This window comes from Nicotiana sylvestris, chromosome 10, assembly GCF_000393655.2.
Source record: "Nicotiana sylvestris chromosome 10, ASM39365v2, whole genome shotgun sequence".
NCBI lineage: Eukaryota > Viridiplantae > Streptophyta > Magnoliopsida > Solanales > Solanaceae > Nicotiana > Nicotiana sylvestris.
The window spans coordinates 86218184-86290272 of record NC_091066.1 but is presented as its reverse complement, the minus strand read 5'-3'; the positions used below and the strand labels follow the sequence as shown (position 1 = coordinate 86290272).

General features: G+C 40.2%; 1 protein-coding gene, 1 non-coding gene and 1 pseudogene across 4 annotated transcripts; 1 reads left to right on the top strand and 2 right to left on the bottom strand.

The window, feature by feature from the left end:
• Nucleotides 1-11132: 11132 nt before the first annotated feature.
• Nucleotides 11133-11239, bottom strand: LOC138880610 (small nucleolar RNA R71). The gene has a single exon (XR_011403339.1). It is a non-coding gene; the product is annotated as a small nucleolar RNA R71 (small nucleolar RNA).
• A 22039-nt stretch (nt 11240-33278) lies between these two features.
• On the top strand, nt 33279-35462 carry LOC104218262 (probably inactive leucine-rich repeat receptor-like protein kinase At5g48380). Of its 3 annotated transcripts, XM_070160442.1 has the most exons (3): nt 33279-34046; nt 34158-34189; nt 34416-35462. In XM_070160442.1, exon 3 carries the CDS (start codon nt 34446-34448, stop codon nt 35289-35291), a length of 846 nt encoding a protein of 281 aa, XP_070016543.1. In that variant the 5' UTR covers nt 33279-34046; nt 34158-34189; nt 34416-34445; the 3' UTR covers nt 35292-35462. The 3 variants fall into 3 exon arrangements, with proteins under 3 accessions (XP_070016543.1, XP_070016541.1, XP_070016542.1); XM_070160440.1 differs by having other exon boundaries at nt 34158-35462; XM_070160441.1 differs by having other exon boundaries at nt 33279-34229.
• Nucleotides 35463-35542: 80 nt separating this feature from the next.
• On the bottom strand, nt 35543-37888 carry LOC104218263 (polygalacturonase-like; annotated as a pseudogene).
• Between the last annotated feature and the right edge of the window lie 34201 nt (nt 37889-72089).

The following is a 72089-nucleotide window of genomic DNA, read 5'->3' as shown; positions in this document are numbered from 1 at the left end:
ACCGTGCAATCAACTATTCAATAGCGGACTCCCCCACTTGGCTCGAAGCCATAGATCAACACACGCTCAATAACTCATAACGATTATACTCTATTGATGCCATGATACCATAATGAGATTAAACTCAAATCTTTTATAAGCTTGTGAAAACACAGATCATCTAGAATTTTAACTCTTCTGCAAATCTCGCATTCCACTCTTACAACAGTTACACCCACTCACTAAGCGACCCAATTTAAGTTGCAACACGTATCCTTCACTCGCAAATCTAACAGATAGTTAAGGATCGTACAACCTCGGAACACTTCGCATGAGATAACCCACCTTCTTCGCCTTAAAATAACATTTATGTATACCTTCCACCATCATAACCATTATGCAGTCACTTAGTCTTCCTGAGTCTGAACTCATACTGCAACATGAAATTTATTTCACTCCCAACTAGGACACATGAAAAGACTCTTTGCACACCCATAACTCGGGGCTATACCTCAAATCAAGATGGATACATCTCGCAATACTAACATACTCATCACATAGTTATCCAGCCATCACTCCTACTAATAGGGACACTACCGAACATATAAGTTCAAAAATACTTGCTCACACAATCAGCACCTCGGTGCTCAAGCTATAGCCCGGCCTCAAGTCCTCCAGACTGGCCCAACATCAACACACAGAGATCGTATCTTGCCCCTCGATCAAGGAATCACAAGACATCAAGGCATATCTGATACTGAGCACTCATGCGCGCACACGAACGCGTGGAAGGAATTCAAAGAGCTACATTTCAAGCTGAATCAAAGGACGCACGATAAGAATTCAAGAATGTGAAGTTTTCCTAAAGGTTCTGCAACCTCTCGAGGATAAATACAGACGTCTCCATACCGATCCGCGAGACTCTACTAAACCTGCTCATGACTCGTGAGGCCTATGTAACCTAGGCTCTGATACCAACTTGTCACGACCCCAAACCGGCCGGTCGTGATGGCGCCTCTCGTGAAGACAAGGCTAGCCGACACAACACTCACCTTAACCCTTTAAGTATTAAGAGTCATTTTTAAGACTTTAAATTAAACAATATTTCATAATAAAATCCTGGAATAACAGTGCGGAATAAAATACCAGCCCGACATCGGGGTGTCACTAGTCATGAGCAACTATCAAGGTCTGAATACAACAAAAGTCTAAAAATGTACTAAATACAGTAACATCAATGAGGGGAAGGAAGCAGTGCTGCGAACGTCATGCAACCACCTTGCTAACTCTGATGACTCCGCGACTAAGCTATCAACACCCGCTACCGGGTTTCGATATACCTGAATCTGCATACGAGGTGCAGAGAGTAATGTGATTACTCCAACCCAGTAAGTAATAAGAGTAAATAAAGGCTGAGCAATAGGAAACAATGAATCCACATTCATGTTAGGCTCAATAAACACAACAGGCCTTCAAATCATAATACGAGTCAATCTTCCCTTTTAAAATCCAGCTTTTAGTAAAAATCATTTTGAAATACTTTCCAGTAGTTTCGGTAGGGGTTCAATACTATTTAAGATAATAATAGATATTAAAGCAATAATCGGCCCCTCGGGCAAAACATAGTTTGTAAAACAGCCCCTCGGGCAAAACAGTAATCATAAACACTTCATAACTTAAAAATCTCAGTGGAAATAACCAATGTCAAATCAGTGATTAATTTCTGAACATATCATAAACCCCAGTTTAAATAAAAGTTATTTTAAAACATTTGTTCAACTTTCCGACAGAGGCTCAATATAAAGATGAGTGAAAACAGTCGATAAATCAATATATTCAATAGAAATTCACTTTAAAGAGGAGTGAAATCAATAAGTCCATAAACAGGCCTCTTCAGGCAAAAACATCACTCATATGCATGTATATATCTATCGCCCCTCGGGCTAGCCTCTCTGTCACTCGTGACTCAACTCTTACCAATCAGTACTCGCACTCAGCATTCACGCTCAATTGGTACCATATAGTAACCGATGCGGCGTGTAGCTCGATCCGTATATCTCTCACAATAACTAAAATTAAAGTAACCGCTGCGGCGTGCAGCCCGATCCATGCATCACTGTGGCGCACAGCCCGATCCATATAAATAGTCGACTACGCTCGCTAGGGGTGTGCAGACTCCGAAGGGGCTCCTACAGCCCAAGCGCTATATTGCTGCGGCGTGCAGCCCGATCCATATAAGTATCGTTGCGGCGTGCAGCCCGATCCATATACATATACATATATATATATATATATATATATATATATATATATATATATATATATATATATACATTGCTGCGACGTGCAGCCCGATCCATAGGTATATAATCCTCACAACTAGGCCCTCAGCCTCTCTCAGTCATTAACCTCACCATCAGACTCTCAGTCTATCTCAGTCATCAATCTCATAATCAGACCCTTGGTCTATCTCAGTAAAATAGGGAACTCAGCCCAAAACAATTTTCACATTTTAAGAATATAGTGATAAAGCCAGATTTGAGCAGTAAACAGGTAAAACATGACTGAGAATATGCTTTCAAACAAATAGAGTGAGGAAAGATAGTAAAAATGCCCCTAAGGGTCTCAACAAGTCGGCACAAGGCCCCAAACATGGCATACAACCCAAAAATATAATAATGTCAAACAATTAACTATCAAATACGCATTAAAATATTCGTTCGGGATGGACTAGGTCACAATCCCCAGCGGTGCTCTACCCCACGCTCGTCATCTAGCGTGCAAGTCACCTCAAAGTAACACAATGATGTATAATCCGGGGTTTCAAACCCTCAGGATAGTATTTACAATCATTACTTACCTCGAACCGGCGAAATCTCTAGCTCGCGACGCCTTTGCCCCTCAAATTGACCTCCACGCGCGTCGAATCTATCCAAAATCAGAACGAATACATCACAATATGCTAAGGGAGCAAAACCCAAGCGAAAACAATCGAAAAGTATCAAAAATCCCGAAATTAACAAAACCCGAGCCCCGGGCCCACTTCTCGAAACTCAAAATTTTTTACATCAACGGGTCCCTTATCCTTCCACGAGTTTAACCATGCGAATTTTACCAAAATCCGACAACAATTCGGCCTCCAAATCTAGAATTTTTGTTTTTGAAAAGTTTACAAATTTTCTCCAATTTCTTCCATTTGATTCACTAATTCTTGATGAAAATAACCATGGCATCATTAAATATAATCACTTTTGGATATAGAACACTTACCCCAATCCATATGGTGGAAATCGCTTCAATTCGAGCTCCATAGCTCCAAAAATGAGAAAACTCTCGGACTGCCCGAATCATACACTGTCCAGAAATTTTCGCGGTTACTATTCACGAATTTTACTGTTCATGGGTACTGTTCACAGTACTAATCATGGGTACTGTATACGGGGTACTGTTCATATGTACTGTACACGGATATTGTTCATGTTTACTGTACATGGTACTATACACGGATACTGTTCATGCAGGTGCGGTTACTGTTCACATGTGCGAAAAATGCAGAAACTGCCTAGAAAATTGCAGCAGCTCTTCTTTTCACTAAAAAGGCTCTAACTCCATCATACGAACTCGGAATTTGATGATTCTTGTTCCTATGAGACACAAATAATAATACAAACATAGCCCTTCAGTCAAAACTCAATTCGGAGCTCATTTGCTCAGTTCAATACCCATTTCGCTCGTTAAATAATTAACTCTTGTTTCGTGTCAAAAACCCAATCGCGACTTGATGAAATTAGACCAAACTTTCCAGATCAGTCCTATAATTCATTATCAAAATTTCGGAAGTCTCAAAATCAAATTTCGATCTCTAAAACTAAAAATGGACCTTTGGATCATTACATGCTTATAATCAAAAATGCCAAAATCTTCCAAAAACTCTTTATCAAATCACCCTCGGATTCAAGCCTAAGAATTCCAAAACTTCCGAAATCCGAATTCGATCAAAAAGTCGACCAAACGACGTCCAAATGACCAGAAATTTTGTACACACATCACAAATGAAATAACAAAGCTACAACAACTCTCGGAACTCCATTCCAACCATCGGATCAAAATCTCACCTATCAACCGGAATTCGCCAAAATATTAACTTTGCCAATTCAAGCCAAATCCTTCCACGGACTTCCAAAATGCATTCCGATCGCACTCCTAAGTCATAAATCACCCAACAAAACTATCCAAATCATAAAATTTCCGATCCGAGCTCATATACAAATAAGTCAACTCTTAGTCAACCTTTCAAATTCAAAGCTTTCAACTGAGACTGTTCCTTCAAATTCATTCCGATTTTTCCTGAAAACCAAAACCAACGATCTACATCAGTCATAATACGTTACATGGGGCAAGTCATGCTCGGGAACTGGCGATCAAAGTGCAAAAGTTCAAAACGACCGGTCGGGCCGTTACAAAATCTCTTACTCTTCACACAATCCATCGACATTATCTCTAAAATTGTAGCAGCAAAGGGTTCTCCATTGACAGCCATTAAAAAACTTTGAAGCATTGTATTCAATATTTTGGTTTTATGAATTTGTAATTTGTTTGGATTGGGTGTTCTTGTAAATGATTAAGAACATACCTTAAAATTTATATCTTAGTTTTGAGGAAAATTGGTTAAGTTTAAAATTAATTTTAGGTAAAATTGCAGATTGAAACTCGAAGAAGAATTTTCAGAATTGTATCACAATTGTATGAATATTCGAATTTATGAATTTGTGATTTGTTTGGATTAGGTGTTCTTCAAAATAATTGAGAATATACTTTGAAGTTTATATATCAATTTTGAGGAAGATTGGTTAAGTATAGAGTTGGTTTCAGGTAAAGTTTCAGATTGAAACTCGTTGAAGAAGAGGGAGAAATTAAAAAATAGCCATATTTACAAGTGGTCATTCAAAAATAGCCAAAGTTTAAAAAGTAATCGAAATTTAGCCACTTTTTATGTAAAGATAAATCTGAATGAAAACATTATTCAAAATCCGAAAAATACTCAAGCATAATATACTGAAATTCTAGTATAATATATTGGAACTCTAATATAATATACTGGAGTTCCAGCATAAGTATACTGGAACTCCAGTATAATATACTGGACTTCTAGCATAATATATTGGAGTTCCAATATAATATACCGGTCCAGCATAATATATTGGAAGTTCATACGCAGGTGCTTCAATCTCCAATATATTATGCTGGAACTTTCAGCATGTTGGAGTTCCAGTATAATATGCTGGAAGTTCATACACAGGTGCACTGATCTCCAGTATATTTTGCTGGAACTTTCCGTGTCGCAGCAAAATAGTGGCTATTTTTCAATGACTTTGCAAATGCTGGCTATTTTTGAATGTCCAGTCCGAAAACTAGCTAGCCCGTGCTATTTTCACTGAAGAAGAAGTAGTTTCAAAATTGCATGATAAGTATATCACAGTTGTATCGGAATAAATATATTACATTAGACCAATAAATTTAGTTGGACTAGTATATCTTGAATTTAGAATATAGTTCAAATTTAATTTATGAATTTAAATCCAATAAATTTTAATTGCCTACAACTACTACTCTATATATGTTATACTAAAATCAATTATACCTTAGCAAACCTCAAGATATATATTATTATATCTGAACAAGATCGAAATATTAACTTGACCCGATAAAAATATAATTTCCTTGTTACTTCCACGACAAAATATGTCTAATTACATACGTCGAAAGTAGTCTTGAAACTTAGGCATAATTGATACAAATGGAGAAAATTTAACTCTCAAAACTCTAGACTTTAAGGGGCGGGGTTGGGAGTGGGGGTGGGGGGAGGTCTTGACTCTTGGTTTTGAACCCAAAGAAGGGGAACTGTAAAAACTTTTTCACATTCGATTTTTACGATATTTACGCGAAATCGATGGACTTTACCATTAATCATCCTCATTTTCAGAGTACCCCTTTATTAAACAAGAAATTAGGACGGATTCACTGTCTAGCTATTAATTAAGTTTAAGAAAATTCATTAATGTGGCCGTTCATTTTCACCGGTGTTGTACGGACTCTCTAAATATGTTGTTGGATTCTCCAAAAATATAAGTATTATTTTTGGAGAATTCAACCAGTACAGGTTGCCATTTTTGAAGAATATGAGCAATATAAATTTTCAAGGAAGAAGCAAAATATATCCGCCTCACACATTTAAAAGCTTTTTAGGTGGGGAAAAGTTTTGTCACGACCCAAAATCCATTAAAAGTCGTGAGGGCGTCGGACACCACTGTCAGACAAACCAACCATAAATACTTAATTAAGTTCTCGTTTTAAAAATTTTGAAAACTATGATTTCCTTCAATTTTACTAGTAAAAGATAATCATTTCAAATTAAATAAAAATGTTAAGAAGTTAATACAAAATACCCCATAATCATCCTAGAACCCGGTGTCATAAATACATGAGCATCTACTAGGGAATGAATTAAAATACAATGACTGTTCGGAATACAAGTTGGACAGAAATGAAAATACAGTACAATACTCTGAAGGAGACTCTGCTCGCTGCGGATCGTCTCTCAAGATGCAGCTCACCTAAATCCCCACATCAACCATGCCGCTGCGCCCAACTAGGCCACTAGCCACACATGAACCTGTGCAACAAAATGCACAAAAAATATAGTATGAGTACGAAAACAACGTGTACCTAGTAAGTATCCCGTCTAACCTCGAAGAAGTAGAGACGAGAGGTCGACTTCGTCACTTACTAGTGGTCCAATAATAATATATTAATAATGCGAATAATCATAGATTTATTAAAAACAATAGTAAACTCAAGTAAGTCAAGAAACAAGTAAACGTTCCTTTTACATTTAGAAGTTCCCTAATTCATAATCCATTATTTATCAATTTATCTCAAACCAGGAGGCAGTATCAATTTGCAAATCCCAAGCAACCATTACAAGCATGCGCAAATCATGTCGAAGTCGTACGACCCGATCCAACAAATATTTAAACTGTGCACTGCCAGAGGGTCGAATGACGTGAACCATAGATGCATCTATTTAATTTGCCGAGGCGTTCGGCCCGTTCCAAAATTAAACACACACAGACAGTCAATCAAGAAGTCATCAGAGAATAATTATCCACAGAAAGCCAATTCTCTTTTAACAATTTAAGAAAATGAAGTTTAATCTTTTTAGAAATTCATTTACTAATTCTATGTGATTTCAGCAATTCAAGCTGTCAATAAGATTACAAATATTCCAAGTATAGCATGCTTTTGGGTCCTACACTACCCGGACTTAAACATAATAGTAGCTACGCACGGACTCTCGTCACCTCGTGCATACGTAGCCCCCACAAATAGAAGCGCATAACCAATTATCTCACATATGGAGACAATTCCATCTTACAAGGTTAGAATATAAATATATGCTCTAATACTTACAACAATTCAATTTATATAAATTCCCAACTTCGCTCGAAAAGTTAACAAAATCGCCCTCGGGCCCACGTGCCTGGATTTTGAATTTTTTTGAAGATAATGTTTACCCATAACCTCACGAGCTCAAATATATAATTTACTCTCAATTCCATGCCCAAATTCGTGGTCAAAATCCAAAAATACCAATTCTAGGTCTTTCCACCAAAACTCCAAGTTTCTACCAATTTTCATGCTCAAATCTGTAACAAAACCATGTATTTAACGTCTAATGAGTGGGAACAACTTACCTTGACATAGATGAAGAAAATCTCTCTTCCAAAAGCTCCAAAATCGCCCAACCCAAAGTGAAAATGGGTGGAAATGATCCAAAACTCATCTTTTATAAAACCTTTCTGCCCAGCAAACTTCCCGCACCTGCGATCACTCGACCGTATCTGTGGTTCCGCAGGTGCGGCGTCTTCTTCGCACTCTCACCTTTCCACGCTTCTGCAGACTTCACTCGCAGGTGCTCCCAAACGCCTACTTTTGCGACTCGCCCTGCTCTGCCCTCTTTCTGCTTCTGTGGCTTCCTTCCCGCTTCTGCTGGCTCGCACCTGCGGTGCCCACTCCGCAGGTGCGATTACACCAGCAGGCCCCCAACTTTAGCAGCTCCTAAATTCCAACCCTTGGTCCGTTAACCACCAGGAATCTACCCGAGGCCCTCGGGACCCCGTCTAACCACACAACCAGTCCCACAACATAATGTGGACCTGCTCGAGGCCTCAAATCACATCAAACAATGCTAAAATCACGAATCACACTCCATTTCAAATTTGAAGAACTTTAGAATTTCAAACTTCAACATTCGATGCCGAAACCCGTCAAATCATGTGCGATTGACCTCAAATTTTTTACACAAGTCATATTTGACATTACAGACCTACCCCAACTTCCGGAATCGGATTCCGACCATGATATCAAAAAGTCCACTTCCGGTCAAATTCCTCAAAACCTTCAAATTTCTATCTTTAGCCAATTGACTTCAAAATGACCCACAGACTTTCGAATTCACTTCCGATTGCGCTCCCAACATCAGAATCACCATACAGAGCTATTCCCAGACTCGGAATCCCAAACGGACATTGATAACACTGAAATACACTTCAACCCAAACTTATGAAATTCTTCCAAAAATGCAAACTTCCACTATAGGCGTCGAAACACTCCCGGGTCATCCAAAACCTGATCCGAACATACGCCCAAGTTCGAAATCATCATATGAACCTATTGGAACCTTCAAATCCCGATTATGAGGTCGTTTACTCAAAAATCCAATCATAGTCAGTTCTTCCAACTTAAAGCTTCCAAAATGAGAATTCTCTTTCCAAATCGACTATGAACTTCCCAAAATTCAATTCCGACCACGCGTACAAGTCATAATACATGAAGTGAAGCTGCTCATGGACTCAAACTACTGAACGACATGCTAGAGCTCAAAACGACCGGTCAGGTCGTTAAATTCTCTCCCACTTAAAGATACGTTCGTCCTCGAACATGCTAAGAACTACGCTGGAGTTGTCCGAAATCACTGTTTAACACCTCGAGCACCTACCCGTGCTACCACAACTCAGCTGGGCACCTTAGCTTGATCAATCTCAAGATATCTTTTTTTTTCGCTTAAGCAAATAAGCCTTAGAGCCCAATTCCAACATCCGAAATTCTCTACCAGACCTGTTTCCAATATACGAACACTGTATCAATCATCACACCATGCATCGATACAAGATTGCATACCTTTGCTGAATTCTGATAATAGGTGAATTGGACTATAATTAGGCCCTAAAGAACCACCTTCTTGTATAGTTTTTATGGTAAAAAGTGATAACAAAATGCTCTGATTAGTGCTTTTCATGCTTTGCAGGCTACATACAATAAAAGAAGTCTATGGAGTACTTTTGGGATCAACTACGGAGAAAAAGAGGCCAATCTTACAATATCCGCTAAGTGCACCACGCGAAGGCAGCAAAACCAGAACTGGAGATGGACTGCCGCGGTCCCGGCGTAACCGCGGTCGGACCGCGGCAAAAGGATGTTGCGGATTTTGAGAGGCTAGTTGGCCACGGTCCTGGCGTAACCATGGTAGGACCGCGATAGGAAGCGGAAAATTAAGGGACTGAAGTGCAAAACACGGGATTTTTAGCCCAAAACCCTATATTAAACAATAGAACTCGCCCAAGGGAGGCACGGAATGTTTTAGAGAGTACTTTGGCAAGAAAAACAAGTGTGAGAGATCACCCAAAACATCATATTTTCTTCTTCTCTTTATTTTTCAGGCAATTTTGATCATGAATATTTTTATAGTTTATTTACCCATTGTCATGAGTAGCTAAATCCTTTGTCTAGGGTTTTGATGGAACCTATTGAAGGATGAACTTCTTGATTATGTTAATATAGTTTGTCAGTTTAATATCTATTTGTTCAACTACGTATTTGTTGTAGTTAATTGACAAGATCCTCAATTAGCTGTGCCTATTTAGTATGCATAACTCGTGAGAGAGTGCATATTTAGGTAATTATTGAACAACATCACTCGCAAAGTATAAGAGGGATCTATAACTGCTGGTTTAAAGGCAGGATTAGGGATAACGAAGTCTTGGGTGCAATCTAAAGTGAACTGTAATAAACAAAGCCAGCTAGCGTATCTCGGGAGAGTGCGTCTAGTAAATTATCGTGATTACTCGGGAGAGATTCACGGTAAAAAGAGTGTTCATGGTTGATAGAGATGTGTTGGTAAATCTATATGAAACATAAACAGAAGGGATTCCATCAATAGGGGAAATCACTACCTTAGAACCTTCTCATTATTGTTCACAACTTAAGCATATTTAGTTTACAACTGTTTATTGACTTTCAATCTTAGTTATTAAATATACCATCAACTGTTATTCACAACGTTTGGGGAAGTTGATTCTAAAGAATTTAGTAAGTCCAACGAAAGTAATTGATAGGTTAATTCTCTGTGGATTCGACTCTAGGCATAAATACTCAGGTTATATTTGCAACGTCCTCATTGTCCTTTTATAAGGCATAGTTGGGCGTGATCAAATTTTTGGCGTCGTTGCCGGGGAATTAACGGTGTTATCAATTACAATTTAAAGAAGTGCATGCCTAGAAACTCATCGAGATCTGGTGAAGTATTTGAAGAATTATCAGATCCCGAGAAAGTTTTCAAGGCCTTAAATTGGGCTAATCGGAAAAACAAACAACAACCAACAACTGCACAATTCGAAACAATCATGGGGGATCACGAGGAAAACCCAGTGGTACCAATAGTTCTAGAGGCTGCTCTCTATGACTGGGCACAACCCACAGCTGAAAATCTGTCCACAGCCATTGTAGTTCCGCAGATACAGGCTGAGTCATTCCAAATTATGAATAACATGTTGCACTTGTTGCAGAACAAAGGACTATTTTCGGGGTCGCAAGTCGAAGATCCTCAGTAGCACTTGAAGAACTTCCTCTCTATCTGCAAAACCCAAAGGCAGCCCAACGTAACTCCTGAAGTAATCAAGCTGTTATTGTTTCCATTCTCAGTGACAGGAGCTGCCCAGACTTGGCTAAACTCACTTCCCATAAATTCTATAACAACTTGGGATGAGTTAGTCAGGCAATTCCATAACAAGTTCCACCCACCCAATAAGACTGCTCAACAAATTGATGAAATTTTGAGTTTTAAACAGAGACCAATGGAGACACTGCATGAAACATGGGAGCGCTTTAAAGGGATGCTGGTTATATGCCCGCACCATGGTATTCCAGATTTGATGTTGGGGCAGTAGTTTTACATGGGATTGTCAGATAGCGTGAAGAACATTGTTGATGCTTCAGCTGGTGGAGCATTTTTGAGCAAAACATGGAGAGAAGGCCAGAATCTGCTTGACAAGATGGCACAAAATTCGGGATGGACAACCAGGAATGCACCTATCACTCCAGTGCCCTTAGATCCATCCAACTCTATGGCTGAAAATATGGCCACCATATTGACACAGATGAGTATACTCACCAAAAAGGTGGAAGAGTCAGGGCAGAAGCAGCAGGTACACATCGTAGATACTACCAATGGGGGTTTGTGCGCATCTTGCATTAGTCAGCCAATCGGTAACCAATGGAATGCAGAACATGATCATCACCACTACCCTAAAGACATGAATTATGTGTCTAATTATGAAGGCCAGAGACAGGGTGGTCAGAATTGGGGCCAGCAAAATTAGCAATACAGGCCAGTCCATCCACAGTTCAACAATGGAAACATGGGAGGTATGAGACCCCCTAACAATATGGCACCTTACCCAAGGCTACAGGGATATAATAATTAGAATCAGTAGCAGGGGTATCACCCTCCTCAACAACAGTATGGTGGAAGGCAGGAAGATGGGTTTGCTAGACTTGAGGCAATGATGTAGCAATCAATAATATTGAAGTGCAGGTGGGCCAAATTTCTATGTCTCTGAACAATCGTCCTTATGGGACACTACCTGCAGACACCCTGATAAATCCAAAAGATCAAGGCCCAAAGCAGCTAATGGCGGTAAGTCTACGTGATGGCAGAGATCTGGATTTAGAGCAAGAGAGGGCTCGAGAAACTAGACAAGCTGAGATACTTATACCAGTGCCCATTGAGCTGGATGAGTCAACGAAACTGACGGAGGTGCCAGTCCAGCCTGCCTAGGAAGAAAATAACATTCAGAATGCGACCGAGAAAGAAGCTGAGACAGTCCAGGAACCAGTAGTTGATGTAGCAGCTGATAAGGATCAATCCCAGTTGATTGGGAAGAAAATACCTCATGCACCTTTCCCTTAGAGGCTGGCTAAGTACCAAAATGAGGAACAATACAAGAAGTTCTTCGAAATGCTGAAACAAATCCAGGTAAACATACCATTGATTGAAGCTTTGAAGGAGATGCCTGGGTATGAAAAAATGATGAAGGACTTGATGTCCCGAAAGTTTGATTTCCAAGACTTGGCCACAGTTACTCTTACTCAGACATGTAGTGCAGTGGTGACTAGACCAATTGTAGAAAAGCTATCTGACCTAGGGAGCTTTACAATTCCATGCACTATTGGTAATTTTGCTTTAGCTAAAGCACTATGTGATCTAGGGGCCAACATCAATCTTATGCCCCTGGCGATTTACAAGAGGCTGGACATTGGAAGAGCTAGACCCACCTCTATGTTGTTGTAGCTGGCTGACAAGACAGTGAAACGACCCTCTAGTATACTGGATGATGTGCTAATTTAGGTAGGGAAATTTGTGTTCCCTGCAGATTTTGTGATCTTAGACTGTAGAGTGGATGAAGAGATTCCCATAATTTTGGGAAGACCATTCTTGGCCACAGGGAGAGCTCTCATTGATTGTGAAACCGAGGAGCTCAAGATGAGATTGAACGATGAAGAGATAACATTCAATGTGTAGAAATCTATGAGACGACTAAGTGAATTCGCTAATTGTTCTCTTATTGATGCCATGGATGTAATCGTAGAGACTGATGATGAGGTGCTAACCATTGAGGACCCCCTTGCTGCATGTTTAATGAATTTGGATGAGGTGAATGGAGAGGAACTGGCAGAATGGGTGTTGGCATTAGAGGGTAGAGGGTTCTGGGATAGAACTCTAGAATTTGAGCCCTTGCACTTGGAAAATTGAGAGACTCCTCCAGCCAAGCCATCTATCGAAGAACCACCAAAGCTGGAGTTAAAGCTATTGCCCAACCATCTCAGGTATGAATTCCTTAGACCTAACTCCACATTACCTGTTATTATCTCATCTAGTTTGTTAGATGTGCAGGCACAACAACTCTTGCAGGTACTTAAGGAGTGCAAGACTGCCATTAGGTGGACCATGGCAGACATAAAGGGGATCAGCCCCGCCTACTGTATGCACAAAATTCTACTGGAAGAGGGACACAAACCTTCCAGGTAACACCAAAGAAGTCTGAACCCTAACATGAAGGAAGTGGTGAATAAGGAAGTAATAAAGTGGTTAGACGCGGGAATTATCTTCCTAATCTCTGATAGCAGCTGGGTTAGCCCAGTTCAATGTGTACCTAAAAAGGGTGGCATGACGGTAGTTAAGAATGATAACAATGAATTGATCTCTACAAGAACAGTCACAGGCTGGAGAATTTGCATGGATTATAGAAAGCTAAATCTAGCCACCCGAAAAGACCACTTCCCACTTCCCTTCATTGATCAGATGTTAGACAGACTAGCAGGGAGGTCATACTTCTGTTTTCTAGACGGGTACTCAGGATACAACCAGATCTCCATTTCACCGGAGGACAGAGAGAAGACCTCTTTCACTTGCCTTTATGGAATTTATGCCTTTTGGAGGATGGCCTTTGGCCTATGCAACGCACCCACCACATTCCAACGGTGCATGATGGCCATATTCACTGACATGGTAGAGGACATAATGGAGGTGTTCATGGATGACTTCTCAGTGGTGGGGAATTCATTTGATGAGTGCCTGATTAATCTGACGCGTGTGTTGAAACGGTGTATTGAGACTAACTTGGTTCTGAACTGGGAGAAGTGTCACTTCATGGTACAAGAAGGCATAGTCTTGGGGCACCGGGTGTCAAGCAAAGGAATTGAGGTGGATCGTGCAAAAGTGGATGTAATAGCAAAGCTACCTCCTCCAACTTCAGTCAAAGCAATCAGAAGCTTCCTTGGGCATGCCGATTTCTACCGGAGATTCATAAAAGACTTCTCAAAAATTGCCAACCCTCTCTATAAGTTGTTAGAAAAAGATCACCCTTTCTTGTTTTATGATGATTGCAGGGTAGCATTTGAGGAGCTAGAAAGAGACTGGTCACAACACCTATCATTGTTGCCCCCAGTTGGGAGCAACCATTCGAACTCATGTGTGATGCCAGTGACTGCGCAGTGGGGGCAATGCTGGGACAACAGAAGGACAAGCTGATGCATCCAATCTACTATGCTAGTAGAACGCTGAGTAGAGCCCAGCTGAACTATACTGTGACTGTGAAGGAGATGTTGATTGTGGTGTTTGCTTTCGACAAGTTCAGATCATATCTGATTGGTTCTACAGTAATTGTATACACTGATCATGCAGCTCTCAGGTACTTGATTGAGAAGAAGGAGTCTAAGCTGCGCCTGATTCGTTGGGTGTTGCTGCTGCAAGAATTCGACCTTGAAATTCGTGACCGTAAGGGCATAGAGAACCAAGTCGCTGATCATCTATCACGACTTAAGAGAGCTGAAAATGCAGTTGAGGTTGAAGATATTCTGGAAACTTTTCCAGACGAGCAGCTGCTCGCTACTAGTCTTGAGAAAGCGCCATGGTATGCAGATTTTGCAAATTACCTGGCCTGCGGTATAGTTCCCTATGACCTTTCATCTGTACAAAAGAAAAAGTTTTATCGTGACTGCCGCATGTATTATTGGGATGAGCCTTACCTGTTTAGAATTTGTGTTGACAATATGATCCGGAGGTGTGTCCCCGAGATAGAACAATCTTCTGTTTTGCAGGCTTGTCACGCATCGGCTTATAGAGGACATTTTGGAGGGGTCAGGATAGCTGCGAAAGTGCTTGAGGCCGGATTCTTTTGGCCAACAGTGTTTAAAGATGCGCACCAATGGGTGAAGGGCTGCAATGAATGTCAGCGGACCGGGAACATTTCCCGTCGCCATGAGATGCCCATGAACCCAATTCAAGAGGTGGAAGTATTTGATGTCTGGTGGATTGACTTCATGGGTCCCTTCGTCAGCTCCTATGGCAATAAGTACATACTTGTTGCTGTAGGTTACGTGTCCAAATGGGTAGAAGCTGCAGCGTTGCCCACTAATGATGCAAGAGTGGTGGTGGGGTTTTTGAATAAGAAAATATTCACCAGATTTGGGACACCAAGAGCGATTATCAGTGACGGAGGCACTCACTTCTATAATAGAGCTTTCGAGAAGTTGCTTGCAAAGTATGATGTACGCCACAAGGTGGCTACCCCTTATCACCCGCAAACTAGTGGGCAGGTTGAAGTGTCTAACAGAGAGATAAAGAGTGTGCTAACCAAGACTGTGAACGCCACAAGAACTGATTGGGCGAAAAAGTTAGATGATGCACTATGGGCCTATAGAACTGCTTTTAAAACACCGATTGGTATGTCACCATATAAGTTGGTGTTCGGGAAGGCCTTCCATTTGCCAGTGAAACTTGAACATAGAGCGTGGTGGGCACTGAAACAGCTGAATCTAGACATCGAGGCTGCGGGCACAACGAGAATCACAGAATTGCATGAGCTCGATGAGTTCAGACATCTTTCTTTTGAGAGCACAAGGTTGTACAAGGAAAGAATGAAGAGGTTGCACGACAAGAACATTGTGGAGCGAAGTTTCAATCCTGGAGATATGGTGTTGCTTTATAACTCACGATTAAGGCTATTTCCGGGTAAACTCAGGTCACGATGGTTTGGACCATTTAGAGTGGTTGAAGTTTTCCCTTCAGGTGCTGTCAAAATTTCCACAGAGAAAGACTCTCGTACATTTAGAGTCAATGGATAGAGATTGAAACTATATGTGGGCATGAGCGAACCAAAGGAAGTGTCTGAGCTACACCTGACTGAACAACAGAGGTCGAGCGAGCCTTAAATGCGCTCATCTGTGTCGTGTCGCGACGTTAAATCAGGCGCTGCGTGGGAGGCAACCCACGAATGTGTTGTAAGTGTAATGCATAAAAAAAAAGTAGCAGGAACACGCCCAGACCGCAGTCGGGCCACAGTCAAGGACCTCCTCTGAAAGAAGTCTACCGTGGTCCCAGCGTAACCGCGGTAGGACCATGGTCAAATACCCCCTCTGAAAGAGGTCTACCGCAGTCCCAGCGTAACCGCGACAGACCAGCACGGGCCAGGTAAGTGCAATTTTTTTTTTCCTTTTTCCCCCCCTTTTAATAAACCTAACCCCCCACTATTCCCCCAAACCCTTCTTTTCTTCAAACCACCCGCAACCCCCATCCCCTTCTCTCTTCTCTTCTCTCTTTCACACCATCTCCTATCCCTCAAACACCCATTGTTGCCCCTCCTTTATTCTCCATCTCTCTCTCTCCACAACATATCCCTTCCATTCATCCTCAAGGTCAGCTTCTCTATTCTTTTCTCTTTTTTTCCATAACTTAGTGTAATGAGTAGTCTAAATTAGTTTCAATTAAACCCTAGGTAGTGTTTTAGTGTAAATTTTTTATTTTTTTCTTTCTTTTCTTTCCTTTTCTCCATTATTTGCTTCTTTTGGCCATGATTGATGCTTAAATGGTTGGGTTTTCATTGTGCTTAACTTGGAGGCGATTTTTATAATTTTTAGAGGCCTAAACGGCCCAAATGGCCGAAAATTGGGGTGTGTTGTAAAATTTTGGAGCACTTTGTGCCCTTCTTAGTTTACGGTGGTGGTAGAATTTGACATGATTCACTTGTGGGAGATTGTGTGGGGTATTATATGGTGGAATTATAGAATTAATAGTGGTGTAAGGGCAATAGTGGAGGTTGTCAACTTTGGGCACCTTACTAATTGGGTATACTGGCATTGATTGACAAAAGGAAACTGTTTGGTGCCATCAGGTGGTGAAGTCTGAGTACCCATCCGACTGACACATGTTAGGATGCATCTGATTGTTACCCTGAATTGTCTGCTGGTAATATGGCCCGAAAAAGGCGAAAGAGCTCGGCAAGCACTTCCCAAATGCCAATATATGATGCCACCAGGTTCCAGTCACAGGAGGCAGAGGACGCGTTTCATGCTAAAGCCACCAAAAGCTTTGTCCTTGAGATTCCTGTTGATAGGGCTGCCCTCCGTATGGAAAAAGAAGACATGTATGAGGAAATTAGATGGAGGGAGATGGAGTTCTTGTTTGATAAACCTGAGACGGAAAACCCATTAATAGTTCGGGAGTTCTACGCGAACTGCCCGGAAAATTTGTGCCGGTCTGTGATTGTGCGGGGCAGGGTGGTAGATGCCTCAATTCTAAAGATTCGCCAGCTCTTGCAACTGCCCTAGTTCACTGGTGACATTGATCATTATCACAACGCTCAAGGGGTCACTTGGGACACTATGATTGAGACAATCTGCACAGGGGGTCGACCAATCTAGCTACAGGAAAACATTACCCTTCACTCCAAGTCGTTCACACATGGGTCTAAGTGCTGGTTCACCATTATTTGCAGCCAGTTATTGCCCACGGGCAACACGACAGATGTGAACCACCTACGGGCTCTATTGGTGTGGTGCTTCGTCACCAAGAAAGACTTTGATGTGGCGAGAATTATTGGAGATGAAATGATCCTTCGGTCACCTCTGCTATCTAAGGGGTTTTACTTTCCCTCACTTGTGACGAGGTTGTGTCTGCTGGATGGTGTCCCCACCAATCCTACAGATAGAGCTTTGCCCGCAAAAGCGGCATTCAGAGCTTCAAAGATCATAGTGGGAAGAGATGCACCCACAACCATTAAGCTTGATGATGAGGATGATGCCCCAGCACCCATGGCACCATCCAGGAGATCCTATGATGGAGCCGGATCCTCTCGGCGACCCCATACTGGGGCAGGGTTCTCTAGATCATAGTCTAGTCGACCCATGTTGAATTCTTTGGAGGAAGAGGTGGCAGATCTTCGCTCCTCGGTGGATGGCCTGCATATGCGTATGGATGCCATGTCTCAGCGGCAGGCTAGGTCTGAGAGCCGAATGATAGCTTGGTTTCGTGCTTTGGGGAGGGATTGTTATGTGGATCCCAGCACCGTCTCCGGCTCCGAGTGATGCTCAGGGAAGTCTTCTTACCCTTCTGCACTTTATTTGTGTTATGACATGGGAACATTCCATATTCTTTTTGTGTGGGGTGGGAGACTTTCTTTAGTGGTGTATTGTTAGTGTTCATATACATTGAGTGTTGTAGTTCTGTATCTTTATTGTTGTGTATAATTGGTTGTACTCACCTTAGAAGTAACTGATTTGGCCCAACGACGGACACTTGTCGACGGGTCTCTTGAGGGTCAAAGTCGGGTTTAAAAAAAACAAGTAGTGTAGTCCATTTAGATTTTTATTTTATTTTCTTTTTCTTTTTAGGTAGTGTAGTAATTCCTCCTTGGTTTTTCTTTTGACCACGGTTTTTTTCCAAGGGCTTTTCTTGAACCGAGTTAGGTAGATTTTTCTTTAATATTTTTAGGACCCTTAGGACTCTATTGGACTAAGATGGGTGAGGGAAAGAATGCAACCCGTAATGTACACACCTGCAAATAACTAAAACGAACTTAAGGGTACGACGTCTAGGCTCGTTTGTAGACTCGTAATTTTATGCCTTAATTCTGCACACCTTGTCTTTCTTGAACGCTCATGTGAGTGTGTTGATGAACTAATTCGGAATGAGTTACATGCCAAGTGTGTGTGAGATAATACTTGTATTCTGTGCTTGAATGCGATACCTAGAACTTGCCCTGTGTGTTTGCAAAGCGAAATAGAAGTTGTTTGGCTTTAGAGATGATTGAGGCATTTTCTTGTGTAGCCTATATAATTATGAATCCACCCGTACATATTGCCATAGTTAACCCCTTCGAGCCTGGAGCCTGTTCTTTGATAACCTTACAATAACCTACATCCCTGTGTTTGAATAGTTTGACTGTTTGAACCTGTACCTCCTAGAAGCACTTGAATCGTTAAAGAGCATATAAAAGTCAAACTGTGGGGTAGTAATGGAGTGGGAAAAGAAAAATCAGGAAAATACTTGAATGGTGCAATGGCTGTTAAAAAAACAAATTAAATAAAAAAAAGAGGCCAGTTGCACCTAAAGAAAAGTGGGGGTAGCCTATGAAACAAGTGTGGAAGAATGATTGGGTTGAACATGGAAATTGGAATAAATGGAACGATTGTATTAAAAGTGCTTAGGGAGATTAGTCATTATATCCAAATATATCCTACCCGTCCCTTAGCCTACATTATAACCAAATAAAGACCTCTTGATCTTGGACTGAACAACTCGATTAGTAGAGTATTACACTAAAGGCAAGCTTATGGTGTATCTGTGTGGCATGTGAATGTTCTTTGCTGAGATTGAGTGGATTCGTTCTATCTGTAGTTCCTTTGTTGCTTGATTTTTGTGTGTGGAACTACTCTCAGAAATGTGATGTGAGGGCATATGAATCAGGAAGAAAAAGCAAGTTTTCACCTCTGTTTAGAGTAACTAGAGTAAGCACGAGTGTGGCATGGCATTAGAGTCTTCATCTGAGGTGTGGCTGTTGCACTGCTTAGATTGTTCTTTCGTAATGGAGGGTATGACATAAATTGGGTAATGCATCGAACGATTAGGCCTAGAAGTGTGGTTCAACTTGCTCGAGGACGAGCAAAGATTTAAGTGTGGGGTGTTGATAATAGGTGAATTGGACTATAATTAGGCCCTAAAGAACCACCTTCGTGTATAGTTTTTATGGTAAAAAGTGATAACAAAATGCTCTGATTAGTGCTTTTCATGCTTTGCAGGCTACATACAATAAAAGAAGTCTATGAAGTACTTTTGGGATCAACTACGGAGAAAAAGAGGCCAATCTAACAATATCCGCTAAGTGCATCACGCGAAGGCAGCAAAACCAGAACTGGAAATGGAGTGCCGCGGTCCCGGCATAACCGCGGTCGGACCACGGTAGAAAGCTGTTGCGGATTTTGAGAGGCTAGTTGGCCGCGGTCCTGGCGTAACCGCGGTAGGACCGCGATAGGAAGCGGAAAATTGAGGGACTGAAGTGCAAAACACGGGATTTTTAGCCCAAAACCCTATATTAAACAATAGAACTTGCCCAAGGGAGGCATGGAATGTTTTAGAGAGTACTTTGGCAAGGAAAACAAGTGTGAGAGATCACCCAAAACATCATATTTTCTTCTTCTCTTTATTTTTCTGGCAATTTTGATCATGAATATTTTCATAGGTTATTTACCCATTGTCATTAGTAGCTAAATCCTTTGTCTAGGATTTTGATGGAACCTATTGAAGGATGAACTTCTTGATTATGTTAATATAGTTTGCCAGTTTAATCTCTATTTGTTCAACTACGTATTTGTTGTAGTTAATTGACAGGATCCTCAATTAGTTGTGCCTATTTAGTATGCATAACTCGGGAGAGAGTGCATATTTAGGTAATTGTTGAACAACATCACTCCCAAAGTATAAGAGGGATCTATAACTGCGGGTTTAAAGGCGGGATTAGGGATAACGAAGTCTTGGGTGCAATCTAAAGTGAACTGTAATAAACAAAGCCAGCTGGCGTATCTCGGGAGAGTGTGTCTAGTAAATTATCGTGATTACTCGGGAGAGATTCACGGTAAAAAGAGTGTTCATGATTGATAGAGATGTGTTGGTAAATCTATATGAAACATAAACAGAAGGGATTCCATCAATAGGGGAAATCACTACCTTAGAACCTTCTCATTATTGTTCACAACTTAAGCATATTTAGTTTACAACTGTTTATTGACTTTCAATCTTAGTTATTAAATATACCATCAACTGTTATTCACAACGTTTGGGGAAGTTGATTCTAAAGAATTTAGTAAGTCCAACGAAAGTAATTGATAGGTTAATTCTCTGTGGATTCGACTCTGGGCATAAATACTCAGGTTATATTTGCAACGTCCGCATTGTCCTTTTATAAGGCATAGTTGGGCGTGATCAAATTCACACTATGCCCCGCATAACTCACATAACCATAATAATATCCTCTGATCATAATAGTCGAAATTCCAGGAATCTGGTGCTCCCAATACATCTCATTACCTATATACATCTTGCCTCAACTTTGCAATACCACCACGACGGAAGAGTTGTGTCGAAATTCGTAACCAACTGTCGAATCAACAAATAATTGGGGCTATACTCATTACAAGAACCATCACCTCATTCTGAACTACATAATGGTATTTGCTCTTTAATATACTTCTTATAATCCGATCGCACTAATCCTGGATCCAATAATCCCGTCTCACCCAGTACGAACTACTCAGGTAATAAGTCACCTCAGACATAACCAAAAGTCCCATATGATGCCACAACGTGCCAATAGGCTACAACTCGAATGTGATACAAAAGGAAACGAACGTTGGAAGGGACTACTCAACTCACGCAGCTAATATGGACTTTCCTTAGAAAATGGAAAACAAAACACACAAAAATTAGAATATAGAAACTGTACTCAAAATCATCTGTTGCGGCTTGCAACCCAATCCAAATAACATAACCATGGCGGCGTGCCACTCGATCCTCTCATAAGGATATACATATCGAGCTAAATTGCTCATTATAACAAAATACCGAATATCGATCACAAGCACGCTTAGTGCATAATACCAACCCTGGAGAGACATATAGCACCATAAGCTACAAAACGCAAGCACAACTGAAGTGCGATATATGATCTAAATCTCAAAAGACATCCTGCTCACATAACACCATCGCTGCGCGGAACCGAAATGCATAAGAAATTTAGCGAGCTGCCTCACAACTCACACGGCGAAATATAGCATTACATGAAATAACTGACGAAGAAATAACACCCGACGTCCAAATACTCCTCCACAAGGAGCGCATTGCTGAAATGAACACATCTGGCCCGATACCGAGCCCACATTCACATTTAAATCCATCCACAGATCTCAAGTCAATTTGAATCGCACCGTACTAGGCTAATAACCTTTCAAGGGTTCCTAATAACCCCTCCTTTTCCCATAACGCACAAGGACAACCGTCATAATCGGAGCAAACCTCCACAGTCCATAACCTAATAAACCGAGTGCCCTCCAGGCATAAATTCTCAAATTAGTGATATTACCACAATCTTCACACTTGGTTTAAATCTTCAATCAATCAAGTGACTACATGTCACGCTTATAGAATCTTCGCGTGAGGTACACTCCTACGACCTTTCGCACTAGATAACAAGTGTGCACATCCTCACCACCGGCCGTACAATGCTATAAAACAAATCAAGAATCCGCAATTCCATACATGAAGCCTCCCGCACAGGGCACTGATCTCAGGTAACACTGAAGACAATACCAATTTACTTTAAAAATCCCAACTCCTTTCCTGCTCATCCGAGATCGTGACATCCTTGCCAACACCGAACCGCAACCTTGATTCTCACTTTCAAATTCCATACCACTCACTGCACCTAACACGCTAATATGCGATAGTACAAGATTTTCATTAAAGCTCCTGAACCACTAATAGATCAATACTTCATCATATAGAAACTTCCATTTACTTATTTTAAGAGAACCATAGCAACACGCGAGTGAATCCTCATAACTGTAGAACATGCAAATCCTCAAGTAGTGGTCTAAGACACCATAACCCTTCCGGGATCCGCCCACACATAACTGGCCATAAGACTTGAATACTTCCAAATAAAATCAATCACGGCAACCGTTAGGCCTCACATACCGTCATGAATCACCTACATAACCTAATCATGCTGAAGGGACTGATTACTACCACCAATATGCCAATCCCACTATGGCTAACCAATCCAACCTCTTCTAATTTATCCTTAATTGCCTTAGAAATATTAATAAATCCATTCAACACATAACGAACTCGATCCGCACTCATCACGAGTGGCCTTGTATCGCTAGACTATACTGTCTCAAATTCCATGAACCATTTCATACTTTCTGTGTGCGCCTATTTGCATCCTCAACTGGTACGCCTATTCTGACACTCTCCTACGAATCCGAAGTCATTTTCTCTCATTCCCTCAAATGTTACATTACAAAGCCGAAGATATCATAGAACATTCCAAGCCTCTTCTCATAATCCGTTGTAGAAACCCGATTCTTAACCATACTTATGGACTCGAAATCCTTAGACACCACACTTTGACCTGTGAATCTACTAGGACTGTTGTCTGAGAGTCACCCACTCTGGCTTGGTCCCGAATATAATTAACTCCAAGAATCTTCTAGCATATGAACACCCTCTCGACGAAGCACCCGGCCGAATCACTTTCCTTGAAACCCCCATCTATACAAAGCATAAATCCTGAACCTTTCCCAAGCTTGAACATGGGTTAATAAGGCCAACTATAGCACATCTTTAACAATTCCTCTACTCATATTACCACTTATGTTCTTTTCCTTAGCTGAAATAGCCCATCAATGTACTAGTATCCAGAAATCTCACCAATAGACGACCATGCAGTCCAATCGTAGGCGGTGGAACTCTCCCACTTATCTTAAGGCCACTATTACACAACTCTAGAACCTACCAAGATTCTTTATCTCTTATTGACATGACCTTGCACAATCACACTACCAGATTCCTTGAAATCCTTCCATTAGCACTTCATGAACACTCTGAATCTCCATTAATATTCATATGTTTGACCTCTTACTGGATGGCCAGTAAAATCTTTCGCAGAAGCTTCGCCAACCACGCGACTGCTAACATGTTCATAGGGGACAACCCACCTGTGAAAATTACCTATCGACATCTTCCAATGTCGCTGCATGGGGTACAATCACTACGACATCAATAACCCATCCTGAGCCCGTGCTCATTCACCAGCTGCACAAGTCCATTCACTCCTCGTGGACATCAATTAAATGTGCGACAATATCCTTCCATCTCAAGTCATGTTGTATCCTTCTTCATATCAAGCAACTCCCTTTCATCATATCCAACCTCCCACCGTATGATATCCAAAATTTTAAATTAAATCCGTAGACCCAATCACTGATTACTAAAATTCCCAAATCATTCTAAACCTTCCTTAAGGTGTGAAGTTATTTTTCCACTGAATCCACGTGCTGCTCCGCCACTCTCCCACTTTGGCCAAACCCTCTTCTTTAAGCAACTATTCAACTTCCGCTTCTTACACCTATCTTCCTTAGAAATCTAGTCACCGCATGACACTTCCCACATATCCTTCCTCATCTTTTGCTGCCTGGTTATTGCCTTGATTCAATCTCTATCTTTGTAACATTGGAACCATTGTTGATACCCAATTTTTCTCTATATATTTTTAATATGCAAAACACCTTTAAAATAACATATATATATGCATATATGAGCATGTCCAAGTGTTTTATCCTTTTTTCCATAATTTTAAAGGTTTAAATTAATTTATTTCCTCCCCTTTTACCCATTAAATCCCCAATAATTATTTTCAAAATTATGATTTTGATAATTCATCTATTGTATATTTATATTTATGCCAAAATATGGCTAATTTAATTTTTACATATTTTTACAATTATATTTAGTATTTTTAAAAAGCTAAATTACACATAATTGCAATATTAGCCATTTTAAGGTTTAATTGTGTTTTATACGCATAAAATCGGATCTTGCATTTTTAAATTGTTAATTAGGTATTATAAATCACTTTAGTACTTTCAATTTATTTTTCAGAAACTATTTACTATTTTTTATAAATTAAAAAAAGGAAAAATTGGCTATTTAAATAACAACCTCTTTTGTATTTCAATTATAGCCAAATCAAGATCCAATTCCCAGCCCAATTTTAATTCAAAACCGGACCCCAACCCAATTGAAAACCCACCGGACCCAAGCCCAAACCCAGAACCCCACCTACCCCATTCGATCTTGACCGTTGATCATCCAGATCAACGGTCCCCTTTTCCTTACCATTTTTAAACCCAAATGACACCCTGAACTAATTCATTCCCTACCAACCTGCCGCCCTTGAATCCCTTTCCCTTCCAATTCTCTCTGAAACCTAAGGCTAGCCCTAGCCGCCGCCACCCAAATCAACCTTAATCCCCTTCGATCCTCACTAAATCCATGGACTCCCATGGTTGTTCGAGACGTATACCGGTCTCTTATGTCTCCTGGTTGCCTGTTTTATGTGATTTCATGGAAAGATCTCGAGGATATCTAGTCCAGACCTTGCTCAACTTCTATCCATGGTCCTTTTCCGTCCATCCATGGCTGTTCGAGTCAGATCCATAACTTTTTCGGCTAGATCGGTAACTTTTCGAAGTTTTCTCACTTTATCTGGGTTCTCCAAAACCCTAACTTTAAAGACTTTCCGATTTTCTTTCAGATCTGTCTTAGATCTGTGTATGTTATGAACCTCCTAGTGTTTTCCTCAAAGATTTTTCCTATTTTTCAAAGTGACTCTCCGTTTTCAAGATTAGGGTTTCCTCAACCTCTTTTACAAGGTTTCTCCTCTGATTTTTGGTGTTGTCTTATGATTTTACTATATTTAAATGGTTTGTTTATGTTTTCTTCTGCCTGGTTCATCGTGTTGAAAACCTTAAGTATTTTTTGTTTTATCCGAGGTTCTGGAACTGTCTTTGTTTATTTTGTATGTATATTTGTTTTGGTTGAGTTCTTTATGGTTAGATCCTTTCTCTTTGTTTGTCTTGAATGATTCTGAGTTCTTACCATTTTTAACTCGACTTTGTTAAAACCCTAATGTCTTAAAGGTTTTCCTCACTTGTTACTGTGAGTTTAAAGATCTCTTTTACATATTACTATGTGTTGGACTGGTTTCTTCATTTTTGTTCTATGTGTTAGCTATGACTACTTGACTTTGTTGATTACCATGTTTCAAGTAGTCCTTAGCCTACTCATGTCACTTCTGTATGTTTGTGTTCATCTAGTTTGCTTCTTTTGTCAATATGATTGACCTTGCATGTCTGATACGCCTGTTCGTTCCTTTCTATTTATATGTCAAGGTGCAGAATCATGACTCCCTCTTGATTGATCCTAATTTCCTTAAGTTACGGTTTGATTACAAGGTTTTCTTATAAACCCCTAATACTTCACTCGTTTGTTTAAGTTGATTGATTCCCTTCCTTTATTTGCTGTGATGTTTCACCCATGCTGAATCCTTTCCCCAAATTAAGTATATTATGTACTTGGACTCAATTATATACTCTGTAATTTTACCACCCCTTATAGGGTAAAAAATCAATCTTCCTCAAACTGATTTTCTTTCCTTAATTATCCCTGGTAGTATCCGTTTGGGCTGTAATTCCTTGATTAAAGGGAAGTACTTGTATTAATGGGATTCTAATTGTGATTACTTCCATATTTGTGTTAGACCTTTACTTGTTACCTTATTTTCTACCTATTTTTCAAAGATATAAATACTCTACCCTCTTTTCTCTAAAGACACGAACAGATAGTTCAGAACACACACATACACACTCAAACTCTCTCTTCTTTCTCTGCTACTTGTGTTACTGCTTGTCTAGTCGGCTGAAAGCCAAGGCTAGACTGTGGAATTCTACTTGCTTTACTTTTATGCACTTTGCTCTTTTGACTGGTATGTCCTAGTTTAATTTTAAAGCTTCAACAACAACATGCTTCTCTTATTGTTTCAGTTTCTCTCATTCTTGGTCTACTTCTGATTGTGGTTCTGTTGTGAAACCTGCAGTTAAGTTACATTACCAGCATGTTATAATGTCTCCCCTTCCCCTTTAGATTAATGCACTCCCCTATGTGTGTTTCAAGGCACGCTTTATCAATCACTTATTATGTACTTACCATCTTATGAATCCCAAGTCCCTGTCCCTTCAATGTGTTTATGTTCTTTTTGACTAGTTTGTCATTATGCTAGCATCAACTATTGTTGTGCATGTCCAAACCAGTCCTAAGACCCTTGATGGGATTATGTGTTTACAGTCAAATGTCTATTTATCCCAAATCCCTTGACTCCCTTGTGTGACTACTGATTCCTCTCTTAAGGTGTTTAAGTTTTGTTTGCTAGTACAACTTCCTCCAATCATCTTTGTTACTGATTGCTTTCAAAATGGACTTGTTAGTCTAGTTTTTAAACAAACTCTTTTCAAACTATATCAAGCACTCTCACATATATTCTTAGACTACTAGGTTCTGCCCCTTTTATGTGAGCCTTGCTTTGGGACCCTTGAGTTCCCTCTGAACCCGGACACATAAGAGCTGGCCTTTCCACACTACACTTATTCTTGGTCATATAATCTGGGTGTAAGCACTGCTCAGGATCCCTTGAGGTCCTTAGGGAACTCTGACACACCCAGATATGAGAAAGGCTATGGAACAATATTGACATTTAAGGTGGTTTATTACATAACTCAGAGAGAAAGTCAGAATCAGGCTTCCTATAGTTGTAACTTCTTATTTTACATTTCTCATCACATGGTCTATAATAATTTGTAAACAAGTATTGGGGTGGCTACTGAAAAGGGATAGGGTAAATATGCATGCCGTAATTTGTTAAGGGTAGAAAACATGTTATTAGGTTTATGTTCTTAATTGCGCAATAGAAACCATGCTTAGGGTTCATGCATGCATTAGAGATCATGCTCTTAGGTCTCATATTTATTATTTCAGCATGTGCACCTCTGCAACATCATGTTTTAAAATCTGCTAATAATTAGCACTCTATTATTATCTACATTCCTGCCATGTGCATTTTAGAAATCTTGCTCTTAGAAAATTCTGCATTTCTGCCCTATGCATTTAGAAATCTCGCTCTTAGGAAATTCTGCATTCCTGCCCTATGCATTTAGAAATCATGCTCTTAGGAAATTCTGTAATCTTGCCGTACGCATTTAGAAATCCTGCTCTAGGAATTCTACATTTTAGATACCATGTTTTAGGATCTTATTTGCACTTACGCTTAGTGTAAATTTCTGATTATAAAAGAGGTAAAAAATAGGTTTACACTTGATTATCCCGTTTAAATAACTGGTAACAATCTCTGCACTTGATTAGAACAGCATGCTCTTAGGATAAAATAAGCTTCAAACCGTCTTTTAATAATTCTAAATAACTGCTGCATCTCCCTTTGCGCCTAGGCAAGCCTTAGGTAATGACTTAAGTAAAACTGGAACTGCCTCTGTTTAATTATCAACTGTTAAAATTAGTAGGTAAACTTGATTCAGACTTCTTTTCTGAGTCACGTAATAAATCTGGTTCTGATGTTATCACTTAAACACCCTGCTTTAGGATTTTAAATTCAGACCTTAACTATGTATAGGTCATGTTGTCTATGTGCATTATTTGTGGAGGTATAACTGAGCCTTCTGCTTGTTTCTGTGTTTCCCCTTTTAAATGCAGTCCCACCTGTTTTGTATGTCGCCTTAGTATTTTGCCTTTAAACTTGAGGGTCTGCCTAGAACCCCCCCACCCTAATAGGATAAAAGTTCTAAATTCCTCCGAGACTGATAGGAAGGGATGGGTAACAACATGCAATAGAGGTCGAGACCAACTCTCGCTTTAATTACCTTCACGGGGTGGGAAAGGTAGATATGGATATGATGACCGGTGCGTTAATACCACGTGTATCTCCTTTTTTGAGGAGATAACGGGTATTGTATTGATGTGATCCATATTACAAACAAACCTAGGACACCCATTTACATTCATAAGCATGCTTAGATTGTAACTCTTTTCAAAACCCTGCTTTCATTAATCGTTTTCAAACACTTGTGTATTTAAACTTAAACCCCCTATTATTTGAGCCCTACTTGTTTATTTGTTAATTGCACAAATTCATAAAAACTGTCTGGCCGGGAACCACACTAGTGGATCCTGGGGGGTGCCTAACACCTTCCCCTTGGGATAATTTCAAGTTCTTACCCTGTCTCTGGTTATCAAACATAGTTAGAAATGAACCTTGTGGGTGGCCTAACGCACCTTAAAATCATTAGGTAGCGACTCTTAAAAAATGCAAACCCCGTTCCCAAAAGGAATGAGTTGTCCCATACCCAAAAATGTCATGAACCCGATTCCGCAAGGAAAAAAGGGGACGCGACAACCAACAGATCGTCACTAACTTTAACTTTTTGAAGATCGTCTTCCTCGAGCCGTCAATATTAGAAATACCGATTCAATCCTGCACCACCTCACCCTGCGATCACTGACAGTCGCTTCTCCAATACCATTTCACAATACCCTGCCCCAAAGGCGAATTGAAGAGAACCATACACCGGCGAACCTAACATATTCAATCACGGACGACGACGCCACGACGCAGATGAAAATCTTATCACACTTGAAATCACCAAGTCTTGTTACTCCATCACTCCAAACCTGGACATTCCTAGGCCAATTGCTTTTCCTCCACCTGAAATGAAATATCGGATCTATGAATCATGTACTGAGTTGACCTCCTTTCAAGTCAGTCACTGCCCCAACACATAGGCAAGAACCTTACCATCACGTCAATATTGTGCCATAACCGTTCACGAGCATCATAACAACCTACGCATAACCTCAAAGCTCTCAGAAGTACAGCTACCGAGCTGAAATAATAGAATATCCTTCCACCAGGCGATGACAATAGCCCAACTAATTATGCCGGGAGAAACATCCCATACCACATCTGTACTACCGTTACAATTCTTCAATTCTTGATTTATAATAAGCGCTTCGCATTGCATAAGAATGAGTAGAAAGGAAACAAGGGCATAAGCCTCAAAGGAATCAAATCGCATGATGAGGAATCAAGAAGGGAAGTGCTCCTAATAGCCCTGTAGCCTTTTGAAGATAAGTACAGACGACTCCGTACTTATCCGCAAGACTCTACTAGACTTGCTCATGACTCATGAGACCTAAGGGAACCTAGGGCTCTGATACCATGTTGTCACGACCCAAAATCAACTAAGGGTCGTGAGGGCGCCGAACACCACTGTCATGCAAACCAACCATAAATACTTAATTAAGTTCTTGTTTTAAAATTTTTGAAAACTGATTTTCCTTCAATTTTACTAGTAAAAGATAATCATTTCAAATTAAATAAAAATGTAAAGAAGTTAATACAAAATACCCCATAATCATCCCAGAACCCGGTGTAACAAGTGCATGAGCATCTACTAGGGAATAAATTAAAATACAATAACTGTCAGAAATACATGTTGGACAGAAATGAAAATACAGTACAATACTCTGAAGGAGACTCTGCTGGCTGCGGATCGTCTCTCAAGATGCAGCTCACCTAAGTCCCCACATCAACCATACCGCTGTGCCCAACTAGGCCAGTAGCCACACATGAAGCTGTGCAACAAAATGTACATCAAGTGTAGTATGAGTACGAAAATAACGTGTACCTAGTAAGTATCCCGTCTAACCTCGAAGAAGTAGAGACGAGAGGTCGACTTCGGCACTTACTAGTGGTCAAATTAATAATATATTAATAATGCGAATAATCATGGATTTATTAAAAACAACAGTAAACTCAAGTAAGTTAAGAAACAAGTAAACGTTCCTTTTTACATTTAGAAGTCTCCAAATTCATAATCCATTATTTATCAATTTATCTCAAACCAGGGAGAAATATACATTTGTAAATCCCAAGCAAGCATTACAAGCATGCGCAAATCATGCCGAGGTCGTACAGCCTGATCCAACAAATATTTAAACTGTTTATTGCCAGAGGGTCGAATGACGCGAACCATAGATGCATCTATTTAATCTGCCGAGACATTCGGCCCGTTCCAAAATTAAACACACATAAACAGTCAATCAAAAAGTCATGAGGGAACAATTATCTAAAGCCAATTCTCTTTTAACAATTTTAAAAAATAAAGTTTAATCTTTTTAAAAATTAATTTACTAATTCGATGTGATTTAAGTAATTCAAACTGTCAATAAGAATACAAATATTCCAAGTATAACATGCTTTTGGGTCCTAGACTACCCGGACTTAAATATAATAGCAGTTAAGTACGGACTCTCGTCACCTCGTGCGTACGTAGCCCCCACAAATAGAAGCACATAACCAATTATTTCACCTATGGGGACAATTCCCTCTTACAAGGTTAGAAAGGAGACTTACCTCGCTCCGAAGTTGCATAATCGGCTTCCAGACCATTCTGATGACATGCACAACGCTCCAAAACTAGACAGGAAATGAGAAAATCCATAAATATATGCTCTGATACTCACAACAATTCAATTTATATAAATTCCTAACTCCGCTCGAAAAGTTAACAAAACCGCCCTCGGGCCCACGTGCCTGGATTCCGAAATTTTTCGAAGATAATATTTACCCATAACCTCACGAGCTCAAATATATAATTTACTCTCAATTCCATGCCCAAATTCGTGGTCAAAATTCAAAAATACTAATTCTAGGTCTTTCCACCAAAACATCAAGTTTATACCAATTTTCATGCTCAAATCCGTAACAAAACCATGTATTTAACGTCTAATGAGTGAGAACAGCTTACCTTGACATAGATGAAGAAAATCTCTCTTCCAAAAGCTCTAAAATCGCCCAACCCGAAGTGAAAATGGGTGAAAATGAGCCAAAACTCGTCTTTTATAAAACCTTTCTGCCCAGCGAACTTCCCGCACCTGCGGTCATTCGACCGCTTCTGCGGTTCAGCAAGTGCGACGTCTTCTTCGCACCTGTGCCTTTCCACGCTTCTGCGGCCTTCACCGCTCAGGTGCGCCCAAATGCCCGCTTCTGCGGGCTCGCACTTGCAGTGCCCATTCCGCATGTGCGATTACACCAGTAGGCCCCCAACTTCAGCAGCTCATAAATTCAAACCCTTGGTCCGTTAACCACCCGGAATCTACCCGAGGCCCTTGTGACCCCGTCCAATCATACTAACCAGTCCCATAACATAATGCGAACATGCTCGAGGCCTCAAATCACATCAAACAACGCTAAAATTACGAATCACACTCCATTTCAAACTTGAAGAACTTTAGAATTTCAAACTTCAACATTTGATGCCGAAACCCGTCAAATCACGTTCGATTGACCTCAAATTTTGCACACAAGTCATATTTGACATTACAGACCTACTCCAACATCCGGAATTGGATTCCGACCCCGATATCAAAAAGTCCACTTCCGGTCAAATTCCTCAAAACCTTCAAATTTCTATCTTTAGCCAATTGACTCCAAAATGACCCACAGACCTCCGAATTCACTTCCGATCACGCTCCCACATCAGAATCACCATACGGAGCTATTCCCAGGCTCGGAATCCCAAACGGACATCGATAACACTGAAATTCACTTCAATCCAAACTTATGAAATTCTTCCAAAAAGGCTAACTTCCACTATAGGCGTCGAAACGCTCCCGGGTCATCCAAAACTCGATCCGAACATACGCCCAAGTCCGAAATCATCATACGAACCTGTTAGAACCTTCAAATCCCGATTCCGAGGTCGTTTACTCAAAAATCTAATCTTAGTCAGTTCTTCCAACTTAAAGCTTCCGAAATGAGAATTCTCTTTCCAAATCGACTCTGAACTTCCCGAAATTCAATTCCAACCACGCGTACAAGTCATAATACCTGAAGTGACATGAACTCAAACTACTGAACGACGCGCTAGAACTCAAAACGACCGTTCGGTTCGTTACAAGTTTTCCGTATAAGTCAACAATATGATTAATAAAATATAGAATTTAAGTTTATGCACTTGTATAAAAATTATCGTCACTAATAAAAATTAAACGATAATTTATAATAATAATAATAATAAGTAATCTGCTATAACAGATTAAATTACACTAATAAATAGCATATAACTTACGTCCATAAAATAGAACAGCCGTTAGTGCTTCTTTTCTATTTTATTTTTGTCACCCTTTGTTTATTCTTGTTTAATGAATTACTCTTGTTTTATAATCACCAGGATTGTCATTATCCCAAATTTCCAAATGTTTGAAACTTTCATTGAGAAGGTCAAACTAAGAAGTCAAGAGTCATCATCAATAAACAAAGAAAAAATTGAAGCTTTTTCAAAGTTGCTTCAGTAAGTTTTTTCAAAGAAGTTGAGTGGTTGGTCCGACTATTTTGACCCAATTGCTACAATAAGTGTAAAATTTGAAGCATAACAATTGTAGAGATATTCAATACTAATATCTCCTTGTTTAGTTGAAGAATTTCAGAAAGTCTCTAAAAATATGGAGAAAACAAGACCCTTCTTTTTCTTGTGCACCGTTGTAGGATTTCTGTTGACATCACTCGGCAGATGCAATGCTAAAAAGACTGATATTCATTGCTTGAAATCAATAAAACATTCATTAGGAGACCCTTTCAATTCTTTGGTCTCTTGGGATTTCAACAATGTTACCGAAAGTTCCATCTGCCATTTTGTAGGAATTCAATGCTGGCAACCTGATGAGAATAGGGTACTTAACATTAGCCTTCCAAATATGGGATTAATAGGTGAGTTTCCTCAAGGTATTCGGAATTGTACAAGCTTGACACTTTTAGACCTATCAAATAACAAGCTGTATGGAACCTTCCCTTCTGATTTTTCTGTGATAATTCCATTTATTATTATACTTGATCTCTCATCTAACTAATTTTCTGGCAATATCCCACCTGATTTAGCCAATTGTACTTACCTTAACTTTCTAAAGTTGGACAACAATAATCTACAAGGTGAAATTCCAAGCGCAATTGGCTATTTGCGTCACCTTAAGACGTTCAGTGTAGCCAACAATTACTTGACTGGGTCAGTTCAATCATTTGTTAGCCAGCAATTCCCGGCTGATAGTTTTGCAGACAATCTACAGCTCTGTGGGAAACCCTTGAAAGGATGTGAGAATTCTTGGATATGGAAACATATCGATCGCCCTTCATTCATCAAAGCATTTGTGACTGGTTGGCTACTTTTCTTTACATTGGTTTTAGTCCTTGTCTTATTTCTGCTTCCAAGCAAGATAGTCTCACTGAACAAATTGAAGCTGAGGTCAAAGAAACATTTAACTTCAGGAAGTGAAGAGGAGTTAAGCAGCCACCAGAAGGTCAAGATTCTGCTACATTTCCAGCCTTTCTCCTGCATTAGTTAAGTTGCATTTTTTCTGTAATTCTAGTTTAGTAATCTGTCCTTACACATCCATCATGTTATATGTTCTTGACTGGAGAAATCATTGGATGTATAAGTTCTTTATCCAATTTGATCGCAATAAGCTTCTCAAAGTTCTGTTCTCTTCTTTGTATGTTCCAATGATTCAACTCGTTGTTTTACAGATACTAAAACTGGAGAAGTTTGTCCCAAGAATGAGTTTCATGGAACTGGCAAAAGCAACTTCTGATTTTAGTGAAGACTCTTTAGTAGGAAATGGAATGTTGGGCAAAGTATACAAAGCAAATCTTCGAAATGGCTGGACATTTGCCATCAAGAAGCTCAACGAATCGGAGAACTTGGAGGACGAGTTTGTCTCCGAGATAACAACTCTTGGTGGTCTAAGGCATCGGAACCTATTGCCTCTTATAGGTTTCTGCTCTGAAATGGAAGAAAGACTTCTTGTTCACAAATACATGCCTAATGGAAGTCTTCATGAATGGCTGCACTCGACGGGAGATAAGGACAAGATTTTGGATTTCACTCTGAGAGTTAAAATTGCACTTGGAATAGCAAAAGGCCTGGCTTGGCTTCATCATGGGTCCAATTTACACGCTTCACATGGAAACATAAGCACACGTTCTATCTTGCTAGACAAAAATTTTGAACCAAAAATATCCAACTTTTGGGAAGCCAAATTCTGGAGTAAGAATGATACTGCATTAAGTTGGAGTCTTTTCCCAGAAGCCGAATATTCACATTTAGGTTCTTACAAGCAAGACATCTACTGCTATGGTGTGGTGCTTCTCGAGCTTGTAACAGGGAAGGAACCACAAGAATTGACCACCTCAAGAAATCTTTTTGATCGCTCGCCTTGTCTACTTGATGCAGATAGATATTTGCTTGGGAAAGGAATCGACGATTTGATCCTCCAGTTTCTAGAGTTAGCTTTTGACTGTGTGAAGTTCTTTCCTAATGAAAGGCCAACAATGCTGGAAGTGTATGAAACACTCATGTCAATTTCTCAGGGTCGAAGGGACTTGGTACAAAAAACATTCTAATCAACTGAGATTTCAAAGTCTATATGACTAGTGCTGTAGTTTATCTGGTCTTTTTTGAGTCTGTATGCTGATAGCTTTTGTTGCAACTGTAATGTCTAAGAATCTGTATGTATTCAATAATACTGGAAACCATATTGATTGCATTTTTAGCTTCTAAAAGAGCCCACAAAAGACTGATGCTGCATTACTAGTTTGAAAACTTAAAGGCAATTTTCTTAGAGTTGTATGCCGAAACAGTTAAACTGGCCTCGAGCAACAGAACCACATGCTTTTACAGAACTACAAAGATTACTGGAACTTATAGGAAGTTCAAAATTCGGATATAAATATTTTATATTTTACTTGCCTAGATGTAATTGACACATCTAACAGAGCAAAGGAGAAAGACATTCTATTACAATGAATAGTGAAACAATTTCTCTGTTTGATTTTCCTTTACAAACAACTGGTAGGCTGAATGTTGCCAGAAGTTGTTCCTGCAGCATTAGCACATGAAGCTTCAGCAGCTGGTTGATTCTTATAAGTGAGATGTACATCTTCCAATTTTATTCCTTGGCATGGATTTCTTTTGCTGCAATCAAATTTCATTGCGACTCGTGTTGCTGAACTTCCATAGATATCTTGATATGTAACATCACTAATTTTCACACCTGACACCTAAATATCCAAGAAAACGAGGAAACAAAAATTGTCTGCTAAATTATTAGTCCAACTTTAAACTAAAAGATAATGGTGAAAATTCATACCTGGCCAGGACAATTTTTGTTATATGGACAATTAGTTTGATCAATAACAATTGGATTTTGAACGTTAATCATTGTAGCATGCTGGAAAAGGACATTCTTGACAAAGCCAGTACTTGGTCTGCCCCATGTTCTGATCCTCACACCATTTTGTGTGTTCTTAAATATAACTGATTTTACTGTCACATTTTGCACCCCTGCTTCTTCAAAATCCTTGCCTAAACTCCCAATGCTGCAACAAAATTCACCACCAATTTTAGGGATTTAACTTATTCACTGACATTGTAAATATTTTTACATGATCAGTGTATTTTAACCTATTATAGTGGGTTCCCTACCTTATTTTCCAGGCTACAGATCCCACTTATAATGGACAGCTACAACAACAACGACAAACTCAGTGTAATCCCATAAGCGGGGTCTGGGGAGGGTAGTGTGTACGCATACCTTACCCCTAACCTATAAAGGTTATAATGGACAGCTATTTGCAGTTATTTTTAGCTATTATTACCTGATTCCATGGCCAGGACCACAAGCCATATTTTGGATCCACAAGTTAGTAGTTCCTGGACCAACGGATATGCAATCATCTCCGGTACTGATTTTCGAGTTCAAGATTGAGATGTTAGACGATAATTGAACATGAATGCCATCAGTATTCGGGCTTTTGCCAGAGGCAAAAACTTTGACGGCCTGCAACTTCACATTTTTGCACCCATTGAAGACAATGTGAAACATTTGGCTGTTCAATGAAGTTAGTCTTGTTATTGCTACATTGTTAGAGTTGGAAAATCCCAGAGTCTGCAAATATCAAGAAAGCCATAAACACTTTGTTAGCACATAAATATTCTGAAGAGTTTTAAACATCTACTTAGCTTGTTGAATTTCATTTCAGTTCAAAAGCAGCATTTACACCATGAATAGAACTTACGTATCGTGGCGCTGTGGCGTGATAATTACACTGATAGCGTAAAAATGTTACAACTTACGTACCGTGGCGCCTCTCGGGCAGTTGTTGCCGGAGGCTTTGCAACTCCACAAAAATAGTCCCTTGGCCATCAAGAATTCCACCGTGAATGGAAACTCCATCAACACCTTCAAACAGAAGCCAATTTCTGGCATTTCCAATCACATTATAATCAAAGGGTGCAACGAGTATGCCATCAATTTGGAATGTTATGGCTCTATTCTTGCATTTTCCTTTAAAATGTACTTGTTTAACCAAATATTTTCCTTGTGGGACAAATATGGTGGCTGGTTTTGAAGAGCCACAAGCTGCTGCCCAAGCAGTTAAAAAAGCTTTTGTTGAATCAGTTTTTCCATCTGGCTGTGCCCCCAAATTCAGCACATTTAATATTGTCATAACATCAGCTATGGCTTCAGTCAAGAAAATGGAGAGAAGTGAAAAAAGAAAAAGAGAACAAATGGGGTTCTCTAGTTTCATCTTTTTGATGAGATATGAAATGATTAAAGACTAAAACTGAGAAGATTAGAGTTGAGATGATGAGTAATTGAGCAGTTTGAGTTGAGATATTTATAATAGAGCTCTACAACTTGTTTCTTTCTTTTTATTATTCAGTTTTACACTTCACGAAAGAGTGGTTTTGTGAAATACATGTGGAATAAAAAGCAAGAAAACTGAAAAATGTAACCTACTTTACTCCAACATCGAAATTTTTGAGGAAGAAGAGAAGTATTAGCATATCTTGGTCACATGTTAAAGACTTTAGACACCAAAAAAAATAAAAAAAATAAATAAAAGATCTAAACATCTAGCCATTTATTACTAACCAAAAGCTTTTGGAAGAAGCTAAAGGAAGCACTTGAGCTTATGTGGATTGGAAGTATTTTTCACTTTTGACATAATATGTCAATGACCTGACCTTATCTCTTTCTTTTTCGGTTCATTAAACAGAATGGGGGGGGGGGGGGTGTAAAGTTCCGTCACAGAAAACAGTTTTCTAACCGGATAATGCATAAAATCCTTCCCCGACTTATGGCTATACACCTTTTCTTTTCGGGGGGCCTATTACCCCTCAACTATTTTAAAGTAAAATTATTTATCCCTTAAAAAGCTGTGCAAAGTGGTGAAATACACGCGCCTAAAATGTGTATTTCTTACTTTAAAACTTTTTTTCACCGTTTTCTCCTTCTTCCTTATTTTCCTATTTGCGGACCTTCATTACCATATCCGGCCAAAAGGCAAAAGCCTCATTTGATGGGTTTTATATAATACTTGTTTGATATTGTCAGATTTGGCCGGAGAACGAAACTCCGACGAAGACCCTTGCTCCGGCCAAATTCCATTGCTGTTGATCGTTTTGACTGTTCGTAGGTTCTTACCGAATCATTCTCGTTGCTCCCTCTAGTTGTAGCTCTGTTTCAGTTATTAAACATATCTGCTTTTGATTTCTGGGTTAATTTTGCGTTGCATTGGATTTTCGCTCCGGCATTTCGCCATTGAAACAATGTCTCCCTTGTTAGTGCGAAAAGAGGATTAGAAGACGAAGGTGACTAATTAATTTTATATAATAATTATGTAATGTCCAATTAAAAGATCACACTTGTACTTGTTAATTAATTTTAAAATTATTTTTGTAACTTCCCCTTGCCCTTAAGAGAGTGTGCACTCTTTATGCCACATCAGCATTTAGGGTGTTGTTTATTATACTTTAAAATAGTTTATGGGGGTAATATGACCCACAAAAAGAAAAAATATGTAGTTGGTAATATGGTCATACACCGGAGAGAATTTTATGCATTATCCCTTTTTTAATCTTTATTCAGATAATTGGCTTTTTGGCATGAAGTGTAGTGCATAGGGCTAGAACATTATAGGCAAGTGATTTGGCTTTATTTATTGTTGGAAATGAATATATTGTGGCTAATATGCATACTCACGCGTGTATACGGGTAAAATCGGGCAATATTTTTTGATTCTCTAATGATGAAACAAAGGAGAAGTAAGGCTCGACGCGATTATAATCAAGGCCAAAGGACTCCTCGTATCGAAACCTGGGAAGAATGAACGATGTACTTGGGATTAGGCACTGTGAAATAACGGACTCAGACCTGGTATAGTTTTTTGACCCCGAGAAATGAAGAACGATTATGCATGACGAAGTAGGGGACCGTAATATTCTCCCTTAACAGGATATTACGGTGCGAATCCCGTCCTATATCAACTGCGAATTGACATTTACCGAAAAAGAAGATTTTACCTTATTTAGACTTGTACTAGGACTGAAATTCTCCTACTATATAAAGGGGAAGGTTTTCTTCATTATGACATATGGTGACACGCAAATCAAAGCAATAAAAGTTTACTTTTGTCTTCTAGCTATTGTTCAAAACATTATTCATTTGTTCTTTTTTTTTACTCACTACCGAGCTTGTATCGAAGGTCCAATCGAGGACGAATTCTACTGTTCAATCTAAGATCAGGCCTAGTCACCACATTATGATTGGTTTGATAATTTATTTTGTCTTTAACTCATTTACCTATTGTTATTAATCATTCGTATTGAGTTAAATCACATATCCTTTTAACCGTGTATAAATTTAATTGTTATTCATTCTTACAGTAAACAACGTAATAATTATACACGAGAATGAAACAAAAATTATGTTTGATATTTGCTCTTACTGTTGACAGTTTTCTACGTTACGTGTGCTATTATTTGGCCTTGTAATAGGAGGTATAATTAATAATTTTTTACTATTTTAAATATAGCCTCTTATTTTATAACTATTATTATCTGGTGTTCCGAATCCTCCAGCTTACTAATCTAGATTCACGTCGCGTAGCACCCATTACAGGGAAGCGCTCAATCTAGCTACTAGGGATTTCAAAATTTTCATTATCTGAACCTAAGACTTTGATTAAGGATGGAGAATCTCAATCATCCCACCACAACTCTTGACGTTAACTCAACCTGAAAGGATATGTTCCTTCATCGTAAGTTAATTGATATATCTTAGAGTTAATTTAATCATTTTTGAAAGCGCTTGCAATAAGAGTAGCGCGTGTGATGACCCTAAAGGTCATCTCTTATTTTAGAAGTCAAATCTGTGTCCCGAGGCCTTGAAAATCTCTTTTTGACTCACCTCAATTTGCCTGCGCAGTCCGGACGCGTTTCCGGAAAGCTTTTATGTGAAATTTAAGAAAAATAATGAATTTGGCCTTTAAAATTAATTAAAGTTGACTTTGCTCAACATTCTTGGTAAACGAACCTGAACCCATGATCTGACGGTCCCGTAAAGTCCGTAGTAAAATATGGGACTCGGGCGTATGCCCGAAATTGAATTCCGAGGTCCCTAACCCGAAAATTGTTTGCTGGAAAATATAAAGGCTTTTAGAAGAGAAATGATGCATGTTCTTGATGGTATCGGACCCGTATCTTAGTTTCGGAGCCCGGTACAGGTTTAAAATAATAATTAAGTCAAATTTGTGAAATTTGGTAAGAATCGGAGTTGATTTGGTATAAATCGTATCTTTAGTTGAGAAAATAGAAATTTCAATTTTTTTTTAAAGAATTTCATGAATTTGAGGTTAAATTCGTAGTTGTTGATGTTATTTTGATAATTTGATCGCACGAGCAAGTATGTATGATATTTTTAGACTTGCGTGCATGTTTGGTTTGGAGCCCCGAGGGCTCGGGTGAGTTTTGGATAGGCCATGGGGTGATTTGGACTTAGGAAAATGCTGCTGTGCACCTGGTATTTTGCATATGCCTCTGATCTCGCAATTACGAGATCAGGCTTCGCAATTGCGAAGTGGTTAGGCTTGAAAAATGCGACCAAAGTGTCGCAATTGCGAACCAAGCCTAGGCAGGCCCTTATCGCAAATGCAACCTCAGGGCTGGAAAATGCTAAGGCCCTTACATCGCAATTGCGACGTTTCCGTCGAAAATGCGAAGATAGCAGGATTTCAAAGGGTTCGCAGTTGCGAACCCCTGATCGCAATTGCGATAACTGCACCTGTTAAGTGAGATTTCAGACGAGATTTTTCATCATTTTACAACTTTCTCAAACCCTAAACATCTTTACGCTATTTTTCAAAGGCTCAAACTTCTCCGAATCATAAGTAAGTAATTTATAACTCATCTTCTTCAATCTTATCCATCTTTTTACATAATTTCACTTCAAAATCTAGGATTTTTCATGGGAAATTGGATATTTATGGGTAGAAATTAGGATTTTCAAATTTTGGGGATTTGGACCTCAATTTGAGGTGTGTATTTCAAAACTAATTGCATATTTGAGTTCGTGGGTGATCAAGTTTTGGTTCGAACTTCGAGTTTTGACCAAGCGGGCCTGCGGTCGATTTTTGACTTTTTAGGGGAAACAATGGAAAATCTATTTTCTTGCATTAGAATTGGTTTATTTAGCATTTATTGATGTTATTAAGTAAATTATGACTAGATACACGCGAATTGGAAGTGGAACCGAGAGGTAAAGCAGTAATTGAGGCTTAATCTTGTCCGTGGAATTGAAGTAAGTGTTTGGCCTAACCTTAGCTTGAGGGAATATGAGTTGTAGTCTTATTTGCTATGTGTTAGTATTGAGTACGACGTATAGGTGTGGTGACGAGTATCTATACGTTGGTGTCAAGCATGCCCGTGAGTCTTATATCATGATTGTTGTGACTCTATTAAGTATCGATCATGCTCAAAATATATGATTATTAATGTTGAACAAAGCTCATGAAAGTTTCTTGGTAATTGACTATTGTTGAGTATTGGCTCAAGTTGAGTTTCATTTTGTAAAGTAATAGTTGAAAACGAGATTGGTTATAGCTGAATCCCTTGCCGGGATGTTATTGTTGATATTATTGATTCCCTTGACGGGACGTATTGTTTCTATTGTTTGGGTGAGGAAGAGTGTAAAGCACGAAGGGTGATGTCGTGCATGATATTGTGAGTGAGTGTAATGCACGAAGGGTGATGTCGTGCCATGATTTGAGAGTTAATGCACGAAGGGTGATGCCGTGCCGATATTATGAGAGATAATGCACGAAGGGTGATACCGTGCCATTATTTGAGAGTTAATGCACGAAGGGTGATGTCGTGCTGATATTGTGAGGAATAATGCACTAATCTGGGTTGTGACAAGTTGGTATCAGATCTCTAGGTTGCCTAGGTTTCACAATTCACGAACAAGCTAGGTAGAGTCTGAGGGATCGGTACAGAGACGTCTGTGCTTATCCCCAGAGGCTACTGAGTTTAGGAATAACTTCATATTTATTCTTCTCTGTCGTGCGATTTGACTTCTCAATGCTAATTGAGCTTCTACTCTATTCTTTCGCAGATGGCGAGAACCCGTGCTTCTTCATCCGCTGATCAGCAGCCCGAGCCCCAAGTGGAAGCTCCTACGAGGGGCAGAGAACAAGGCCGAGGCCATGCTAGAGGCCGAGACAATGATAGGGCTCAACCCAGAGCAGCAGCACCAGCGGCGGAGCCTCAGGTAGAGTTTGAGGAGGAGGCTCCAACCCAGACCGTTCTAGCAGGGCCAGCTCAGGTCCTAGAGGGGTTTATCGCTACCCCGGTACTCCAAGATGATCTGGTCCGTAGGGATGTTCAAAACCGAACCAAAACCGAAAACCGAAGCTTAATAGCTTATTGGTATCGGGTTAACGGTTTAATGGACGGAGAACAGATTGAAATTATTTTATTAATGACTTATCGATTTGGGGGCGGATTATTCAATTTTCTTAATGGATAATCAATTAACCCGTTAAGTACATATAAACTTTATTTTTATCCATATATTTTACCTATATAATAAGTGAAACTTTCTTGAACGATGAAGGGTATAATCATCAAAATAATCCAAAATGTTGGCATTATATTGACTTGCCAAAGGATCAGTACGTGTTCATTGCACAGAGACCCACGTGACTGACTTTAGGCTTCAGGTTTTCTTTTTGTAATTTTGAGAACTACATTTCTCAATTTTCATCTCTCAATTGTTCTGTTCCTCTATTACATCTACTTTCTAGTGAGTTTCATCCTTCTCTTTGCTCTTTTACTTCTGCTCGATTTTTTAATTTTCCCATTTTCCCACTCCTCTGATTTAGTCCCTCTTCTTTTTTTTTGCTTCTTTTTTGGATTTCTATTGTGACATTTCAGTTTTTTCGCTACTGAGGAGCATGAAAATGGACAAATAGTAAGAAATGGTAATCCGTTTGTTCCTTTGCATTTTCTTCTGGTTTATTGAAACATGCGCAGCAAGTTCCCATGGAAATTATTTTTTGTTTGTTCCATTGTATTCTCCTCTAGATTTTCAAACATGCACAACAAATTCTTTACAGGTTGAAGTTGAAGTTATGAACTCAAAGAGCGTCATGTGCAATATAGATTGAATTAGGCCGATAAACTGCCTGATAACCGCCCGATAAAAGCTAAACTGATACCAATCCGACCGATATCTTATCGGGTGGCTAGCGGATAAGCCAAACCATTAAGAGTAAATAACCGCCCAATCCGCTCGATAAGCAGCTCTACTGGTCCGTCTAGTGGGCCTTATGGAGAGTGTCGCTCAAGCGGACTTACTTCCTGTAGCACTAGCCGTCTCTTAGGCTGGGGAGGAGCACAGACTCCCACTACTCACACTCCGGAGCAGATGGCTCCTCAGTTTCACACTCCAACAACTCACGTAGTTGGAGTAGTTCAGCCGGGTGTGGTAGCTCAAAACGGAGATAGAGTATCTATGTCTGCTGATGCTTTGTGGAGGTTGGACAAGTTCACCAAGCTCTTCACTACTACTTATGGCGGTACATATTTAGAGGATCTCCAGGACTATTTGGACAGATGTCATGAGGTTCTACGGAACATAGGGATAGTGGTGACCAATGGGGTCGAATTTGCTTCTTTTCGTCTGTTAGGTTCCGCCAAGACTTGGTGGAGAGATTATTGTTTGGCTAGACCATCTGGGTCACCAGCTCTGACTTGGGACCAGTTCTCTCAGTTATTTCTGGAGAAGTTTCTTCCTATCACTCAGAGGGAGGACTACTGGAGGCAGTTTGAGCGTCTCTAGCAGGGTTCTATGACCGTCACTCAGTACGAGACCAGATTTATTGCCTTGGCCCGTCATGCTCTTATTATACTTCTCACAGAGGGAGAGAGGGTGAAGAGGTTTATTAAGGGATTAACTCAGCCTATCAGATTGCATATGGCTAAGGAGACAGGGAGTGAGATTTCTTTTTAGGATGCGACCAATGTGGCTAGGAGAGTTGAGATGGTTCTAGCTTAGGGGAGCGGTCAAGGGTCTGACAAGAGGCCTCGTCATTCTGGCAGGTTCAGTGGTGCCTCGTCTGGAGGCAGGGTTTCTTTTGGTATGAGCCATTTTCCCATGTCGTTTCATTCAGTACTTCAGGCTTCTCATGGTGCTCTAGGTGGCCGTGGTTCTCATATGCAGTATTTAGATCAGCTACCTTACAGTGCATCACTAGCTCCTATTAGTGCACCTCCGCTCCAGAGTTTTCAGGGTGGTTACTCAGGCCATCAAGGTCAGTAGTCCCAGCAGTCGAAAGGCTTGTTATACTTGTGGCAATACGAGGCATATTGCTAGATTTTGCCATCAAGCACCGAGCAGCCCTTAACATCAAGGTTCATGTGCCATGGTTGAGGCACCGAGTATTCCACCACCCACTCAGCTGGCTAGAGGTAGGGGTCGAGGTTTTAGAGGTGGAGGTTAGGCCATTAGAGGTGGAGGTTAGGCCGTTAGAGGTGGAAGTCAGGCAGCTAAAGGTGGAGGCCAACCAGCAAGAGGTCGTACTCGGGATTTAGTTCAGAGTAGTGGGGCCAGCCTTGATGTTATGCTATTCCAGCCAGACCTGAGGCCGAGGCCTCCGATACAGTTATCACAAGTACAGTTTCAGTTTGCAGTAGAGATGCTTCAGTTCTATTTGATCCGGGGTCTACATATTCCTATGTGTCATCTTATTTTGCCCCTTATCTGGTTGTGCCTAGTAACTCTTTAAGTGCTTCTGTATATGTGTCTACACTGGTGGGTGATTCTATTATTATAGATCGAATTTATCGCTCGTGTGTGGTTATTATTGGAGGCCTTGATACCCGTGTAGATCTCCTACTTCTCGATATGGTAGACTTCGATGTTATTTTAGGGATGGACTGGTTATCCCCTTATCATGCTATGTTGGACTGTCACGCCAAGACCGTGACCTTAGCATTGCCGGAGATGCCTCATTTGGAGTAGAGAGGGACTCCTAGTCATTCTACTAGCAGGGTTATCTCATATATGAAGGCTCAGCGTATGGTTGATAAAGGATGTTTGGCCTATTTGGCGTATGTTCGTGATTCTAGTGCTGAGGTTCCTTCTATGGATTCGGTACCCGTTGTTCATGAGTTTCTAAAGGTATTTCCTTCAGACCTGTCGGGGATGCCACCCTACATGGATATTGACTTTTGCATTGATTTAGCTCCGGGCACTCAGCCAATTTCTATCCCTCCATATCGTATGGACCCGCTAGAGTTGAAAGAATTGAATGAACAGTTGCAAGATCTGCTTGATAGAGGCTTTATTAGACCTAGTGTCTTGCTTTAGGGTGTGCCGATGTTGTTTGTTAAGAAGAAGGATGGATCGATGAGGATGTTCATAGACTATCGGCAGTTGAACAAGGTCACAATCAATAATAAGTATCCATTACCGAGGATTGATGATTGATCAGCTTCACGGTGCCAAAGTGTTTTCGAAGATTGATTTGAGATCTGGCTACCATCAGTTGAGGATTAGGGCATCCGATGTCCCTAAGATAACATTTTGCACTAGGTACGGGCATTATGAGTTCTTAGTGATGTCATTTGGGTTGACAAATGCCCTAATAACTTTCATGGACTTGATGAACCGAGTGTTCAAGATTTATTTGGATTCTTTCGTAATTATCTTTATTGATAATATTTTGATCTATTCCCGCAGCTGGGAGGAGCATGAGCAGCACCTTCGAATTATTCTCCAAACTCAAAGGGACAACGAGTTATATGCTAAGTTTTCAAAATGTGAGTTTTGGTTGAGTTCAGTTGCATTCTTGGGTCATGTTGTATCAGCAGAGGGTATTCAGTTGGATCCTAAGAAGATTACGGCAGTGAAGGACTGGCCTAGACCCAATGCAGCCACAAAAATCCAGAGTTTTTTGTGTTTGGCGGGCTATTACTGTCGGTTTGTAGAGGGGTTTTCGTCTATTGCAGCCCCGATGACCAGGTTGACCCAGAAAGGTGCCCAGTTTAGGTGGTCGGACAAGTGTGAGGCGAACTTTCAGAAGCTCAAGACAGCTTTGACTATGGCGCCGGTGTTGGTATTGCCTATAGGTTCAGGGCCATATACAGTGTATTGTGATGCATCTCGTATTGGATTAGGTGCGGTGTTGATGCAGAATGGCAAGGTTATTGCATATGCTTCGCGACAGTTGAAGATCCACGAGAAGAATTATCCAGTTCATGATTTGGAGCTAGTAGCCATTGTTCACGCGCTGAAGATTTGGAGGAATTATTTATATGGCGTGTCATGTGAGGTGTTCACAGATCACAAGTTTTTGCAATACTTGTTCAAGTAGAAGGAGCTAAATTTAAGGTAGAGGAGGTGGTTAGAGCTATTGAAAGACTATGATATCACCATCTTGTATCATCCGGGAAGGCCAATCTAGTGGCCGATGCTTTGAGTAGGAAGTCAGCCAGTATGGGCAGCCTTGCATATATTCCAGTCGGTGAGAGACCGCTTGCTTTAGATGTTCAGACTTTAGCCAATCAGTTTGTAAGGTTGGATGTTTCTAAGCCTAGCCGTGTTCTTGCTTGCATATTCGCTCGTTCTTCATTATTTGAGCGTATTTGTGATCGGCAGTATAATGATCCTCATTTGCTTGTCCTTAGGGACACGGTGTGGCATGGGGGTGCGAAGCAGGTTACAGTTGGAGATGATGGAGTTTTGAGGATGCAAGATCGTATTTGTGTGCCTAATGTGGATGGACTTCGTGAGTTGATTCTAGAGGAGGCCTATAGTTCCTGGTATTCCATTCATCCGGGCGCCGCTAAGATGTATCGGGACTTGCGATAGCATTATTGGTGGAGGAGGATGAAGAAGGGCATTGTTGCCTATGTAGCTCGGTGTTTGAATTGTTAGCAGGTAAAGTAAGAGCATCAGAGACCTGATGATTTTTTTCAAAAGATTGAGATTCCTGAGTGGAAGTGGGAGCGTATCACCATGGACTTCGTTGTTGGACTCCCACGGACTCAGAGGAAGTTTGATGCGGTATGGGTTATTGTTGATAGGCTGACCAAGTCAGCACATTTCATTCCTATGGCAGTTTTCTATTCTTCGAAGCGGTTGGCTGAGATCTATATAATTGGGAGATTGTTTGTCTTCATAGTGTGCCCGTGTCTATCATTTCTGACTGAGGTACGCAATTTACCTCGCATTTTTGGAGGGTAGTACAACGTGAGTTGGGTACACGGGTCGAGTTGAGCACGACATTTCATCCTCAAACGGACGGACAGTCCGAGCGTACTATTCAAATTTTGGAGGATATGCTCCGAGCATGTGTTATTGACTTTGGAGGTTAGTGGGATCAGTTCTTACCATTAGCAGAGTTTGCCTACAACAACAACTACCATTCGAGCATCCAAATGGATCCCTATGAGGCATTATATGGTAGGCGGTGTCGGTCGCTGGTTGGATGGTTTGAGTCGGGATAGGCTCGGGTGTTGGGTACAGATCTAGTGTGGGATGCCTTGGATAAGGTTAAGATTGTTCAGGATAGGCTTCGTACAACTCAGTCTAGGCAAAAGAGTTATGCCGACCGTAAGGTTTGCGATGTGACATTCATGGTCAGGGAGCGAGTATTGCTTCGGGTGTCGCCCATGAAGGGCGTGATGAGGTTTGGGAAGAAGGGCAAGCTAAGCCCTAGATTCATCAATCCTTTTGAGATTCTTGATTGAGTAGGAGAGGTGGCTTACAGGCTTGTGTTGTCGCCAAGTTTATTAGTTGTGCACCTAGTGTTTCATGTGTCCATGCTTCGGAAGTATCACGGTGATCCATCACGCGTGTTAGACTTTAGCACTGTCCAGTTGGACAAGGACTTGACCTATAAGGAGGAGCCGGTAGCTATTCTAGACCGGCAGGTTCGTCAGTTGAGATCGAAGAATTACCCTTCAGTTCATGTGCAGTGGAGAGGTCAGCCTGTTGAGGCAGCGACCTAGGAGTCCGAGTCCGATATGCGGAGCCGTTATCCTCATCTTTTCACCGACTCAGGTACTTTTCTATGTCCGTTCGAGGACTAACGATTGTTTTAAAGGTGGAGAATGTGATGACCCTAGAGGTCATCTCTTATTTTAGAAGTCATATCTACGTCCCGAGGCCTTGAAAACCTCTTTTTGTCTCACCTCGATTTGCGTGCACAGTCCGGACACATTTCCGAAAAGCATTTATGCAAATTTTAAGAAATTTAATGAATTTTGCCTTTAAAATTAATTAAAGTTGACTTTGGTAAATAGACCTGGACCCGGACCCGTGATCTGACGGCCCCGTAGGGTCCGTAGTAAAATATGGAACTCGGGCGTATGCCCGAAATCAAATTCTGAGGTCCCTAGCTTGAGAAAAGAATTTTTAAATAAAATTATTTGCTGGAAAATATAAAGGCTTTTAGAAGTGAAATGATGCATGTTCTTGATGGTATCGGGCCCGTATCTTCGTTTCGGAGCCCGGTACAGGCTTAAAATAATAATTAAGTCGAATATGTGAAATTTGGTAAGAATAAGAGTTGATTTGGTATAAATCGGACCTTTAGTTGAGAAAATGAAAATTTCAATGTTCTTAAAGAATCTCATGAATTTGAGGTTAAATTCATAGTTGTTGATATTATTTTAATAATTTGATCACACGAGGAAATCTGTATGATTTTTTTAGACTTGCGTTCATGTTTAGTTTGGAGCCCCGAGGGCTCGGGTGAGTTTTGGATAGGCCACGGGGTGATTTGGACTTTTAGGAAAATGCAGCTGTGCATCTCGTATTTTGCACAGGCCTCTGATCTCGCATTTGCGAGATCAGGCTTTGCAATTGCAAAGTGGCCAGGCTTGGGAAATGCGACCAAAGTGTCGCAATTGCGAACCAGGCCTGGGCAGGCCCTCATCGCAAATGCGACCTCAGGGCTGGAAAATGCGAAAGCCCTTACATCGCAATTGCGACGTTTCCTTCACAACTGCGAAGATAGCAGGATTTCAAAGGGTTCGCAATTGTGACCTCTGATCGTAATTGCGATAACTGCACCTGTTAAGTGAGATTTCAGACGGGATTTTTCATCATCTTTCAACTTTCTCAAATCCTAAACATCTTTAGGCGATTTTGCAAAGGCTCAAACTTCTCCAAATCATAAGTAAGTGATTTATAACTCATCTTCTTCAATCTAATCCATCTTTTTACATAATTTCACTTCAAAATCTAGGGTTTTTCATGGGAAATTGGGTGTTTTTGGGTAGAAATTAGGATTTTCAAATTTTGAGCATTTGGACCTCAATTAGAGGACCGATTTTAAAATTAATTGCATATTTGAGTTCGTGGGTGAATGGGTGATCGAATTTTGGTTCGAACTTTGAGTTTTGACCAAGCGGGCCCGGGGTCGATTTTTGACTTTTTGGGGAAAACAATGGGAATTCTATTTTCATGCATTAGAATTGGTTTATTTAGTATTTATTGATATTAATAAGTAAATTATGACTAGATACACACGAATTGGAAGTGGAACCGAGAGGTAAAGCGGTAATTGTGGCTTAATCTTATCTGTGGAATTGAAGTAAGTGTTTGGCCTAACCTTAGCTTGAGGTATTAGGAGTTGTGGTCTTATTTGCTATGTGTTAGTATTGAGTACGTGATAACTAGGGATTTTGACTCATTTTATACTCCTTCTTGCTTACGCTTTGATTATAAATTCATACAAAATAGTCCCAAAAGGCTCATAAGTTGTGCTTGATTGCAGATTTAATCAATAAAGTGACAAGATATCAAAGATCAGCTCAAAAGGAGTGAAACTTGCACAAGTACCAAAGACAAGACAAACTCGGGAAATATAGGCCTAGTGCGGCCGCACTACACTTTGTGCGGACCGCACTAGGAAGATTCAGAGAGCTGGTACTTTAGGCATTAAGGCAGTGCAGCCACAAAAGGTTTTGTGCGGTCCGCACTGAAGGCAATACGGCCGCACTACCATTCTGTGCGGTCAGCAGAGCCAAGGTTTGAAAGGGTGAAGTTGGAGCTTTCAAGCCTGTGCGGTCCGTGGTCCAGTTTGTGCGAACCGCACTAGAAGCCTCCGCGGTCTATCTTGTGCGGTCCGCGGAGCCTGAGTTCAGAGAGCCAGTTTTCAAGTTCAAGAGCCTAGTGCGGTCGCACACTATTTTGTGCAGTCCGCACTGACCCCGCAGGGGCATTTTTGTCCAGTTTTTCCATCTTAGTATAAATAGAATCTTTTTCCATTTTTAGGGTATCAAACATTTTAGAATAGCTGCTGCGCTCGTGGGAACGTATCTTGTAGCCATTTTGGGTATTTTTACTTATTTTTATCATTGAATCTTTGTATTTAGCTTAGCAATTAATTAATATGTGTTCATCTTCATCTATTTCTCTATTTTTCTCTTCAAGTATGAGTAGCTAGACCTTTTAGCTAGGGTTGTGGCTCAACCCTAGTGTGGGTAATTGATGGGGTTGCAATTTAGGGCTAGATTGACTATGAGTGTTTGCTATTTGGGTCAATTTCATGGTTTAATTACTGAATTAGTGGTTGCAAACACTACTTTGTGCTAAGTTGACTTGGGCTCTTCTTGAGAAAGAGAGCCTAAGTCTCCAAAATTTATCCAACAAGGAATTAGGATGGACTCAAGAGAACTGATAGTCCCAATTGAAGGGTTAAACCTCGAGAGAGTAATACCCGACTTGGATCCTAGTTGCTTGAGCAAATATGCATACCCAATTGGTCTTGAGAAAGTCAATTGGGCAAAATCATTGTAATATCGAGCAACAGTTATAATATATTCCCTAATCATGTCAATCGTATCTTAGATGCAATTACCCGTCAATTGGCCACCTAGGTGGAAGTCACTACCCTAGTGCTTTTTAGAATATTTGAACAACTTGTAGCATTTTACTCTTAGATTAATCTAGTTGCAATTATAATTTGTAGTTTGATAATAGTAGAATTATAAAAGAAAACCCAAAAATGAATAGAAGTGCAATTTGGAACCAATACGCAATCCTAACCTAAATAGATACTCAACTCCCTTTCTATCTCTCTGTGAAAATTGATCCTGACCCAAAATCGGGTAAAAGCTATTGCGACCCTCTCTCGCTACTTTTTAGTGGTGCGGAGTAGGCTGTGATCACTTTTTGGCGCCGTTGCCGGGGAGCTAACGTCTTTGGCTTTCTATTTAGTTTGTTTGTGTATTGTTCTTGTTTCCTTATTTGTTACTTACTTGTTTGTGTCACTACTCAGGTACCAATATGGATTTGAACAACGCTAATGACCCTCTTGGAAACGTGATTGCGGGGGAGGAGATAGATGATGTTGAGCAAGATGAGGTGCCTCTTGTACCTCAAAGACAACGTAGAGGCCGCAATGCCAATGCTAATCAAAATGACAATATTCCAGACCCTCCTCCGCCATCTCCAAGAGTGGCTCCCAGAGTACTTCCGAACAAGGGTTATGCAAGTGTTATTGTCCCACCCAGAATCCGGGCGAGCAACTTTCAGATAACCAATGTGATGTTGACCTTACTTGAGCAGCGTGGGTACTTCACGGGCGCTGCGGATCAAAATGCCTACAAACATCTCTAGGGGCTCGTGGATACATGCTGGGGGAGCAAACAGACGAATGTGTCCGAAGATGCTCTTAGGTTGAGACTTTTCCCATTCTCACTTCGGGGGAAGGCATTAGATTGGATCAAGAGACTCCCCAACCATTCCATCACAACTTGGGATGAGTTGGCGGATAAATTCATTTCTAAATTCTTTTCACCCGGGCATATGGCGGCACTTCGAGATGAGATATTGTCTTTCAAGCAAGAGCCCACAAAACCTTTGCATGAGATTTGGGAGCGGTATAGAACGATGGTGAAGGAATGCCCCAATAATGATATGACCGACGCTATGATCCAACAAACTTTCTACCAGGGCATCAATAAAACAAATCAATGCATAGTGAACCAACTTGTCGGGGGCAACTTTATTAAGCTATCGTATGATGAGGCATGTGATGTACTTGACGAGATGGCTGTCACTTCTTCTACATGGAAAAGTAGAGCCAATGTGCCTCAAGGTGACCCTACGGTTATTCATTTACACAAGGAATTACATGACCATGGGCAAGCTATAGCGGAGTTGACAACTACTATGAATCAATTGGCTAAGGCATAGTTATAACAAGTTCAAAATCTTCATCAAGTGAATGCCATGGATGGTGTTAATATGCTTGTCAACAAGAGAAGGCAAAGAAGGCAACAAAACTAAGGGAACTCTGAGCAATTTGATGATGCATGTGATGGTTTTCAAAATGATGGTTATGATGACCAAAGTGAAGAGGTTCAATATGTAAACAACTATCAAGGCCAATGGGGCAACTCTTCCAACCAAGAACAGTGGAGACCTCAAGGCAATTAGGGCAATCAACAACAAAACAGTGGCAATTGGGGGAACAACAACCAGAACAACAATTGGGGCAATCAGAACAACAATCAAGGCAACCAAGAGAATTGGAATGGTAATAACAATAATTGGGGTGTCAATAATAATCAAGGAGGATGGAACAATGGAAACCAAGAAAACCGGGGGCAAGGCTTTCAAAGGCCTCCAATGTAACAACAACCGAACAATCCACTACCATTTCCATCTCAAGGTCCTAGTTCTTCGGGTAATAGTATGGGTAGAATCGAAATGATGTTCAAGCAAATGATGAAGAAGAATGCGGATTCTGATGCACAGTTAGCTTCTCACAACACCTCTATCCAAAACTTGGAGGTGCAATTAGGCCAAATCTCTCAGTCATTGAATACTCGCCCGAAGGGTGATCTACCAAGTGATACGGTAGTGAACCCAAAGGGTGGGAACAATTATGTTATGGCGGTTACAACAAGAAGTGGGAGAGACGGTGATGTGAATGCCTCTAAGCAAAATCAAGTCATGGATAATGATGCTGAGTTGCAAGATGACGAAGTCCCTTTGGTAGTTGAAGATGTGGTTGATGAAAATGTGAACAATGAAGAGAGGATTGATATTCAAGAAGTTGAGGTGGAAACTCAAAATGATGTGAACCCGTCTAGGGAACACATAATTGACATGCCGGAGTCGGTTGTGCCAAAAGCCTAAGCTCCTTTACCAAGGCCACCTCCACCTTATCCTCAAAGGCTCGCAAAGCAGAAGAATGATAATCAGTTTAAAAAGTTCATTGATATGATGAAGATCTTATCTATTAATGTGCCTTTGGTGGAGACATTTGAACAAATGTCGGGTTATGCAAAATTCATGAAAGACTTGGTTACAAAGAAGCGTTCTATGTATTGTGAAACTATAAAAATGATTCACCAAGTTAGTGCTATAATGCATTCAATGGCCCCGAAGCTTGAAGATCCCGGTGCTTTCACCATTCCTTGCACTATTGAGAGTGCAAATTTTGCCAAGGCTCTATATGACTTGGGAGCTAGTATCAATTTGATGCCCTACTCAGTTTTCAAAACTTTGGGTATCATGCAACCTAGGCCAACCTCAATGAGACTTCAAATGGCGGATCGATCTATGAAGCGACCTTTGGGCATTATTGATGACGTGCTTGTTCGAGTGGACAAATTCATATTGCCGGCCGACTTTGTGATTTTGGATTGTGAGGTGGACTATGAGGTTCCTATTATCTTGGGAAGGCCTTTCCTTGTAATGGGGAAGGCATTGGTTGATGTTGAAGCGGGTAAGCTCACTTTCCGAATGGGAGATGAAAAGGTTGTCTTTCATGTGTGCAAATCTATGAAGCAGCCTAACAGTACCGAGGTGTGCTCTTTTGTTAACCTCGTCTAAACAGTGATAATTGATGACACCAGTGCAATGATCAATGTGGAGGACCCATTGGAAGCCGTATTGTTAAATCTTGATGTCAATGAGGATGCAAGCCGAGTGGAGTGCGTGAATGCTTTACATGGAATGGACTCTTATTCCTATGAGCCTAGAAAATTGTCTTTGGATCTTGAAAACCGGTAAACGCCACCAACAAAACCATCAATTGAGGAGCCACCGGTGTTGGAGTTGAAACCATTGTCTCCACACCTCAAGTATGAGTTCTTGGGCTCAAATTCTACTTTACCAGTTATTCTTTCTTCTTGCCTTACTAACATGCAGGTTGAGGCTACTTTGGCGGTGCTTCAAAAGCGGAAAAGGTCAATTGGATGAACTTTGGCTGACATTCGGGGAATAAGCCCCGTATTCTGTATGCACAAAATTATCTTGGAGGATTATACAAAGCCTTCCTTGGAGCAACAAAGAAGATTGAACGAGGCAATGCAAGAAGTGGTGAAGAAAGAAGTGATCAAATGGTTGGATGCCGATGTTGTGTACCCCATTTTCGATAGCTCATGGACTTCTCCGGTGCAATGTGTACCAAAAAAGGGTGGTATGACTGTGGTAACAAATGACAACAATGAACTTATTGCCACTCGGACAGTTACCGGATGGAGGGTATGTATGGACTACCGGAAGCTAAACAAGGTGACCCGAAAGGATCATTTCCCATTGCCATTCCTTGACCAAATTCTTGATCGTCTTGCGGGGCGTGCTTTTTATTGCTTTTTGGATGGATACTCGGGGTATAATCAAATCTTAATTGCCCCAAAGAACCAGGAGAAGTCCACCTTTACCTGTCCATATGGAACCTTCGCTTCTTCTCGAATGTCATTCGGGTTGTGTAATGCTCCGGCGACCTTCCAACGATGCATGATGGCTATTTTCACCAACATGGTGGAAGATATCTTGGAGGTCTTCATGGATGATTTCAGTGTGGTTGGTGATTCCTTTGAAGAGTGTTTGAGAAATTTGGATAGAGTATTAGCCCGATGTGAAGACACCAATCTCGTGCTTAATTGGGAAAAATGCCACTTCATGGTGGAGGAAGGCATAGTGTTGGGCCACAAGATTTCAAAGCGTGGAATTGAAGTTGACAAAGCCAAGATAGAGGTGATTTCAAGGCTTCCTCCCCCCATTTCTGTCAAGGGGGTGAGGACTTTTCTTGGGCACACGGGGTTCTACCGGAGGTTTATAAATGATTTTTCAAAGGTGGTAAACCCCTTGTGCAAGCTACTAGAAAAGGATGCAAAGTTTGTGTTCGATGAGGATGTAAAGTTGACCACTACCCCAATCATTACTGCACCAAATTGGAGCTTGCCTTTTGAGCTCATGTGTGACGCAAGTGACGTTGCGGTTGGGGATGTCTTGGGTCAAAAGGTTAACAAGATTCATCTGGTGTAATATGCAAGCAAGACCATGAATGAGGCTCAAAGGAACTACACAGTTACCGAGAAAGAGTTGTTGGCTATAGTGTTTGCAATGGAAAAGTTTCGACCGTATCATATGGGGGCCAAAGTCATAGTGCACACCGATCATGCTGCTCTTAGGTACTTGATGACAAAGAAAGACTCCAAGGCAAGATTGATGCGATGGGTGCTACTACTTCAAGAGTTTGATCTAGAAATTGTGGACCGGAAGGGTAGTGAGAACCAAGTGGCGGACCATTTATCCCGTTTGGAGGAGGAGGGGAGGCCTATGATGGCCTTGAGATCAATGATTCATTTCCCGACGAACAACTCCTTGCGGTGTTAATGAATTATATGCCACGGTTTGCCGATGTTGCTAATTACCTTGTGACCGCAATAATCCCATGTGAACTCTCTTCTAACCAAAGGAAGAAGCTCAAGCGGGATAGTTTGGATTTTTATTGGGATGAGCCATACTTGTTCAAGATTTGCACGGATGGTGTGATCCGAAGGTGTGTCCCGGAGGAGGAGCAATTGAGTATCTTGGAGGCTTGTCATTCCTCTCCCTATGGTGGCCATCATGGCAGGGTGAGGACGGCTTCTAAAGTTCTTAGTTGTGGGTTTTATTGGCCAACTTTGTTCAAAGATGAGGGTGAGCTTGTGAAGAGATGCGACGAATGCCAAAGAGCAGGTGGAATTTCGAAGAAAGATGAGATGCCTCTCAATACCATCCTTGAGGTTGATATTTTTGATGTGTGGGGCATTAATTTCATGGGCCCATTTTTTAGCTCTTGTGGGAACACTTACATTCTTATGGTGGTTGACTATGTCTCAAAATGGGTTGAAGCCCTGGCTTTGCCTAACAATGAAGCCCGGAGTGTTATTCCATTTCTTAAGAAGAGCATTTTCACATGGTTTGGCCCTCCTCGTGCGATTATCAGTGATGGGGGTCTCACTTTTGCAATAGAGCTTTCGACACGTTGCTTTCTAAGTACGGTGTCAATCACAAAGTTTCTACCCCCTATCATCCTCAAGCAAGTGGTCAAGTGGAAGTCTCCAACAGGGAAATCAAAAGTATATTGTCAAAGACGATCAATGCTAATAGGACCGATTGGTCGAAGAAGTTGGATGGTGCTCTATGGGCTTATCGGACGGCTTAAAAAACTCCGATTGGTATGTCTCCATATCGGTTGGTGTTTGGGAAAGCTTGCCATATTCCGGTTGACTTAGAGCACAAGGCCATGTGGGCTTTGAGGAAGTTGAATCTTGAATGTGATGTTGCAGCCAATCTTCATGTAGAGCAGCTCAATGAACTTGATGAATTTAGATTCCATGCCTACTCCAGTTCGTCCTTGTATAAGGACTAGATGAAGAAACTTCATGATAAATATTCTCGTGGAAAGGAGTTCAAAGTAGGTGATTTGGTTCTCTTGTTCAACTCTCAGTTACGTCTGTTTCCGGAAAAGCTTAAATCAAAATGGAATGGGCCGTTTGAAGTTGTGTTTCTGACCCCTTTGGTGCTCTTGATTTGAAAAATAAAAATGGTGAAGTCTTCAGAGTTAACAGGCACCGGGTCAAGCATTATCTTGGGAAAATTAATGATAGCCACGTGGTGGCACTTCTTCACTTCAAATGATGCGATATCGTGCCGCGACGTTAAATCAGGCGCTTCTTGGGAGGCAACCCATGTGTTTTTCTTCTTGTTTTCTTTGATTTTCTTTGTAGTATAGGACTGATTTTTGGACTAACTGGTTGTGAGATATTACAGGGTTGTGTTGATGCAGTGTAAGACAAGGTGGAAAAATGCACAGGTCTCTGAAGTTGTCAGCACGACCGCACTATATTTTGTGCGGTCCGCACTAGTAAAGGGTGAATTGAGACCTCTTTGAAGTTTTCCAGTACGACCGCACTAGATTTTGTGCGGTCCGCACTAGACCTTTACGCCGCAGTTCATTCTGTGCGGACCACAGAGCATTGCCTTCTCAGGCTTGAACAAAACATTGCAGTGCGGACCACGGTCCATTTTGTGCGGTCCGCACTTGTTGTTGAGAATGGGCCCCAGGGTTTTTCTATAAATAGACCTTGAGAGACCCCTTTTACTCTTTTCACAAAATTTGAACCTCAGAGCTTATAAACACTATTCATTTGTATCTCTGCTCATAATTAACTCCTTAGGATCATCATTCCTCAGTTCATCTCATAACTGGTAACTTTGAAATCATTTTTTTTTCTTGTTAATTTTGTAATTTCTTTTAGTTTTTGTTTTTCTTAGCTTCTTTCTTCTTCCTCCCATATTTATTTCAATTGTCTAGGCTAGAGTAGTTAAATTTTGAATTCATGTTGACTTTGTTAGTTTAATGGACCGGAAAATGATTTAGGGACACTAATTAGGTGGAAAATTGGACTTTAAGGCAAAATTTCATGAACCCTAATTTAGTGCCATTTTTGGGCACTCACTGCAGACCGCGGTCGTTTTTGTGCGGTCCGCGGTGCCCTTGTGCGGTCCACAGTACCATTTTGTGCGGACCGCACTGAAGAACTTTTGGGAAGCTGAACTTTGGGCAGTGCGGCCGCACTACATTTTGTGCGGTCCGCACTGGCCCCTGTGCGGCCTGACTACCATTTTGTACGGTTTGCACTGCCTAGATACAGAGGGTGGGTAGTCTGAACTCCATCCCTGTGCGGACCGCAGTCCATTTTGTGCGGTCCACACTAGCCCTTGTGCGACCGCACTACCATTTTGTGCGGTCTGTACTGGGTATCTTCTGAGAGCTGTCTGCAACATTTTGCCTCTGTTCTGCAATTCTTTCTGCAACAATAATCTGAACTGCTTCTATTGATACTATCAAATGTATTGAATGATGTTTCTAGACAATGGTGAAACAACGAGGGAAAGGATCTAAACAACCAGCCCGAGGAGAATCCTCCCGGGGAGGGAAACAAAAAATGGTCAAACTTACTCCCCAAGCTAGGAAAAACATCAAGAATATGAGGAAGGGCATAAAAGTGGCTGACAGAGCCATTGACATGTCTGGGAGTGAGTACGAGCCTTCTCGGGAGATCTCTTCGGACTCAATCCCAGAATACATCCCGTATCCGGAGAGTGCCAGACACAGAGACACTCCTCCCCCATCACCCACTGCCCAAGCACCAACTGATGTTTCTTCTGGGTCGTCTGAGGGCTCAGCATCCGGTAGTGGGGAATACTCCACCTCTCCCACAGCTTCATTATCCGGGGAGGGTGCAGAAGGAGGTGAGGAGGAAGTACAGGGAAATAAGGAGGTAGCTGAAGGAGGTGAGCCTCAGGTAGGAGGCGTTGTTAGAACTAGGAAGCCCGAAGCTTGGGAGGATAGATTTGTGAGTGAGGTGGCGTACCATAAGTTTCAGGAGTGGTGGCCGGTGAGAAAATTGATTCCGGAGAGGAGCTTCATAGATAAGACCTACTACCCCACAACCCCAACGTACAAAGACAGTTTAGGACTAGGGTAGGTTGGGAGTATTTTATAGATAACTGTGTGGACGCCAACGAACACTTGGTCAAGGAATTTTATTGCAATGTAGACCACATCAAAAAGGGCTCCAAAATGACCAAGGTTCGAAACTTGAAGTTGCTATTTGATGGGAAGTCAATAAATGAGTATCTGGGATTCAATGAGGAGGATGAGACATTGTATATGGGCGAGGAGGTCCGTCCATGGCTAGCACAGTACCTGGCAATCCCAGGTACTGTCCCCGACTGGTTGACTGTTGGATTCAATATATTGAGAAGAATCTTGAACTTTGAGGCGAGGGGATGGGAGACTTTTGTTTGCAGCCGGTTGGACCCTACCACTCATGACAATACCCTCCCTCTCCACCGGGCTGTGTTAGTGCCTTCTATCATGGAAGGGTACCCCATCAACGTGGGGAATGTGATGTCCCAGATTATCACTATAGTGGGAGCGGAGCATGACCGAAACTACCTTTTTCCCAGCTTCTTCACAATGTACTTTCGGAACTTGGAGGTGGACAAGAGACCATATGACATCAAGGTCAAGGCGACAACCCCATTTTCCTGGTATAGCATGAACGTGGATGACAACCCCAAGAGCAAGAACTACAAAGCTCCTACTTCTGCTCCAACTAGCCAGTCTAAAGAGCCAGTTGTGGTAGAGGTCCCTACTGAGCCTACCTCCACTTTTGCTGACATCCCTCCCGGACCTTCCACATTTACAGCTATTCCTGTCGGTCCATCCACATCAACGGGCCCGGAGGTCCCATCTTCCGGGGCCCATCCTATTACTGCCCACCGTCTGAGCTAGGAACTTCTGAGTATCAACAACTGGATGTAGACTGCCTCATCCAAGTTGTCTATCTCGACTACCACTGTAGAGGCTCAGTCGGTTCCCCCAGCTCCATAGATGCCACAGTCGATAGAGGATGTGCTCAAGAAGATACTTGACAATTAGAAGAAGATCCTAGACACTCAGGCTTCGCTCTCAAAGGTAGTTGTTTCACATAGCAAGGCTCTCAAGTTGTTTCACATAGCAAGGCTCTCAAGGAGCTTGCTCAGGAGCACAAGAAGCTGCAGAAGACACGGGCCTCCAAGGAGTCCATGAAGGAGCTGCGTGCAGATGTTGACAGACTGAAGGCAGATCAGTTGCCTTTAGACTTATTGCTCGAGGACCCAGTCCCAGTAGCTCAGCCATAGCAGGAGCAGACACAGAGGCCTCCGAAGAGGAGGATTATTCCTAGAGCTGATGATGCTATCATCCAGTTGGCGGACCCACCAGAGACTTCCTCCAGTCAGCCATAGGATGTACCAGTTCCAGAGCCTGTTGAGGTCCAGGTCCAGATCCTAGTAGCAGAGGAGCAGACCACAGGGAACCAGTCTGAGGTTCCTGAGCACACAGAGGACCTAGGGACCACTTATGATCCTATGCAGACAGACAGGGCTTAGGGAGTCTTCTATATCTTTTTTCCTCTTATACTTTTGATGCTTTATTTAGATTAGTTGGCATTGGGGACAATGCCGACTTTCATTTGAGGGGGTAGGCCCTACATTTTGGATAACTGTATATATATTGATACATTTTTATGCTTTCTTGATTTTTCATCTTTGGTCTGTATATAATTTGATATTTAGTTAGATTTATCGCACTTTTATTTTACTTTGGGTTTGTATATAAAGTTACATTTTATTCTACATATTCATCCCATCTATTGTATATTCAATTCCCCTCTTGTATATATTCATTCTATTTTTCTCAAAATTTTTCGTTTTTAGCTTCTTATTTATGTTCGTAGCTTTTTGTTTTGTTTTGGACGTTTTCAATAAGCCTTTGGTTTTCTTAATGCCACAGTTCTTTCCAAAGGTGGAGTGTTGTGTGAACCGGGTGGCTCTTTCCAATGATGGATGGCGTGACAACCTTCTTAAGGGTTTGAGTCCGTTTTTCTTTTTGTTTTTAGTAGCTAGTAGTTAAGGGTGCCTCAAGCAAAGCTTCACTTGGGCCTAGCACATTTGCCTTTGATCTCATGGTCAAAAACAAATTGTTGTGTTTAGGATGGTGAAAGTCGTGACCTTGAGACTCTTGTGTTGACCGATAATCATCAAGTGATTTTTCGGGACCATTGTGTGCTCAAATCGTATCTAAGGTTGTTGTGGGCCTCTGACTCTATATCTTTAGCAACCCCTTAGCTTGTGTGGTGATTAATTGAATTACAAGTCCAAGTCCCGAGCCATTGGTCTAAAACTTGCCGTGAATGTTTGTTGAGGCGAAATCATAAGTGAATTTTGACTTGAGGCATGATTATAGGCTTTCCTTGATCCAAATGATAGTTTGAACAATTCCATGGCCTACCAATGATATGATCCCTAGTTAACCCTTTTGAGCCTTAGACCTTTTTCTTTCAAGAACCATGATACAAGCCTATACCCGTTCTAAAAGATATCCTCTCTTGGCATCCGATCTTTCCTTTAGCATATGGAAAAAGTATAAGTTTGGGGGGAGAGATGAAGATTGCAACAAAGTGGTAAAAGGGCACAAAAATAAAGAAAAGAAAAGGCAATGAAAAAGAAAGAAAAGCAAAAAGATAAAAAGAATGTTCAAAGTGAAAAAGAATAAAAAGGGATTCAAGAAAAAGCAAAGAATGAAGGTGTGGAAAGTTGAGAAAGGTTTGAAATGCATAAGATAGAGTGACAGTATATCTCTCTAACCCCTTAGAAAGAAGTGAAATGACTCAAAGAGTCAAGAGAATGTGTGCCAAATGAATCAAAAGAATTGCTTAAGGGAAGATGGAACCTACTTAGACCAAAACATGTCCTACCCTGAACCAAAAGCCTTCACTATATCTCCACAAAAGTCCTATATGATCTTGAGTTGAATGAAGCTTACATTAGAGGATATCACATAAGGGGCAAGCACATGGTACTTAGATCCAGACTTGTGACTTTTTCTTGAGAGAGATGAGTGAATTTCCATTAGGCTCATTTTACGTGCCAATACTCTAAAGGTGAGGTTTGCTTAGGGAGAGTTGAGGATGTGCGAGTTTGGGTTCCACAATGACCAAAGTAATTGAGAGAGTTCTTTGATGTGCTGAGTCAACTCTTGAAGCTCTTGTGTCGCACTTGATCCATGGTTTTTCAAATGTTAAATGTTATTAATGACTCATTTGTATTGAGGGCAATTGTTAGTCCCAATTGATGCTAGTGGGCTTGCTTTAGGACAACTAAAAATTTCTTGGATTTTTCCTTAAGGGGTGGGTCTTATTTTGTTTGCTTGAGGACAAGCAAAAGCTTAAGTTTGAGGGAGTTGATAACTAGAGATTTTGACGCATTTTATACTCCTTCTTGCTTACGCTTTGATTATAAATTCATACAAAATAGTCCCAAAAGGCTCATAAGTTGTGCTTGATTGCAGGTTTGATCAATAAAGTGACAAGATGTCAAAGATCAGCTCAAAAAGAGTGAAACTTGCACAAGTACCAAAGGCAAAACAAACTCAGGAAAAACAGGCCTAGTGCAGCCGCACTACACTTTGTGCGGACCGCACTAGGAAGATTCAGAGAGCTGGTACTTCAGGCATTAAGGCAGTGTGGCCGTAGAAGGTTTTGTGCGGTCCGTACTGAAGGCAATGCGGCCGCACTACCATTCTGTGCGGTCCGCAGAGCCAAGGTTTAGAGAGGGTGAAGTGGAGCTTTCAAGCTTGTGCGGTCCGCGGTCCAGTTTGTGCGGACCGCACTAGAAGCCTCCGCGGTCGGGTCTATCCTGTGCGGTCCGCGGAGCCTGAGTTCAGAGAGCCAAGTTTTCAAGTTCAAGAGCCTAGTACGGCCGCACACCATTTTGTGCGGTCCGCACTAACCCCACAGGGGCATTTTTGTCCAGTTTTTCCAGCTTAGTATAAATAGAATCTTTTTCCATTTTTAGGGTATCAAACATTTTAGAATAGTTGCTGCGCTCGTGGGAACGTATCTTGTAGCCATTTTGGGCATTTTTACTTACTTTTTATCATTGAATCTATGTATATAGCTTAGCAATTAATATGTGTTCATCTTCATCTATTTCTCTATTTTTCTCTTCAAGTATGAGTAGCTAGACCCTTTATCTAGGGTTGTGGCTTAACCCTAGTGTGAGTAATTGATGGGGGTTGCAATTTAGGGCTAGATTGACTATGGGTGTTTGCTATTTGGGTCAATTTCATGGTTTAATTACTGAATTAGTGGTTGCAAATACTAGTTTGTGCTAAGTTGACTTGGGCTCTTCTTGAGAAAGAGAGCCTAAGTCTCCGAAATTGATCCAACAAGGAATTGGGATGGACTCAAGAGAATTGATAGTCCCAATTAAAGGGTTAAACCTTGAGAGAGTAATACCCGACTTGAACCCTAGTTGCTTGAGCAAATATGCATACCCAATTGGTCTTGAGAAAGTCAATTGTGAGGATGGGTAATATCGAGCAATGGTTATAACATATTCCCCAATCATTTCAATCGTGTCTTAGATGCAATTACCCATCAATTGGCCACCTAAGTGAAAGTCACTACCCTAGTGCCTTTTAGAATATTTGAACAACTTGTAGCATTTTACTCTTAGCTTAATCTAGTTGCAATTATAATTTGTAGTTAGATAATAGTAGAAATATAAAAGAAAACCCAAAAATGAATAGAAGTGCAATTTGGAACCAATACGCAATCCTAACCTAAATAGATACTCAACTCCTTTTCTAGCTCTCTGTGAAAATCGATCCCGACCCAAAATTGGGTAAAAGCTATTGCGACCCTCTCTCGCTACTTTTTAATGGTGCGGAGTAGGCTGCGATCAGTACGACGTATAGGTGTGATGATGAGTATCTATACGTTAGTGTCAAGCATGCACGTGAGTCTTATATCATGATTGTTGTGACTCTATTAAGTATCGATCATGCTGAAATTGATGATTATCAATGTTGAACAAAGCTCATGAAAGTTTCTTGGTAATTGACTATTGTTGAGTATTGGCTCAAGTTGAGTTTTATTTTGTAAAGTAATTATTGAAAATGAGATTGGTTATAGCTGAATCCCTTGCCGGGATGTTATTGTTGATATTGTTGATTCCCTTGCCGGGACGTATTATTTCTATTGTTTGGGTGAGGAAGAGTGTAAAGCACGAAGGGTGATGACGTGCATGATATTGTGAGTGAGTTTAATGCATGAAGGGTGATGCCGTGCCGATATTATGAGAGATAATGCACGAAGGGTGATCTCGTGCCATGATTTAAGAGTTAATGCATGAAAGGTGATACCGTGCCGATATTATGAGAGATAATGCATGTTGGGTGATGCCATGCCATGATTTGAGAGTTAATGCACGAAGGGTGATTCCGTACCGATATTGTGAGGAATAATACACGAAGGGTGATGCCGTGCCATGATTATGAGAGGTAATGCATGAAAGGTGATGCCGTGTCGTTTCTGTTATTTCATATGGTGAGGACGAGAGTAAAAACACGAAAGGTAATGTCGTGCAAGTGTTACCGTTTCATTGTTGTTGTTGATGTAGATATGATGTTCATTATACTTCTTTATTGATGCTTCTTTATTGGTTTATTGTTAGAATCTGATATTCCCCGCAGCATGTCCCCTTCCCACCTTATTCTATTGATTCCTGTTATTATGATTTTGTTTGTATATGATTTAACTGCACAGGTATATATGGTTCTCATGTCCTAGCCTCGTTACTACTTTGCCGAGGTTAGGCTCGATACTTACTCAGTATATGGGGTCGGTTGTACTAATGCTACACTCTGCACTCTTTTGTGCAGATTTCGGTAACGGACCCGGTGAGTAACTGAGGTAGCTGCCTTCAGTCCAAGGAGACCAAGGTAGATCTGCTGGCGTCCGCAGAGCCTAAGGTCCCCCTTCCCTATTTTAACTTTCTGCTGTCTCTTTTCATTCCGAGAACACTTGTACTTTTCTTTCTAGACCAGTGTTTGCAGAAATTCCTAGATGTTCGTGAATTTGTGACACCAGATTCGTGGGTAGCCATATATTGGATTAGTTGAATTTGTTATAACTCTTCCGCACTTTTCATCTATTTAACCATAGTTATTGTTTATATCTGTTTGGGTTGATTGCTAATGGGTTAAAACCTTAATAGTTAGCTTGCCTAGCTTTCACGAGTAGGCGCCATCACGACACCCGAGGGTGGGAAATCCAGATCGTGACAGCGTGGTGCATAAAGTATCTTGCGTTTATGCAGGCCTCCGAGGAAGGATCGCACCCGAAGGAGTGTGATGTAGGTCTAATGTGCTTGCCATCAAATGAATATTTACTTAATTTTGGGGGAAAATTGTTTATTAAAAAATCTACGCAAAAAGTTTAAAACTACTCCTAGAAGCTACTAATTGAACAAGTTTTACTTTCGAAACATTTCGACGACATTTAATTTAGAATTAGGTGCGAATAAACTAATTGATTTTGTTATCAGAATAAGTGAATCATATATTACTCTATCATAGTTACTAATCAAACCACCATAGCTCAAATGATATCCCGAGTAGCAAACATTGTGAAACTTATTTCTCCATTCTTTATGTCTAATACATAAAATAAACCTGTATTCTTTCCCTAGTGCTAGCGACCTTTACGAAAAATGTTATACAAAAATAATTTGCATAGTATTTTATTTGTTTCTCTGCTATCTGCAGAATTCTTTAAAAAATAGGGGGAGGGAAAATCCTTTCTTTTCCCTTTTAAATTTGACTGGCCGGCAATCATTTCGTGTTCTATGACTTGTAAGTTGTAGTATAAAAAACTAATGAAATCGTAAGACAAAATTAAACAGACGTAACACGTACGGTAAAATGTTTTTTTTACAATTTACACAGTTTTAGTTTTGTAAAGTCCAATTAAAATTTGTTAAAAATGAGAGAATTATATTGCTGTTATTTTATTATGCATTTTTTATGGTACTAATATATCGTCTCCTGTTGTTTTTTTTTTTTGAGCCGAGGGTCTCCTGGAAACAACCTCTCTACCCTTCGGGGTAGGGGTAAGGTTTGCGTTTATATTACCGTCCCCAGACCCCACTTGTGGGATTATACTGGGTCGTCGTTGTTGTTGTTGTTGTTGATGTTGTAGAGTAGAATTAACTTTGATATATTTTCCCACAATTTTCTTGTTGTACGTCCAAGGAGAAGTTGAAGGCATAAAGCGCAGTTTGTGGAAGAAGCGGCTGCGTGCATGCATTACATGCAACGGGGAATGCACCACCTGCGAATAACGGAGAAGTAATCGGCATCTCTCGTGTAATTTTTTTTTTTAAAACTCTTTCATTAATCGATATTCTAGGATATATCTACTCAACAATTCTTATAAAGTTTATTAAGGAAAAGATGGATTTATAATTTGGGATAGATTTTTAATATCATCGTATAAAGTAGACATAGGCGGATCCAAGATTTGAGCCTTTTAGGTTCCTACCCGTAATTTCAGATTAATATGCAATAATAATTGTGTTCATAATTCGATATTTACAAATATTTATTGAATTTTTTCATATAAATACACGGTCTACGCAAGAGTTACTGGGTTCCCGGGAACCCGTATTCTATGTTCTAGGTCCACTCCTGAAAGTAGATACATAAAAACAAGTAGCTTTAATTTTCATAATATATAAGTATGATATCGTAACCAAAAAGTAGAAAATAATCTGGTATAATCAATTAAATTCATGTGATAGTATAAATTATTTTTACAATGTCGATCAATATATATAACTTAAATCAATTTTCTTAAACAACAACCATGAATATGTCTACAAATGTGACACCGCAGGGGAATTCCACATCGACAAAATATAAAAGAGATGCTGGGTTTATAAGTAAACAAGTCTTAGACCCTAATGATGCATTTTAAAGTCGTGCGGTCCTATGCTCAAGGCAGACAATATTACTAGTGGGTTGGGCTGTTACATATGGTATATATCAGAGCCATTACGCGTGCAACCTTGAATAGTGGTGGGAACCTCAGCGAGGATGCTGAGTCCTTAAGGGATGACCGTGCGGTCCTATGCCCATAGCGGACATTAACTTCCTATAGCTACTGTATACATAATTACTTCTCATAGCTACCTTTCAGTTGTTATGGTAATGTATTTGATGTATTCAAGCTATCGTATTAATGAATACAGTAGCAAAAATTAGCTAAAAACAGGGCAGTCCAGCTATCAGCCGTTATATTCACATATATTCGTGTTATGTATTGATGAATACAGTAACGACAATCAATGTAATAGTAGGTGTCTTCAGTTGTTTAATAATAGAAAGCTGCTAATTTAACCGGATGCGCTCCTTATATAATTCACCTAAATCAATTATAATACGCAACATTATCAATCCAATTAATGAGAAAATTTATCAGACGCTAAACACTAAAAGGTAGAGCATTCTTCAGAGTTTCAGTCCCTTTTTTTTCTGATACAGTTCGAATTTTTTTCCTTGATATTGTTCGAGGTCCTGCTCAGAATTGATACAAGTATCTACAAAAATATTTTGAAATTCGATTTTCTATATATGAATACATCATGTATTTATGCTGGATACAGCATGTAATAGTAACTTACTGCGTGCATATTTCATAATAAACTTAGTGCTTTTATTCAGTTGTATCTAATAGTTGTGTTTGATGTATTCAAGTTTATTTTGTGTCCACAATATTTTATTTATTCCTAATACATGGTATTACTTCTTTATTTAGTATATTCATTGGTTGTATTCATTGATTTTGTATTTGTATTGAGAATATTTTACTGTGTTTTACAAATAATTTTATTCACTTTGTATATTCTGTTTAATAAATACCTGTTTGAATTCAATGTATTTCAAATATTTTTTTCTTGTATTTATGTATACTATATGTAATCCATGTATTCATTGACAGATATATATTTTGTACAAATGTCCAAAACTAATATTTCTCCGTTTAATGTAGGTTGTAATGTACAAATGTCCAAAAAATGAGTATTGAATCCTGAGAATTTAAATATATAAGCATATAAAAATAAATTGAATGTACGGAAAAGGTCCAAATATGCCCTTGTATAATACAAAATTGAGCACATTTGCCCTTCGTTAATACTTTAGCTCATATATATCCTTACCGTCACATAATTGGTCCATATATGCCCTTTATGAAATGGAATCCACCCAAACTAATTACCTCTTTCGTTAATTGTACTAAAATACATTACAAACACAATTTCCTTTTTATTAGTACTTTTTTTCTTTACTTTTCTCTTTTCTTTCTTCTTTTTTTCTCTTTTTTTTCCTTTTTCTTTCTCCCATATCCGAGTTTCTCCATTGCTGATGCCTTTTCCATTTTCATCACTAATATAACTTGACAAAACTCATGAATTTCTACTAAGTTTACTATCACAAACCCTACATGTTCTTCTGACCTAAAGGAGATGAAATTGTCAGAGAAATTTTTTCGGTGGTGTTAATTTGGTAAAAGTAGGATATGATTATTCAGATTTTGAAGATCTTGTTCCCTTCAGATATGAAAATACACGGTGAACAACACCTTCAAAATCTGAATAATCATACCCTACCTTCACCAAATTAACACCATCGGAAAAAAAATTCCAACAATTTTTATCTCCTTTTCAGAAGAACCAGAGCCTTCTCGCTTGAAAGGTTTTGGTGGTGTAGGTTTGATTTTTAGGAATAAAATATGTGAAATTGGTGACGAAAATGGAGAAGGCATCGACAATGAAGGAAATCAGATATGGGAGAAAGAAAAGGGGGGGGGGGAAGAGAAGAAAAGAAAAAAGAAGAAAGAAAAGTGAAAAGTAAAGAAAAAAAGTACTAATAAAAAGGAGATAATGTTTGTCATACACTTTAATACAATTAAAGAAAGAGCTAATTAGTTTGCTTGGATTTCGTTTTGAAAAGAGCATATATGTACCAACTATGTGATAGCAAGAGCATAAATGGATCAATTATGTGATGGTGAGGGCATATATGGACTAAAAGGGTAAATGTGCTCAATTTCATATAGTACAAGGATATATTTGGACCTTTTCCATTGAATGTATTCCGAGTGACAGCTGCATTAAGACAAGAAGACGTTCATGTATCCAAAATCAAAAAGGTTACGTAAAAACCATGATCAATTCAGTAATAAGATGAAATACAATCCTTATAAATAGAAAACTATTCTAAAACTATCTTAATAGAAGTATTCGATTATGTGATTTGCCTAACAGTCTTTGCGGGTGCTTCATTATCTCTTATCACATTAGCGTCTAACTTCCGCATAGCATAGTCCCAAAGGAGGGCACCATATCTTTGACAGGGTAAATTAGTATCAAAGGTTTTTTGTGGAATCAATCCATAAGTATTCAAATATTCTGCATATGCTGCGACATACAAACTACAATTCCTGAAAAAGTAGATTGACAACAGTTAAATACAATGCATATATATAAGCTTTTCTTTGAGGTCGGCGATTATGTCGGTGTTAGTATAGAAACTGATATGCGGCGATAAAATATGCGAGTGTTTAACAAAGAGTTTTATTTCCTGCATCCAATAAACAACTGAAAAGATAAAATATATGGTTGAAAATATAGATTGAATACAATTATGTTGAAAATATAGATGAATACAGTTAGATTGAATGCATAACTAATAGATGAATAACATAACAATGATAGAACTAATAATGTATTTAAAAATATTGTAGTATGAACTCAAATACATATAAATACAATAATCAAAAATCACTATATAAAATAAAAATCAGTGTATGCATTATAGAATAACTTGTCACGACCCGGATTTTTCACCCTCGGGAGTCGTGATGACGCTTACTAGTGAAAGCTAGGCAAGCCAATCATTCCAAACACTTTACCTTTTTCCCATTTTAAATCCTTTAACAGTTATGAATTAACAATATATAAACAAGGGAATTAAATAAGCGGAAGAATGATATGCAACAATTTAAATATTGCCGATATAAATCCTTAAACATAAACTACCCAGAACTGGTGTCACAATTTCACAAACTGTCTAAGAGTACTACAAATAAGGGTCTGAAGGAAAAATACAATGCTGTCTCTGAAATACATAAAAGAAACAGAATGAAAAGATAGAAGGAGATGCCAGGGCCTGCGGATGCTTGCAGGGCTACCTCGGGTCGCCTGTTGGACTAAAGGTAGCAACCTCACCGCAGTCCGAAAGTTGCAGCACCGGGATCTGCACACAGTGCAGAGTATAGTATTAGCACAACCGAACCCATGTCCTGGTAAGTGCCAAGCCTAGCCTCAGCGAAGTAGTGACGAGGCTAGGACCAGACTACTAAATAAACATGTGCAGTTAAATCATATACAGTGGAAGATAAAGGCAGAAATTTATAGTTAAGGATAGGAGGGGGAAACATGTTGCGGGGAACAACAAGTAACAACAGAAAGACAGCACATAAATATAAAGAACACCATAATTCAATTATCAACCAGAATTAGAAATCAAAGACAAGTGCACGACATCACCCTTCATGCTTTTACTCTCGTCCTCACCATAAAAATCAATAAGATCGGCACGACATCACCATTCATACTTTTACCTCACATAATCATGGCACGGAATTATCCTTCGTGCATTATCACTCATATCATGACACGAAATTGTACATCGTGCGGCACGACATCACCCTTCGTATTTTTACCTCACAATATCGGCACGACATCACCCTTCGTGCATTAACACTCTCAAAAAATCATACACGGCATCACCCTTCTTGCTTTACACTCTTCCTCACCCAAGTAACATTTACAAAGCAATTTGGGCAAGGGAATCAATAATATTTCAATAAAATTCCGGCAAGGGAACAATAGCATAATAATAATATTCTAGCAAGGGAAACAATATCATGAATTATAACGTCCTGGCAAGGGAGATAATATCAAAGAAATAACAACTTGTCAAGGGAGATAATATCATTAACCTCTTCTCTTTTCCACATTTAATTCACAACTCCATTCTCAACTTGAGCCAACGCTCTACACTGTTCAATTACCAATAATACTTCCACAGGTCTTGTTCATCAATAGAAATCATTATATAAAGCAGGAACAATATGAAGCGGAATCACATTAATCATAGTATAAGACTCGCAGGCATGCTTGGTACAAACGTATAGATACTCATCACCATGCCTATACGTCGTACCCAACAATTATCACATATCAAATAAGACTCAACTCCTAATCCCTCAAGCTAAAGTTAGACCAAACACTTACCTCAAAGCCACGAAAACAATCAAGCTTCAACTACCGCTTTACTTCTTGGTTCCACTTCCAACTCGCTTGTATCTAGCCACAATTTACTTAATAACATTAATAAATGCTAAATAAACCAATCCTAATGCATGAAAATAGATTTTCTAGTGTTTTTCCCAAAAAGTCAAAAGTCGACCCCAGACCCGCTTGGTCCAAACCTGAAATTTGGACCAAAACCCAATTACCCATTCACCCCCGAGCCCGGATATATAATTGATTTTGGAATCGGACCTCAATTTGAGGTGTAAATCTCCAAATTTTAATATTCTTAGGTTTTACCCAAAATTCCCAATTCCACCATGAAAACCCTAGGTTCTAGGATGAAATCTTGTAAAAGGAAGTTAAAGAGTGAAAGAAATAAGTTAAAAATCATTTACTAGTGTTTTGGGGAAGAAAGAGTGTTTGAAAAATCGCCTCTTATGTTTCAGGGTTTTTGAAAATTGAAAAATAGCTGAAGAGTCCCATTTATATACTCCTCTCAGATCCTCACCGCGGACCGCCTAATAAGGATTGCAGCCGCGAAGCTCCACCGTGGACTGCAAAATATCGAGCGTGGCCGCAAAGACATGACCTTGCTCACTGCGGACTGCATAAATCCCACCGTGGTCGCGAAGACTCCACCGCGGTCGCGAAGACCCCACCGCAGACCGCGGAGCCTAGTTTCAGAGACCTGCAATTTTCTCTGAACCTTCAACTGTTATGTTCTAACTCTAAATGCACTCTGAGGTCTATCCAAACTCATCCGAGCCCTCGGGGCTCC

Excerpts from the sequence above, each read along its gene's own strand:
- LOC104218262 (XM_070160440.1), top strand. The coding sequence starts at position 34,287 with ATGTTATATGTTCTTGACTGGAGAAATCATTGGATGTATAAGTTCTTT.